Raw genomic sequence first — 71,225 nt, 5'->3', positions numbered from 1 at the left:
CCCATATATTTTACAAAATTACAATATTTGCCCATACATTATTGTCTTTGATAATTATGATATCATATTAAATACTATATCATTTTTAGTCATTTAACATATTCAAAGTAATTTATATAAAAGTTTACCAAACACTTAGATACTGTTTTTATTTTATTACAAGTACTTTTTCAAAAAAAAAAAAAATGTTTATTAAATACTTAATAATCTTATTTTACAGCTGTTTATAAGCAGTTTTTTATTTCGAAGGAATTAGAAGGGGATAGGAGGACGTCAAAGTGTAAGTGCCACTAAAACAAATATACATGCTTACATATAGAGTAGATACCTGCAACACCAGGAGGGGATAAGAGGAAAGGCCAACAGAACTATCAACAGAGGGAATGAGGTTGCTGAACTCGTCAGTGGGTGCAAAGTCGCCTAAGTAATCAAGGTCAACAGAGGTGGTCTCCGCCACAACAAACAGCACGCCCTCCGCATTGCAATCGATCTCCAAACGGCCCCCGTTTTGCTTGAGACGGCCAGCCAAGGGGTAGAAGAGCACGAGGGCCTTGGATAGCGCGTGCTTTAGCACCGCCGGGTCGAAGAAGTTTGACCTACAGTTTTGATCAGGCTTGTAGAAGTAGACGCTCGGCGTGTGATTGACACGACGCACCAGGTCCAAGTTGGACAACCACACTGCTCTCCGTGGCATCTCCTCCACCGGCTTCACCATCATTGAATTCCTCACGCTCACCTTCATGACCTTCTCCGCCATCCTTTCTTTGTTTCTTCTTTTTTTTTTTTTCTTTTTTTTTGGTTCTTAACGCAGGACCTTTATTTTTGGTCGAATGTTCTTGTCACAAAGATTGAGAAGAAGAAAAGAAAATACAAGGTACGCCTCCGACTAGAACCAAAACCTTATCTTATATAATGAACCGAAGGTAAGAGCCGAAAAGGAGAAAGTTCGGACTGAACTTTTTACGTTTAATTATGAGAGGTAACAAAAAATTACCTTCTCAACTTTTGGATTTTACATCTAAAAATGTTTATTTGATTGTACAAGTGATGTTAAACTTTATGATCAATTGCTGTTACAATTGCTGTTAGATCAATTTTTAGATTCTGTTGACTTCCTATCATAACGCACTGATACAAAATTTGAACCTTATTTGTCTCTAACAATTTGGATTTAAGAAAACATAAAAACCGCAGATGTAGGTTAGGCCAATCGGTTGATCAAAGTAGAGTGTTTACCGCCTAAATTCAAGTTTGAATTCCTATTTCTCTTTCAAAATTAGAGTAGTTTAGAGTTAGACTACCGTATTAAGAAACCATGAATTCTCAATTTAATAAACAATGGGCCAAAATGATTTGACAAAAAGTGAGGGCATTTTTGTCATTTTATCCTTATTTAATGGGGCTAGCAATAATGTGATTCAATAAAAAAGAAATTAGACTAAACTGCCCCTCAGCCAAAAAAATTCAAAACATACCCAAAATACCCAAAATAATATATCAAATCATGCAAGGGTAATTTGGTCACATCCCGGCCCCCGCCCCCACCACAACCCGGGCCCGCTCCACCACCGTAGCACGATATTGTCCGCTTTGGACCCCGACCTTGCCCTCACGGTTTTGTTTCTGGGAACTCACACGAGAACTTCCCAATGGGTCACCCATTATGGGAGTGCTCTCACGCGCTACTTGCTTAACTTCAGAGTTCCCATAGAACCCAAAGCCAGTGAGCTCCAAAAAAGTCTCGTGCTAGGTAGGGATGAGAATATACATATAAGGATCACTCCCTTGGGCGATGTGGGATGTTACAAATTTGGTAATTTGGTCATCATAAAATATAATATAAATATAAATGAAAAGAGAGAAAAGAATAAACAAATGACAAAGTTGATGGTGCCCACATGATGGGGAAGAAAAATATAATAAAAAAAACAAGAAAAATCATGAATGTTGTATTCAAAACATCTTAAGAGATGTGTAGCGCCGGTAATAAAAAAAGAAAATAACGAAATAAAAAATACTGAAGCAATTCACTCATATAAATACATTTTAAATGTCTAAGTCGTGCGTAGCACGCTGTAATTCAAAAAATATCTTTTGCACGCGGTTGTTTATTAAATATTATTTCTCAATTTTTAAACACTTAAGAGGTGCGTAGTGCCAATTATAAAAAAGTCTCTCGCACGCGCATAATAATATGATTCAATTAGTTGTCAAATGATCATTTGTTTTAACAAACGATGTTATCTACACTAAAGGGAGATAGTGGGCTTAGACTCACAATGGGCTAACAATAAGTTGTTTATTAAATATTTTTTTTCTAATTTTAATAATTCAATAAAATGTAGATGAAAATTGAAAGACCGCTTTTATTAATATGAATTCAGCTGCTTTAATTAGTTAAAAAACTACTTTTATTAAATGTATTTATTATTCATTTCCATCTACATTAGTCCAAATCCTCCATCTCTCTTTCTTTGGGAAAGAGGCGAATGTTGACCATTTGGTAAAGTTTTAAGTTGCATTTTTCTTTTTGGGTGCCAATATCTAATAGATAGAGGACTTATCAACCATTTTTCTTGAAGTATTAGTTATGCCCTTCTAATTTTTAAGCAATTTAACAACATTTTTTTAAAGTATATTACTTTTTTAAGAAAACCTCGATGGTACGAGCTAGGAGGTGTTTATCATTAGTATAATATTAATTTTACCTATATATATAATAAAAAAAAGAATTATGAAAAGTTCCATTTACGTACGTTTTCATATGAGAAAATTGGAGCAATAATAATTCGATCTTTGCCCATTGAAGCAAAAATTGGAGAAAATTCTTTGAACTAAAAGTTTGTAAGTATTAATACCCAAGTTTGTTTTTATGTGGAACAATGTGTCATTTTGAATAACTTCGTTAGAAATTTCATTCAAAATAAAGAGTTTAAAGGGACAAAAAATAGATGAAAGTTCTAATAAATTAGAACAAAGCATATATATCAAATGTTATTACTACTAGTTTTGAATTTGATTTACCTTTTTGTAATTTTTAATTTTAGTTGTTTAAACCAGATGATTGTTTTTTCCTTATTTCATGTATTCAACTTTCTTAAAAACATTAAACACTCCAGAAAAAAAAAGGGAACTTTAACGAAAAGCTTCCGTTACTGTTTACTTTAACAAAAAATCATATTTTTACACTAAAAAGTCAATCATGGTACTATTCACTTTACTCTTTATTTTGTCCTTATCATTAAAACTCAAAATTTTCAAACTTTTTTATTAGTTTTTCTTTAAAAAAAAAAAAAAAGTATTTTCTTAAACGCCTCCAGACTTTCTTAAAAAACCAGAAAAACACACATAAGGTGGCTGCTACTCATGAATTAGGGATAGCAATCAGTCGCATTTCCACCTAATAAAAATAGGGGTGTGATATTCATACACCATTTTTTACTTCTCACACACCTTTTTAATTTTTGGCCGTCGGATCGGATGAATTGAATAAGATCAAAGGACATAAATTAATAAGAAGTGTGTGATAAATAAAAAGAAGTGTGTGGATAGCACACTCCTAAAAGTAATGTGCATTTCGTTCACCAAATAAACATGTGATGTCCTTGAAAAAATAGAATTTTGTGGCTTGTATCTAGTCATTCACTGAGATCTTCCAAATAATACTATGTACCATAAAAAACTGTCAGATAAAATTGGTACAATTATTGGAGGCAGATTGTCTGCCTTCTTGTTTGGGTGTCATTTCTATCTCCTCTTATTTGTGAGGTCACGGTTAAACCACATCAACATTTTATATTCCTATTGCTTTTTATCTTATTATCTCTATAAAAAAATTAATATAAAATGTTGACGTGGTTTAACCGTGACTGCGCAAAATATGAGGAAATGAGAAAGGCACCCAAACAGGAGGGCAGACAATTTTCCTCCACAATTATTAATTGAGAGATAGACCCTTGTATGAATTATCATTTCCATTAAAAAAAATATTGACTACGTACGTACAACGAAGTTCATTTGTCATTTAACTCCTCAGTCCAGCTTCTATCACTTATGATAATAACTAGCTTTCATGCATGCGCTTGTATTTTTTGAATCATGACATACTATACACAACTTATATGTTTTAAATATATTTATATGCATAAATTGATAATAGGAAAGTCAAATATTTGAAATAAATAAATAATTTTATATTATGCTAGAAGAAACCAGTGATAAACCAATTAAAGTAGCTGAATTCACATAATAAAATCGGTCTCTATAGAATTTACATTAAGAATAGAAAAAATAATATTTAATAAACAATTGATTGAATCACATTAGTGCCAGCCCATTGTGACGTTAAGTCCACCCCCCATTTCCCCTTAGTGTAGATAATATCGTTTGTTAAAAAGAAAAGCAATCATTTGACAATTAATGTAATCACATTATTGCCAGCCCATTGTGAGGCTAAGCCCACCCCATTCCTCTTAGTGTAGATAATATCGTTTGTTAAAAAAAAAAAAAAAACAATCATCTGACAATTAATTTAATCACATTATTATCCGTGTGCGAAAGATCTTTTTTATAATCGGCATTACACGACTCTTATGATGTTTTGAACGTGTTTAAAAATAGAGAAAATAATATTTAATAAACAACTGATTGAATCACATTATTGCTAGCCCATTGTGAGGCATTGTGAGGCTAAGCCCACCACCTCCCCCTTAGTGTAGATAATATCGTTTGTTAAAAAAAAAAAAAAAACCAATCATTTGACAACCAATTTAATCACATTATTATCCACGTGCGAATGAATTTTTTTATAATCGGCATTACACGCTTTTTAAGATGTTTTGAACATGTTTAAAAATAGAGAAATTAAATCACATTATTGTTAGCCTATTGTGAGGTACTAATTAAAAACAAAAACCACAAAAAAAATTTAATCATTAAAAAATACTATTAAAATGATGAAAATGCCCCTGCCTTATTTGATGCATTATTTTGAGATGCCTTTGAAGTTTTTGTCCAAAAAGCTTTTGTTGAAGCTTGGTGACACCAAAATCACTATTTACCTTTTCCATTGTCTTTATATATAGACTAGCCTCCATGCACGCGCTCACGGGTGTGCATAAGGCATTTTTTGAATCACAGCGTGCTATGCATGATTTATATGTTTTAAACGTATTTATTAATGTAGATGGAAATGAATAATAAAAACATTTAATAAAAGTCATATTTTAACTAATCAAAGTAGTTGAATCCATATTAATAAAAGCGGTCTTTCAATTTTCAACTACATTTTATTGAATTTACATTAAAATTAGAAAAAATAATATTTAATAAACAACTAATTGCTAGCCCATTTGAAGGCTAAGCCTACTCCCTCCCCTTAGTGTAGATAATATCGTTTGTTAAAAAAAAAGATCATTTGACAACTAATTGAATCACATTATTACGCGTGTGCGAGAGACTTTTTTATAACTGACACTACACACCTCTTAAGTGTTTAAAATTTGAGAAATAATATTTAATAAACAACCACGTGCAAAAGGCATTTGTTAAATCACAACACGCTACATTTATCAATGCTTAAGTAATAAACTAATTGTGACAGCCCGTTCCGGATTTTTTAACCGTAGGGGTGAAATGACGATTTTGCCACTAGCATGTTGGTTTCGTTGTGTGGTTGTTTTGGGTTTTGTTTGGCTGGTTTTGGACCACACACACCTTCCCACATCCCTTCAACCCTTTCCCTGCCCCGTTCCCTGTCTCTTTCTCTATCTCTCTCCCATTTCTATCCTCCCATGTACGGACACAATCAAAACCATCCAAACCTTCACAGATCGAGGAAACAAATTACATATTCGTGCTCGTGAGGTCCGTAGGAGTTCAACCATACCTATTTCAGGTAAGGATACCTTCGTTTTCACGTCGAACTCGGGATACCTCGATTTGGTCACTGTTTATGCACACGTTAATTCTTGTGTTTTTGGAAATTTTAAGCTTGTAGGAAACTTGGTGAGGTCCTTAGGAGGCTCGGGGTGGTTTGTTTGAAGGTTTTGGACGTTGGGATCGTGAGTTACAAGCTTGGCCGGAGTTGGTAGTGTTTTCCCGGCGAGATTCCGTGGATTTTAGTGCTTGAAAGTGGTATGGATTTGTTCCTCTTGTTGTAAGCTTCATTTTGGTACCAATTTTGTGAAATTTGGTTGAAAAGCGAAGAAGTTACAAGGTTTTAAAGTTTTCCCGATTTTCTGACGTCGGAGCTTCGCCGGAGAAGATGACGGAATATTCCGTCAATTTGGACGGAATATTCCTAACGGCGTTAACGGAATCCGTCAGAGTTAACGGAATATTCCTGACGGCGTTAACTGACGCCGTCAGTGTGCTAGGCACGTGCCTGCGCGTGGGCGGCGTGTGGGGGCGCATGCGGCGGTGGAAAATTTTTCTAAAAATATGGGGATGTTCCTGAGGTTGAGTAGATCACGTTGGTGTATTCATACACCCCATTTGAGCATTGTATGAGAAGTTATTTCGTAATGTTGGTTATGTGCTTTAAAATTAACGTTTTTATAATTGTTTCGCATATAGGTGAGACCTATCCCAAGGACGAGCGCGGTCACTCGAGGCAAGGGGGTTACGACCCTTCTACATACCAGTGAGTGGCTTTTGGTTTTCCGTATATACCTATATACTTACGTTTTTCCCAGAAAGTGATTGGAAACGTTTATACATTTATATGCCATGCATTATGTTTGCCAGTTGTTATGCATTATTAGTAGCATATATATATACATCTGTATGTTGGTGCTACGGACGCACAGGTAAGTGCCAGGTAAGTTAAGGTTATATTCATGTTCAGTAGTGATTTGAGATGCATAGAAAGCTCATAACCTGCACCCCTGGTGTTAGTGCTCCCGCTCAGAGTTGGGCACAGTCCTTCATGTGATGTTCACCTCCCGCACCACGCGCTCATCTTGGATCCAAGTTAGGTGCACAGTCCTGTCGTACAGACCATTTTAGGTGGTTCCGACTCGTAGGTGACCCGTAATTATTCGCCCAACCTTCATGTGATCGTAGCACTCGAGCGTACTTATTATACACCTAGTCCTGTCGTACAGACCACTTTAGGTGGTTCCGACTCGTGTGCAGGTATACTTATATATATATATATATATATATATATGTATATTCTATTTTCTGGGAAGTATACAGGTTTTACGGCGAGGGGTTAGAATCTTGTTTATGAAATGGTTTTTGAAAAACTTTGTTTTTGCCCACTCACACTTTTTGTTTTGCGCCCCTCTAGGTTCTAGTTGGCTAGCACTTTTGGTGGCTCCCCAGAGGATTTTCCCGGCATATCTGACAGATTATCACCAGTGTAGGACCACTTTTGGGTGTGTTTTTGTAGTGTTATTTCTCCCGGACTGCATTAGGTCTTCGAGCTCTGAACTTTGTTTTCACACTTACGCTTGCACATGTATGTTCTTACTTTGTGTAAAGCTGGTTTTTAAATATTTCGTACTTTTATTATTATTTTATTAGCTTCCGCACTGTGCACATGGTTACGTCACTTCCACGTGACGGCCAGCATGCTCTGATTTTGATCAGGGTGTGTCACTAATCATCAAATTCGATGTCCATTAGTTTTCAAATGTTTACAAATTTAGTCTCCGTAGCATTACCCTATATTATTTATGGATAATGTTTGGGAGATTAAAATTTTAAACTAAATTTTGCAAACCAAATAATGTGTCACCAATAGAAAATAAGCACGTTAATCAACACTTAAGTAATAATCTAATCATTAACAACCACATCGTTTGGTTTGCAAATTTGGTTTAAAAAATTTGGTCTCCCTATGATGTGATGAGTGTAAAGCCCACCGAAAGGGATTTGGATCCCATTTGGATCCTCTTTGTGAGGATCCTAGGGGTCCTAATATTGTATTCGTGCAAAACCCACCAGAAGGGATTTGAATCTCATACGGATTCTCTTTGTGATGATCGTATTCGTTCATCGTACAACGTACGGCTATAAATTATTTTAAATTTTTTATTTAAAATTAAATATAAATATTAACTGAAAAAAGTTAGTTATATAATGTACGATGAACAAATAAAATGTGAGAATCAAGAATCCTCATCCCATGGAAAGAAGAAAGAAGAGCAGAGCAAAACGCCTATGTGAAGAAAGGAGAAAAATGTGGAGAAATGGTGATGGCGTGATGGACAAGGCCCGCAAATTATTTGGGGCCACAACTTTACGTCCCCGGTTAATAATTCAACCGAAAAAATGGTTGCAATAATTCAACAGAAAATGTAGTTTTTGTTTGCAGTCCTATTGGAATAGAAATGTGATTGTATAAATCCTAGTAGATATGAGAATGTATCTTATATTCCTATTAGGAGTAGATTACCTATTAAATATTGTAATCCTAAAGGGTAAGGAATTAACCTTCGCTACTACTATAAATAAAGGCACAATGGGGTGAAATAAAAAAAGGAGAAAAATGTGGAGAAATGGTGATGGCATGATGGACAAGGCCTGCAAATTATTTGGGGCCACAACTTTACGTCCCCGCTTAATAATTCAACCGAAAAGGTGGTTGCAATAATTCAACAGAAAAGGTAGTTTTTGTTGCAGTCCTATTGGAATAGGAATGTGATTGTATAAATTCTAGTAGATATGGGAATGTATCTTATATTCCTATATAGAGTAGATTACCTATTAAATATTGTAATCCTAAAGGGTAAGGAATTAACCTTCCCTACTACTATAAATAAAGGCACAATGGGGTGAAATAAAGAAAGGAGAAAAATGTGGAGAAATGGTGATGGCATGATGGACAAGGCCTGCAAATTATTTGGGGCCACAACTTTACGTCCCCGCTTAATAATTCAACCGAAAAGGTGGTTGCAATAATTCAACAAAAAATGTAGTTTTTGTTGCAGTCCTATTGGAATAGGAATGTGATTGTATAAATCCTAGTATATATGGGAATGTATCTTATATTCCTATGTAGAGTAGATTACCTATTAAATATTGCAATCCTAAAGGGTAAGGAATTAACCTTCCCTACTACTATAAATAAAGGCACAATGGGGTGAAATAAAGAAAGGAGAAAAATGTGGAGAAATGGTGATGGCATGATGGACAAGGCCTGCAAATTATTTGGGGCCACAACTTTACGTCCCCGCTTAATAATTCAACCGAAAAGGTGGTTGCAATAAGTCAACAGAAAAGGTAGTTTTTGTTGCAGTCCTATTGGAATAGGAATGTGATTGTATAAATCCTAGTAGATATGGGAATGTATCTTATATTCCTATTAAGAGTAGATTACCTATTAAATATTGCAATCCTAAAGGGTAAGGAATTAACCTTCCCTACTACTATAAATAAAGGCACAATGGGGTGAAATAAAGAAAGGAGAAAAATGTGGAGAAATGGTGATGGCATGATGGACAAGGCCTGCAAATTATTTGGGGCCACAACTTTACGTCCCCGCTTAATAATTCAACCGAAAAGGTGGTTGCAATAAGTCAACAGAAAAGGTAGTTTTTGTTGCAGTCCTATTGGAATAGGAATGTGATTGTATAAATCCTAGTAGATATGGGAATGTATCTTATATTCCTATTAAGAGTAGATTACCTATTAAATATTGCAATCCTAAAGGGTAAGGAATTAACCTTCCCTACTACTATAAATAAAGGCACAATGGGGTGAAATAAAGAAAGGAGAAAAATGTGGAGAAATGGTGATGGCATGATGGACAAGGCCTGCAAATTATTTGGGGCCACAACTTTACGTCCCCGCTTAATAATTCAATCGAAAAGGTGGTTGCAATAAGTCAACAGAAAAGGTAGTTTTTGTTGCAGTCCTATTGGAATAGGAATGTGATTGTATAAATCCTAGTAGATATGGGAATGTATCTTATATTCCTATTAAGAGTAGATTACCTATTAAATATTGCAATCCTAAAGGGTAAGGAATTAACCTTCCCTACTACTATAAATAAAGGCATAATCGGGTGAAATAACACACACCCACAATTACACATCTCTCTCCTTCTCTCTCTATGCCGCACCCTCTCTCTCTCTCTCTCTTTCTGGCCTCCATAATTTTGCAGTAAATTATGCCTACAACACGTTATCAGCACGCTCTTGACGCTGCGCTAAAGAAAGTTTTGATAAGCTTATATTTATATATATTTTATATCAAATTCACTTGTCTTTTCTTAGTTAGTTCTTTATGTTTTTGAGTTATTTACTTTGTTTTTGTGTTTTGTATGATTTGTCAAGTAAAGAAAAGAAAAATAACACAAGTAGAATTTTAAGTAACAAATTCGTCAAAACTGCCTGTGCAGGTCAGCTGACTTTGGAAGCAATTTTCGGACAGCTCAGAATGAATTAGAGAATGAGCCTTATATGTTTGGAAATCTACGGATGTCTATTTTCTGAAGCATTTCGCGGATTGTTAATATCATTTTTCTAGAAGAAGTTATGGCCGTTTTAACACTGAAAGGTTCCCAATAGGCTGAGTAGTTTGTAACTGACACCTATTCAAATATCAGAGGAAATGGAATTAAAGATGAGGATTAAGAGGGAGTTATTGGCATAAAGGCTACCCAAGGAGTTACAATTGTTTCACCATTTCCTCTCACTTATTGTCATCACTAAATGGCTATTAGTGGGTGAGTTAAGGAGAAGAAAATGATGCAGCAAGAATCGGTTTAAAAGTAGTGTTGGGGAAGGAAGGAAATAGGGGAGGTCTCAGTCGATTTCTTTCGATTCTATTTTCTCAAACTCATGTCTATCTTTTGTTTTAACTTAAGGATTGTGTAACTAAATTTTTAGTAGTTAGGGGCTGTTTGAAGCCCCGAATATGATTGCAAGTTTGTTATGACATTTCGTTTGAATTACTTTTATGATTGAATGAAAATTGGTTCACTACTTGTCTCATTGATGAATTCTTTATGTGTTTTCTACGGATGCATACTTAGTAAGCATATCTAGGATTCTAATGCTATGAATATGTGTGTGCCTGCCCTTGCCAAATGAGGACCTACATATGTTCTAGAGTAGTACTTGTTAATTGCGATTAACATGTGAACCAATTTCTAGGATAAGTAAGACAACCCCAGTACTTACGATGCCTTGTGATGACTTAAACTCTTTTCGTTCTTAATGATTTCTACTTGTTAAATCTATGAACACGCCATTCTAGATTGCATGCTAGGGACTAAGTTAAGTTGAAAACGCCATTCTCTTAACATACTACATAAGAAAGGGTAATAGGTTGAGTTCTAACATTGAGCCAACTTGAGCATCTTCATCCGGAAATAAAAGGAATTTGAATTAAACATAACATGTTTGTATGATTATTTGGTGGTGGATAACAATTCCCCTAACTCGTTTTTCTTAATTTGTGAACTAATTAAAAATCTGTTTTTGTCCTGTTTTTTTTTCGATTTAATTTAAATAGCAAATCAACTCCAAAAATCCCAAAAATTTGTATGAGTGTAGCTCTGTGTGTCTAGTATCTGCATATAAAATTTCGTAGACTTTCGATAAGTGTAAGTCAGTCTAATAATTATTTTTCGGTGGCTGGCTAGTAGGGACAGCAGCCCAGTTTTTGTGACATTTTAAGTAGTTAGATAAAACAATCTTCTGCGGGAAAGACCCTTATTTTCATATGCTACAATTGATAAATCTTATTGTTAATAAGGAAAATTAATAGGACATTTGTGTGCTACTTTGTGGTGTGCTTTTAATCCTATCAAGTTTATTATTCAATCAGGGAAGTATTATGTTTTAATCATTCTTTTTATGATTAATTTATTATTTTGAATTGATATACATGCTATTGATTCAACTTAATTTTTCTGTGTTGAACGTGATACAACGCATTGAAGATGCAATTTTGGCTTACAGACAAGTATCTTCTACAAATTCAAAGGCTTTTATTTATTTTCTGCCAATCAGGTACGCTTAAAATAAAGTAAAATATTTGAAACGACCTTGAAGCATGAAAACATTTCCTATGATGCATGAACCCCCCTATATTTATATTTTCATTCCGATATATATATATAGTGTATGTTTATACATTTGTCAATATATATATTTGTTTCATGTATTACGCATATATGCTATGTGGAATTGTGAGTTAAAGAATCAAAATAAATTAGAAGCAATTAGGGTTTTTCTAACCCTAGAAATTTCGAAAAAGAAAAAACAAGGTTACGGGAATTTTTTGGCTAAGGCCATGGCCTGGGTTTTTGATTGTTGCTGGATCCACATACTTAAGTTCCACACGATTGGGCCAACAACCTCAATCTATAGCTCGACCCATCTCACCAAAAGCTAGACTTGTTAAGCTTCTTGGCCCAAAAACTCGAAGCCAGCGTGCTGGGCTTCATCCATGCCGAGCTGCACTAAGCTAGCTGTAAACAGGAAAATTCCTGACGAAGAACGAGACAAGAACACGTGTACAAAGTAATATTTTGTATTAATGATTTTGGGGTTACAATCTCTTTGTAATTTGGTCTTCTAATTCAATCTCCGTAAGATGTTGGTTTGTTAACGTGTTGTTGATCCAAGGGCTGTCGAGGCTTGATCTTGAAGAACATGGATGAACAAATTGTCGAGGGCTTTTGGGCTTGATCTTGAAGTTATTGATCCAAAGAGCTGTTGGGGCTTGATCTTAGGATGAACAGGTGGGAGCTTCTTCAAGGGCCGTCGGGGCTTGATCTTTGAATAATGGTTGTGCGGATTTCTTCAAGGGCCGTTGGGCTTGATCTTGAAGGTTGATGGATTAACGGATCTTCAAGGGCTTTTGGGCTTGATCTTGAAGAACGGTTGGATGTGTGGATTTGTTGATGTTGTTGATCCAAAGGGCCGTTGGGGCTTGATCTTGATGGTTGATGGATGAGCGGATCTTCAAGGGCTTTTGGGCTTGATCTTGAAAAATGGTTGGATGTGTGGATTTGTTGATGTTGTTGATCCAAAGGGCCATTGGGGCTTAATCTTAAGATGAACAGATAATGAACGATGAACACTTTCTTCAAGGGTTATCGGGCTTGATCTTGAAGAATGGTTGTACGGATTTCTTCAAGGGCTTTTGGCCTTAATCTTAAAGGTTGATGGATGAGCGGATCTTCAAGGGCTTTTGGGCTTGATCTTGAAAAACGGTTGGATGTGTGGATTTGTTGATGTTGTTAATCCAAAGGGCCGTTGAGGCTTGATCTTGGGATGAACGAATGATGAACGATGAACATTTTCTTCAAGGGCCGTTGGGGCTTGATCTTGAGTTGGTGGAAGTTCTTCAAGGGCCGTCGAGGCTTGATCTTGAAGGAGGATTTGACGAAGAACGAAGAGAGATTTCTTAATCCTTCGAGATTTGCTTGAGAGCTTTAGAGTTTCAAAGCTTCAAGGTTTTGGTGTGATATCAATTCCCCTTATTCATGAATGCCTTGGCTTCCTATTTATAGAATTCCAAAACTTGATTTTTGGATTTAAATAATCAGATGAAATAAATCATTTCTGCCAGGTATTGACACGTGTCATATTTGGTGACTTTTCCGATTTATTTAGATTTTTCGTTGAGTCACACGTTACATGTAAAATTTATGTGACACGTGAGCGTTGAAATTTTAATTAGTGGTCAACATTCATTTCACCGAAATTTCGATGTCTACAAATGCCCCCACTTCAAGGTGCATCACATACATGTGTTTGTCACGTGTAGGAGATGCGTTTTGAAGTCCCTTAATGTAGATGTTGATCCAAGGGCCGTCAAAGCTTGATCTTGAAATAGACTGGAAATTTCTTCAAGGGTTTTTGAAGCTTGATCTTGAATTGGGCTGAAAGTTTTCTTCAAGGGCCGTTGAGGCTTGTTCTTAAACTTTGTTTAAAATTTCTTCAAGGACCGTCGAGGCTTGATCTTGAATGAAATTGGACCACAAGGAGCTTCACGTGGTAGATCTTTGCGCTTGTTGACTTTTCACAGCTTTGATCTTGAATGGGGTTGGAGGATTTTTTTGTTTCCTCTAATCGTTAACTTTCCACAGGCTCATTCTTGAACTGGGCTAGGGGGTTTCTTCTGCTAGAGTTGCACTAAATGTTTGAATTTACTCTTTTTATCTGGAGTTGAACTTGATTCAAGGGTGATGGACATTTGATCTTGAACAGGACTTGTGATTTCTTCAAGGGCCGTCGAGGCTTGTTCTTGAATGGAATTGGACCACGAGCGGTCTCATGATTCGGACACATGGCAGGCAAGCGCGAGGTGGAGGTGATGGCCTGTTTCTTTGTCTAATATTTCCAATTCATATTGAAGAGGGTTAGGAGATGAATCGGCACGTGTTTTGTTGTGCTTGTCTCCATATGCTTCAATGTATCATTTTCGCTTGCCTCATTTGTTCTCCAGGCAGATGTGGTATCTTTTGCTGCCTTGTCTATTTCCCCAGCAGAGCGATGCTAGGTAAGCAATCAGGGAAGGGTTCCAGGCAGTCGGTTCCTGATTGGAAGTTTGACTTCAAGTTCCGAATGATTGCTCTCTTTCTCTTTATCCTGCAGGTAAGAACAAGGACAAAGAAAATGACAGAGAAAAAGCATGATATGAGATACTCTTGCTTTCGAAGAAGTGGCGGTGATTTGACAGCGTTGCACAGTGAGGCTTTGCTCTTCGGCGATGGTGCCAGCGAAAGGTTGTTGAAGCTTTTGAAGCTCTTTGATTAGAGCAACGATGTCGAGCTTGGTTTTGACTTAAACTCCTCCATTTGGATTATGCCATTCTGCAGGGAAGGGCATCATGCTATAGTGATCTGTTCCAGCTCATCATTGATCCTTATGCTTCAATCTCTTGCCATATTTGTTCCTAATGCAGGAGTTGAATGCAACTTTGCATTTAAATGATGCTTCAAAGCATTACTTCTCAACGACGATGAGTACTCGAGAGAAATGCAAGGTAAGCAACCAGGCAAAGGTTCCAGGCAATCAGTTCCAGGTCGGAAGTTTGATTTCAGGTTCTGACTGATTACTCTTTTTCCCCTTGTCCTGTAGGTAAGAGTAAGGGCAAAGGAAAAGACAAGGAAAAAGCATGATATGAGATACTTTTGCTTTCAACCCTGATGATATGTGATACTTTTGCTTTGGTGTCATTTGTTTGCAAGGGTATTTTCGAAGATGAAGAAAACTGATCATTTCGAGAAGCTTTGCTGGAAGTGTACTCTCAAAGGTGAGGAAGGGTTGGGCATTTTTTTTTTTTTTTGTTGCAAGTCTGCCTTGCTATGAAGGACGAAGGTTGACATATATAGGAATTTCCCAACAGCCAGTTGTGGCACTATTCCTTTACTCTTGTCGGCAACCGTTGGGTAATTGAAATAGTAAGATTCATGCGTTTTCAACTTTGTTAGAAATCTTTGACAAAGTTGCCCGTGATTTCTATAAAGTTGAGGTTGTGTGTGAAAGGTGATGACAAATCCGGAAAAGCCCGACTTTTGAAATTCAGAGAGTGATGACTCTTCGATCCTTGAACGAGCGGCCCGACTTTTGAGGTTTGGAGGGTGATACTTCTTTGATTTCTGAACAAACGCCTCTTTGATTTTTTAGCAATCGTCTCTTCGATTTCTGAACAAACGCCTCTTCGATTTCTGAGCAAGCACCTATTCGATTTCTGAATAAACAGCCCTGTTGCCCCTTCTTTTTTTTATAGAGGCAACAATTATGTTTCAAAAGCACGCTTGAGAATTGTTGTCTGTAGAAGCTACCCTCTTTGTATTTCTGAGATTTTGATTTACCTGACCTCTTCTTCCTTCCTTATTTCTACAAATGGCTTGCCCATCTGATAGTCGTCTTGATTTGAATGTTGGGGAAGATGTAGACATGCATTCTTAAGACAACATATGACACCCATCCTTCGTATCCCCCAATGGTCCTCTTACAGTTGGGGACTCTGTGATGAAGAACGACATAACCGCTAAGGTGGTTGCTAGAATCTTCTCACCCTCAAGGATAACATGATCTTTTCCAAGCGATCTGATGAGCTGGTTGTTGAAGACTCTTTGGCTTTCAGTGTTCAGTGTGCGAGCTCTGTATCGAACATGGACCAACGCTTTCTTACTTGAACTCGTCAAGTTGAGTCACTTATGGCTGAGGTGACGAGTCTTAAGCAAGATATTAAAGGGCTTAAGCATGAAAACAGAGACTTGCACATGCTTGCCAATAATTACTCAACGAGCATGAAGAGAAAGCTTGACCAGCTTCAGGAATCCGAAAGTCGGATTCAGAGTGACCATCAGATGTTTGTGGCTTTACTCCAGAGGCACCTATTGCCTTCGACCTCTGGAGTTTTACCAAGTGTTGAGGCTCCAAACAATCAACCTCCAACGCCTCTTCTTCCTGGAGTTCCGTCGAGTGATGAAGCTCCACCTGATCAATGAAGGCTCTTTTCTTTTTTTCTTTTTCTTTTTTTTTTTTATTATTATTATTATTTTTTTTTTTAATTTTTAACTCATGTACATCCACATTTCTGTAAATTTTTTTTGAGAGATATCAGTAAATGAGCTTTTATTTGACTAAGTGTACATTTTTTTCTTTATTTATTTTTTTTTATTATTATTTTTTTCTTTTTATTTTTATTTTTGGTTATGTAAATTCTAGATTTGTTGTGAAAATGAATGGTAAATGGATGGTAAATGAATGCCCACTATGTAGTGGATGTTGTAGGTGAAGTAAGTGGATGATGTAGGCGAAATGAGTGGGGATTGTAGGTGAAGTAAGTGGATGTTGTGGGTGAAATGAGTGGAGATTGTAGGTGATGTAAGTGGATGTTGTAGGTAAAATGAGTGGAGGTTGTAGGTGAAGTAAGTGGACGGTGTAGGTGAAATCAGTGGAGATTGTAGGGTGAAGTAAGTGGATAATGTAGGTGAAATGAGTGGAGATTGTAGGTGAAGTAAGTGGATGATGTAGGTGAAATGAGTGGAGGTTGTAGGTGAAGTAAGTGGATGTTGTAGGTGAAATGAGTGGAGGTTGTAGGTGAAGTAAGTGGACGATGTATGTGAAATGAGTGGAGATTGTAAGTGAAGTAAGTGGATGTTGTAGGTGAAATGAGTGGATGTTTTTTATTTGTCATTTTGCATCTTCATTTTCCTATATAAGAAAGACCAAATGTAAGAGGAATTGTACATCTTCTACATATATCTCTCTCTTGTCGTGCACATTGTCCTTGCTGCTGCCGCCGTGAGTCTTGGTGCTTGGAGCTTGTTACAGTGCGTCGTTTTTACCGTGTGGGGTTGTACAAAAGACTGCAATAAGTTTATGATGTGTAGTGCCTTTTGATCACAACTTTCCTCGGTGGTGACGTTGCTGTGCCTTTTGCCGCTTGCCTTGGGCTCTTTGCCGCTGCTGCTGGAAGCTTGTTCCAGTGCGTCACTTTTATCGTGTGGGGTTATGCAAAAGACTGCAGCAAGTTTATGCTGTGTAGTGCCTTTTGGTCACAACTTTCCTCGGTGGCGACGTTGCCGTGCACATTGACCTTGCTGCTTGTCGTGGGCTCTTTGCCGTTGCTGCTTGGAGTTTGTTCCAGTGCGTCATTTTTACCGTGTGGGGTTGTGCAAAAGACTGCAGTGAGTTTATGCTGTGTAGTATCTTTTGGTCACAACTTTCCTCGGTGGTGACGTTGCCATGCACATTGACCTTGCTGCTTGGAGCTTGTTCCAGTGCGTCACTTTTACCGTGTGGGGTTGTGCAAAAGACTACAACGAGTTTATTCTGTGTAGTGCCTTTTGGTCACAACTTTCCTCGGTGGTGACATTGCTGTGCACATTGACCTTGCTGTTTGTCGTGGGCTCTTTGCCGTTGCTGCTTGGAGTTTGTTCCAGTGCGTCACTTTTACCGTGTAGGGTTGTGCAAAAGACTACAGCGAGTTTATCCTGTGTAGTGCCTTTTGGTCACAACTTTCCTCGGTGGTGACATTTTCTTGCACATTGACCTTGCTGGTGCTTGCTACACCGCCGTTGTTGTACTTGTTCGCCTTGGTTGAGGAGTGATCAAGTCATGACATAGTTCAAATGAGTGATGGTTTTGATGATGATTTTACCGTACACAATTTATGCTCTTATGAGCCAGGAGCCTTTGTTGTCGCCTTTTACGCTCCTGCGGACAAAGAGCTTTTGGTGCCGTTTGCAGTTTCAGTTCGTGCAGGCAAGGAGCTTTTGATGCCGTTTGCAGTTTCATCTCGTGCAGGCAATGAGCGTTTGTTGTCGCCTTTTAGGTTCGTGCGAACGAGGAGCTTTGTGAATTTGTTAAATGATATTGGAGAGGCATTCCTTGCAATCTTTATAGCAAAGAGTCTTGACCGAGTGATTGAAGAAGTCTTTGGGGAAGAAATCGTGCATCATGATGGCAACGTGCTTCCCACTTGTGCTCTGACGGTATTGTCAATCATGTCCTGAAGTTGCTGGATGGAAAGAGATTCCATGAGTGCCATTGCTTGGTCTGGCTCCGACTTCTCTACATCTTTCTCCACTAGAGGCTCATCTTCTTCGTCGGTTTCTTTCTTTAGTGGATCAACCTTTAGGTCGCTATCAACTTTTTCGTCAAGCTGCGCCTCCAATCGGTTGATAAGTGTGGTGATTTGTAAGTCTTTCTCCTTCGCGGTCCTTGTGAGCCTTGCAATTGCTTCATTCATCTAAGCCAGTTGTTCTTCAATAGAGGTAACGTCGATGGTCATGACTTGTGCAACCAATAGGCACGACTTTCCTTTAGACATCTAGGGTGCTGACGAAGAACCCCATTGGCCATTTTGGGATGTCATCTTGTGCGCCTCAACAGCATGCTTTGGTGCCCCCAGCAAAGTCAGGTTGATGACAAACTCACGCCTTTGATGCTCCCCTTGATCGCTTAGCGGTACCAATTTTGAAACGGCATGTTGAGGAGTGGTTGTGGCACCAATGGATGCTCTATTCGTGGCGGAAGTGCTCAGGTTTCTTCCCTTGGTGGTTGCAAGAACGGCTTGTCCCTTGCTTGATGCCATTGATTTTGGAGGTGTGCTTTGGTTTTCTTGAACGGAGAAAGAGATGAGAGGTAGAGATTGTCCCACTGGGCGTGCCAAATTTGTAAACATGAAAATTCCTGACGACGAACGAGACAAGAACACGTGTATAAAGCAATATTTTGTATTAATGATTTTAAGGTTACAATCTCTTTTTAATTTAGTCCTCTGATTTAATCTCCGTAAGATGTTGGTTTGTTAACATGTTGTTGATTCAAGGTCTGTCAATGCTTGATCTTGGATGAACAGTTAGAAGTTTCTTCAAGGGTCGTCGGGGCTTGATCTTGAAGAACAGGGCTGAACAAATCGTCGAGGGCTTTTGGGCTTGATCTTGAAGTTATTGATCCAAAGGGCCATTGAGGTTTGATCTTAGGATGAAGAGGTAGGAGCTTCTTCAAGGGCCGTCGGGGCTTGATCTTTGAATAATGGTTGTGCGGATTTCTTCAAGGGCCTTTGGGCTTGATCTTGAAGGTTGATGGATGAGCGGATCTTTAAGGGCTTTTGGGCTTGATCTTGAAGAACGGTTAGATGTGTGGATTTGTTGATGTTGTTGATCCAAAGGGCTGTTAGGGCTTGATCTTGGGATGAACGGATGATGAATGATGAACAGTTTCTTTAAGGGCCATCGGGGCTTGATCTTGAAGGTTGATAGATGAGCGGATCTTCAAGGGCTTTTGGGCTTGATCTTGAAGAACAGTTGGACGTGTGGATTTGTTGATGTTGTTGATCCAAAGGGTCGTTGGGGCTTGATCTTGGGATGAACAGATGATGAACGATGAACACTTTCTTCAAGGGTCGTTGGGGCTTGATCTTGAAGAATGGTTGTGCGGATTTCTTCAAGAGCTTTTGGGCTTGATCTTGAAGGTTGATGGATGAGCGGATCTTCAAGGGCTTTTAGGCTTGATCTTGAAGAACGGTTGGATATGTGGATTTGTTGATGTTGTTAATCCAAATGGCCGTTGGGGCTTGATCTTGGAATGAACGGATGATGAACGATGAACACTTTCTTCAAGGGCCGTTGGGGCTTGATCTTGGAATGAACGGATGATGAACGATGAACACTTTCTTCAAGGGCCGTTGGGGCTTGATCTTGAGTTGGTGGAAGTTCTTAAAGGGCCGTCGGGGCTTGATCTTGAAGGAGGATTTGACGAAGAACGAAGAGAGATTTCTTGATCCTTCGGGATTTGCTTTAGAGCTTTAGAGTTTCAAAGCTTCAAGATTTTGATGTGATATTAATTCCCCTCATTCATGAATGCCTTGGCTTCCAATTTATAGAATTCTAAAACTTGATTTTTGGATTTAAATAATCAGATGAAATAAATCATTTTTGCCAGGTATTGACACGTGTCCTATTTGATGACTTTTCTGATTCATTTCGATTTTTCGTTGAGTCACACGCTACATGTAAAATTTATGTGACACGTGAGCGTTGAAATTTTAATTATTGGTCAACATTCATTTCACAGAAATTTTGATGTCTACACCAGCATCTCGTGCCAACGTCATGGACTGGGTTTGTGAAAGTTGCTAGGCTCGCAACCCTTTAAGCAACATACCAGCACGTGATAGGCTCTTCTCATCCCCAAGGCCCAACAAGCCTGCAACCTTGTCCCATGTACTACAACCAACCTAAATATGTTGGGCTGTGTCCCTTTTTTGACCCGATGCCATATTTTGGCATCCCCGGTTTCTTAAGCATACCCAAATATTTTTGGGACGTTTTTGGTTAACGCTAATTAAGTTATAATTCACTTGTCACTTAGCCCGCCATCATCTAAAGTGAATATGACCCGACGTCATTATTTTTGCTTCTACAATCGAACCCGAATGGTCCCAATCTATTGAATTAATTAAAAGTGATATGCAATCCATTAATCTGATAATTAATCCAAAATTATTGGCCTGAAACCCACTTTTGGAAATTAACGATTCAATAATTTATTTTTATACTTTGAACCGTTGACATACTTTCGTAGTCCCGAAGCACTCACACTTGAGCCCTTAAAGCAACTCAAATCTACTACACTTAGTTGTCTATTGCATTCTGTGTTCTTGCAGGAACTTCTCTTTTATGAACTAAACGTTCATAAACTAAATTGAACATGTAGTTTCAAATTTAGTGCATTTGAAACCCGAAGTTTTAGTAAAACAATTCACCCATGAAAACCCAAATTTTTCATGAAACCATGTCTTAGAATCCGAATGTTCTAACTTTGATGCTTATGGATGATTTATTCCCATAGCACCAATCACAATCTTGTTCCCTCTAATTCAATGGATTGTCGAACCATCACAAGTTCTATTTTCCTAATTTGGACATTTTCTAATAGAAACCAATTTATGTGGGGTACAAGACGTGAATCTCCACTTGACTATCAAGAAGCTGAGAAACCATTGAAACCAACAATGGCATGGAAGACTTGAATAAGCATCCCCCAAGATCTTCATTTGAAGACTTATGCCCGAAGCATTACCAATGGAAGTACCTCATGAACGACGATTCCATGGCTCTTTGGCTCGTTCCTACGGACTATCTAATCATGAAAGACATTGCCTGAAGCACACCATGATTACGTCCATGAATGAGTACAATTCTGAAGTTTATAGATTTGATCGAATTTTGACTGGAGAATACTTTTCTCGTTCTTCCATGTTTTTAACTCGTCCCTAAAGTAGTAGTGTAGAAAGCGGATGTTTACCAAATTCTTGGATCTGATAACTACCACAAACATAGGGTAGAATCAGGGCTTGCAAAGGTGTGGCATCATGCCCAAAGTGTGATCCTTGGTACCTAAGACCTAAAACTTCAAGAATAAGGGATGATATTCCCGAACCTCAACCCTGCAAAATCTACGTCCGTATCGATGGAATAGATCATTGGTTATGCACCTATTCGTGCCCCTACCAATGTTCTTGAGGAGTACCATTCTAGTAGTCAATATGTGAGGCTAATTTTGCTGCACCAAACATCGTTGGAAGAGCATAATTTTGACATGGATGGCCTTGTTGGCTGAATCCACCCTAGTAACTTTGGTTTACTTTGTGAACATTTTTCCATGTTTTTGGATTCAAGCTTGGTGTATGTTATACTTATGGATAATCTTATTGAATCATTTTTCTTAATACATGTAACCGATTCAATTAAACACGTGATTAGGTAGGAATGTGGGAAAGTTAGTTGTCTAGATGAATGCGTAGTACGCACACTAACTTTCCACCTAAATCACATCTCTAACAACGACTTCAGGTCTATCCAACCTGATTAAGAGCATTGGCATGCTCCTCGTTGTAGGAATGGTACTGAATTACCATTTAAGGGACCTTAAATTCTCCCCAACGTTGAGTTTTTAAGGATATTCGAGATGACAATGATCATAAATGAAACCACTAAAGAAAATAGAGTGAAATATCTTTGCACCACCTCTAAAAATGAGCCTGAAGCTTTGATTTGGGGCCAATGGGTTATCTTCTAACTGGGAATACACCATATGTGGCCGGCCTGGAGCTTGGTGATTGAGCAGTTTACTTGCTTTGCCACGACCTTTTAAGACACTTAGGTCGAACAATGATGCTACAACGCATCTCCTTATCTGAAGTAAGGATATTGTGCCTACAAGCACACTTTGCCAAGCATGCTCATTAAGGAAGTTGATTTTCTATATCATTCCTTGTAAAGATATGACACAACTCTTTTTTCACAGTGGATTCAAGAGAATATACGTGGACTAATCCAACCAAAATACGGACCATATAAATACTTACGGCTTTGGTTGATGAATCGACAAATTGGTCACATGTTTGTCCACACACATTGCTGCTAAACCTCATGGCCGATTAAGGGGTCACCACCCTACTTATCCTTTAAAGTCCGGGAGAGTGGATAATGCTGAAGAGTTTATATCGATGATTTTTCGATAAAGTATTGTATGTTGTTTTGGGTTTATAATTGAACATTAAATTCCTATGTTCACCCCAAATAGCCTCGCCTAGTGATCATAAAGTGCAAATTAAATGATTGCCCGAATTTTGGTAAACGTACCAAGTTTTCGATTTCTGCCTAGGGCTATGCAATCCTTATACGCAGTTATGTTGGTTTGCCTTCAGGCCCATTGCCATCCAATCTATATGACATTACGGTTGGTTACTGGATATGAACATAACGATTTTCGTATTTACGTATTTGGGTGAGCATTTCATGTGCCAAGTTGCGCAATGTTCCAATATAGGTCCTTAAAGAAAGATGTGTATCTGTTGTCGATCATGATTCTCCTTCATACTAGCTCTCTTCGAGCCTTTGCATGCGATCTCTTTACCGCTCATTTGCAGGTTGTCACTTTAATGAGACAGTTTTCCCACCGTTAGGGGGAGATAAGAACGTCAACATTCCTGGAGAACGGCGCGAATTTGCGTGGACGTTACCCACTATGTCTCATCTCGATCCTCGTAACTGCACATGTATGATAAGTGAGTGCGATGAATTCTAGCTTTCAGAATGTTGCTCCAGACGCATTCCTCTGATCTAGCTAAAGTGACGAGATCATATACTAGTTGCAAACATGCATACAAGGATAGACATACTTAACGGTCGAGTCAACATCCCTAGAGGGTGTGCCGCCCCTGTTGGATAGTTTGGACGTCCATGTTGGACGGTCTGGTACATCGGCGGATAACCAATCAATCTGTCTTAGCCTGGAGCATGACAGATTACTCGGTTTGTAAGATTCACTTCCCTAGAAGAGGAAGACACGGCACAATAATGAATCTAAACTCGATCGTTATCTCAAATCATTTGCATCTCATGAGATTAATCCGGATTACTCCCTAGACTTGAAGTTCTTGGTCCAGTATACTAGTTTGGATGAGCTAAATGAAGTTGAAATGAGATTATCATTGATGATGTTTTCACTTATATGGTAGCTACCAACATAAATGAAAAACGACGATATCGAACCGTGTTCCGTTGATTAAGTGACAATGTATAACTGATTGGACAACCGAAATTACAATCCAGGTCAAATTCTTTACCAAAGAGTGTATTGGACCCGTCGTTCCTACACTGCGCAAGGTAACCCCGTTGTGTCACAAGTGGGAAATAAAGCGTTATGAGATGAATGAAATAGTGCGATATGATGCACGTCTTACGGCATAAGGTTTCGCTCAAATGTTGTGTGATTGATAGCAGCATTATGAAATGTGGTTAGTGTTTTCTCCATAGGGATATAGATACAGAGATTTACATGTAAGTTCCTGAAGAATTACATGGATTGGTTAAAATAGTTCCAAAACCACGGAAGACCCTCTTAACTCGTTTTGAAGCGTTCACTTACAATCCGACATATGTGGTATACCCGTCTAAGTGATTATTTGATTAATCAAGGATATGAATTATGCCTTTGCGTGTTAAACTATGAAGCCTTATTTTGAATTACTAGAGTTACAGTTTATATCGTTAACACGAATCTCACTAAGGTTCCGGAAGAGTTTGAGAAAACTGCATCGCACATCAAGATGGAATTTGAGATGAAGGATCTTGGGAAACTCGTTTATGCCTTGACCTGAAGTTGAAGCATTGTTCTGACGATATTTTGGTCTACCATTCGAACTACACCTCGAATGTGTTACTTTTGAGTATACCTTTGATCGTCCATACGTTATATACAAATAAGACCCTTGAAGAAGTTATGGAATTCGAAAATTCCATATCTAAGTTAAACTTTGCGATTCGTTATACTTAGCTCATTGTATTTAGACAAGACATCTTCTTCGCTGTTGATCTTGGTAAAGATGTAGTACCACACCTACACGCAACCACTGAAATGGTATTAAAGACGTACCCTGAAGGTACTATGGGGGCAAATCCCAATGCATCTCAAGCGGATCCAACCCCCTGATCCTCGAAATGATGCTTGCCTTATTGTTATGCTGATGCAGGTTACTTATCAAACCCGCACAAGGAAAAATTCCTAAATGGATATGTCTTGACCATTAGGGATATCGCAATATCTTAGAGGTCCATGATATGACCTTAGTTGCGAAATCTTCGAATCATTCCAAGACTCCCCTCACTTCACTACACCACAAGTGAGACATAGTTCGGAGTTCTTGTTGAGCATTACGAAGTACTTGCTATTTTCATCCATCGTTGAGTCTCAACGATGATCCATAAAGACTATGTTGCATGTATCCACCCGACCAAGACATGATACATCAACAAAGTCAACGCCAAGACATATTGCGTCTACATCTATATCAGCAGAGCATCAGGAGATTGAAGTCATGCAAGCCGATCTCAGACAACCTTGCTGACCTCTACACGACGTCACTACAGAAGTCAACCTTCCAGAAACTTGTCTGAGGAATTGGTATGCCTAATTATCATATGTAATGCTTGTAGTTCTCATTTGGAAGTTATGTCAAACTCAGGGGGAGTATTCAGAAGTATACTCAGTTGATCTCAATGTACTATTTTCCTTATGATTAGGAGCATTTTTTTCACTGGGTTTTTGCTACCTAACTAGGTTTTAACGAGGCACCCATCCTGGGCTGATCATACCCTTGAGAGTTATTCTACCTGCGTCCAAAAGACGTATGGTTTTGACTTAATGCAACTTCTCACTTTTCTCCTTAGTCTTTAGGTTTTTCTCTCACCTTGGGTTTTACAATAGCAAAGGTTTTGTGAGTTTTACTTTTTATGCATTCTTCCGTTGATTTGAGACTCGCATTCGCTCATTATGCCGATGATTTCATCAACTGTACTTACTTCATCACTGAAGACCTAATGCGCCATTTACTTGAGTATTTACACACTCAAGGGGGAGTGTTGCAGTCTTATAAGAATAGGAATGTGATTGTGTAAATCCTAGTAGACATGTGAATGTATCTTACATTCCTATTCGGAGTAGATTACCTATTAAATGTTGTAATCCTAAAAGGTAAGGAATTAACCTTCCCTACTACTATAAATAAAAGCACAATGGGGTGGAATAACACACACCCACAATTACACATCTATCTCATTCTCTCTATGCCGCACCCTCTCTCTCTTTCTAGCCTCCATAATTGTTCAGTAAATTATGCCTACAACAGTTTTTTATTTTTATTTTATTTTTGCCAAAAAAATAGACTTTATTTATAATCTAATCAAAATGTTTACATCCATAACAAGAATATTAAATAAAAATTCATGGCCTATCTCGTCCCAAACAAATGGACCACTATGTTTGGCAGTAAACGAGGCAACCGTGTAAGTAGCCAGGTTGCTACCCTGCGGCACAAACCTTATTTTGACATCTCCAATATGCTTCACCAAAGAATCAATATCAAACATAAGGCATTCCAAATAAGCATCCACTTCAATCTCCTTGTTAATCATTCGCAATAGCACCTGGGCATCCGATTCAATCTTCACCTTCGTAAATCCTTCGTTTTTGCAAAACATAAACGTTGCACGAATGGCCTCCACTTCTGCCAAGATTGTTGAATTAAAATGCCTCTTTCCTGCCCTCATGCTTTCCCCAAACACCCCGCAAAATCTTGAATCACCCACCCATAACTCCTCAGCCCCGTCTTCGAATTCCATGATCCATCACAATTTACTTTCAAAGTACCAAACTTTGGTTTCCTCCACCCTTCAGTTGCCCCACCATCCTCCCGTGCCCCAATTTTCTTTGACTTAACCAAAGAATCCCTTACATTCTTCTCAATTACCTGATGCTCACCCACATGTCTCTTCCATACCTCAATTGCCTCCATTGCATTCCATGTTTTCCCTTGAAACACCACATCATTGTTGCACTTCCAAATTCTCCACAACCTAAAGACCACGTCTTGGAGAATTTCTTCCTGCCTTGCCATTCCTTTTATACGTGACAGCAAAGCCTCCCAACATCCCCTAAAGTCTTGTCCCACCAAAGACAACGAATCAATTTGCAATGGGCAGCAAAACCAGAACACTTTACTAAATTCACACATGAAAAAAAGATGTTCATCCGTTTCCTCCACAGCACCACACACCGCACACCTACCATCCACATTCATACGCCTCCAAAGCAAGTTCCTTCTTACTGCCAGCGAACCATTGCAACATCTCCACATAATTTTTTTTTTTTAAAATTTATTAGGAACACGAAGCCCCTAAATTCCTTTCCACAACCCGTCCCCTTCAACCTTCCCACTTGCCATGCTCGTACCTCTCCTCCCAAACTCCCCATTCGCTTGCAACTTCATCGCAACCTTATACCCCATTCGAACCGTATACCTTCCATGTTTCGTATGATGCCAAATAATCCTATCCTTACAACCTATCAAACTCAATGGTATTCCCAAAATTAACTTTGACTCTTCCTCATCAAAAAGCTCTTGTACCATCTCCATATTCCACCCACGCAAATCAAAATCAATCAAATCGCTTACCCATTCCGGCCTTAAAGCATTTCGAGTTTGAAGTTTGAAAGTGTTGGGTAAAGGAATCCAAGGATCTCCAGTGACTCTGATATTCGTTCCATCCCCTACCCTATAGCGCAACCCCTTTTCAAGAATTTTTTTTTCCCTGAAAAATACCTTTCCAACCCCATGACGATTTACACCCCAACTTTGCATCCAAAAAAGTTGTGTTCGGAAAGTATTTATCTTTAAGTTCCTAAGCCAATAGTGAGTCCAGAACCATCATCAAACGCCACCCAATTTTAGCCAAGAACGCAAGGTTGAAGCATTGTAAGTCCTTGAACCCCAATCCGCTCCCTGCCTTTCTCTTCTTCAATTTTTCCTATGCAATCCTAGGCATTCCAGAATTTTTTTTAATTTCGCCCTCTACCAGAATCTCACTATTTCCCGCTCCATCTCTTTGCACGTACTCACCGAAAGCTTAAATCTGCTAGCAAACCTCCCAAAACCATCCATATCTTGAATATTAGTACATTGCTTAATTGTCTTCATTTGCTGTTTAGAACAATTAGCTCTAAAAAATAAGGAGCTTTTCTCCCGATTAATGCCCAAAACCGTCTGTATAACAATCAAGCACCTCCAGTATTCCTTGAACGTCATGTACCGAAGCTTGACAAAAAATCACCGAATCATCCGCAATAAAATAGATGTGAGATAGACACACACCACCCCCCCCCCCCGGGGGCAACCTACATACCGTGAAGCACCCCAATTTCTTCATTTCGACGTAATAGTGCCGATAAACCTTCTGCACAAATCAGAAACAAAAACGGAGACATTGGATCTCCTTGCCTAAGACCCCTCTGTGGTTGAATGTATCCGCTCCATTAATCAAAACACTACAAGTAATAGTGGAGATGCATGCCTCAATTCTCTTTCAAAATTCATCACAGAAATCCAGTTTACGCATCATGGCTAACAAAAAACTCCACTCCACCCTATCATACGCCTTCGCCATGTCTAATTTCATAACCAAATGTTGATCTTCACCAGCTGGCTGCATCTTCAAAGAACGCAAAATCTCATGAACAACCAGGATATTGTCTTGGATTTGCCCCCTGCCACAAATGCGGATTGATTCATACTAATAATTCTCGGCAAAACCACCTTCATTCAGTTCGTGATAATCTTCGCAATGATTTTATATAACACATTACATAAGGAGATCGGGCGTAATTGTGTCATGTTCCTTGGGCACGCAACCTTTGGGATTAGCACTATGTGCGTATGATTGATTTTTTCCAACAATATACCTGAATGCCAGAAAGCCTTCACCATCAGAATAATCTCACCCCCACCACATCCCAATGATCTTGAAAAAAACCACTCGAGAACCCATCCGGACTTGACGACTTAGAAGTCGGAATTTGAAAAGCTGCACTTCGAACTTCTTCATCTGATATAGGCATCATCAACTCCTCATTATCCCCCACACTAACTCTTGGATCAACCCATTCCGTCACCTCCTGAACCCGTCGTGGGTTGCTTGTAGTGAATAAATTAACAAAATATTCCCCTGCCATATCCTCAACCTTAGCCAAGTCCTCCCACCATACCCCATTATCATCCTCCAAACCTGTAATACGATTACTTCTTCTCCGCTTTACCGTTTGAGCATGAAAGAATTTGGTATTTTTATCCCCCTCCTTCAACCATTGAATTCGTGATTTCGCCTTCCAATAAAGTTCATCCTCCCTGACTAATTTTTCAACTCTGTTTCTTTTTATGTAACCTCAGCACCGGTAGAACACTTGGACTTATACGCACTGCAGAGTTCCTTTTTCAAAGTCTCAATCATTCCCTTCGAATTCCTTCCATGCTGTCCGTACCACTTTCGAAGGCCATGTCTCGCTTCATTTTCTCCACAACTTGGAATGCTCGGGACTCAATGAAATTTCTTTCCCATGATTTTTGAATAATATCCTTGCAGCCCATCTCCTTACTCCACCGAAGATCATACATAAATCTATTTCTCCGAAATGGCATTCGGACTTCGGTGTACAAAACAAGCATCGCATGGTCTGTTCCTTCCAAAACCTCATATTGAATTTTAGCTTCAAGATGAAAAGGTGGTTTTTTTAATGGGAGTCTTAACGAAACACTCTTGATACTGTTCACTTTTAACATTAAAGACATTTTTACTCTAAAAAGTCACTCCTGGTACTATTCACTTACAACAACTTTTTGTTATTTTGGTTAAAACTTAAAGTTTTCAAACCATTTTCATTAGTTTTCCTTTTAATAATTCAACTGAAAGGGTGGTTTTAATAATTCAACCGAAAAGGCGGTTTTACGTCCCCGCTTGACTATTTGACAAAACACTGGTTTTGGTATTTGCAGTCCAAGCTTCCTCTTGGTTCTTTCCAGCACCAAGTTAAGTTTGAGGGAGTGGAAAAAGTGATCAAATATAAGTGTACTGTTCTTTTCTTCTCTGTATAGCTGTTATACTTGAATATGTAATTGTTAGTATTACTAAGGGTAAATGTGTAAAGTGTTAGTTCTGTTAACACTATAAATACCAAGTATATAACTAATTATTTTCAATGAGAAATACAAGTATTTTAGTTAAGAGTTTTCTTCCTCTCTAAGCTTCTTCTGTAAGTCTCAATATGGTATCACTCGCCATTTGCCTCCTGATGATTTCGATATGTCCAATTTCCGCTCACACTTTTTTATTCTCGACAACAATTTCTCTATGTTTCTTTGATTTGTGATCTTGCGAAACTGTATTGTGTGTATCAATGGCTTCTCCGTCAGAATCCTTTCACGAGTTGGTGCCAAATCCAGCCCTAATTTCATCTTCCTCAAACCCTAACTTCTCAAATTCGTATACTTCTCTTACGATTTTGAATATTGGCAATATGGTTCCAATCAAGCTGAAACACTCTAATTATCTTCCATGGCATGCGTTGTTCGCTCCGATTCTTCGCAGCTACAAACTCCTTGGCGTCATTGATGGCACATAACTATGTCCCTCTCCTCTGCTTCTAGATCGTTCAATCAATCCGGCATTTGAGATTTGGTACGAGAATGATCAAAATCTCCTTATTTGGTTAAATTATACACTTTCTGAAGAAGTTATTTGGTTTACTGTTGGGGTTTCATCATCTCAAGATACGTGGATCAAATTGGAATAACGATTTGAGGGTGTTTCTGATGCACACATTCATCAATTGAGATCTCGACTTCAATCTCTTCATCAATTGAGAAGTAAAATGGGGTATGTGGATAGCACACCCCAAATACTATTGGCCCGATGAAATTTTCATGTTCATCGGCCAAACATTTGAGCAACAGTTTTTGCGCGATGAACTTTGTCTGACATAATATTGTTGGGCAAAATCAGAGGTGACAAAATTGTGATTGCCCGGACAAAGTTATTTCGTCTGAAAAAAGGCTTTTTTGCAGTGTTCATTGTAATTTGTAATTGAACCTTAATCTGTGTATATTTTTTTTTTGGCAATGAACGATACCTGTTGTAAAATAATAAAAAACTCGGAGTGTTTATATGCCTAATTAAATGAGACAAAGACTTATCATTTGTTTTATTATGGTGATCAAGAATTTAACAGCTCGGAGTATTCAATGATGCAGTCAAAACACTGTGGATGTAGAAAAAAATGAACACTAATTTCGACTTCATGAAGGACTTGAAACCCTAATAGGCCATTTTTAGTATATATGGTTCTGCTAATGGAAAGTGAGATCGTGCCTCATGTAGAAAAAGTTGATAAATGGAATAAGATTGAACAAAGATTTCAATCCTAAATCAAACTAATAAAATCCAATGGTACGAGAAAAAAACCCAACCGATAAAAACCTTTAGAAATCCTCTAAGGATGGACTATTATAGGACTAAAAAAGATAAACCCTAAACAACAATACTTTTGTCATGTCTTAAGCATTCATTGCTTGAACTCTTTCGAATCGATGATCCTCACGAACAAGCATGTCAGCACACAACTTTCAATATCGATGAAATATAAATACGAATACTAGCCTCTTGTCACACGCCTATGCGTGTGGCAACTGGCTCTTTGATATTTTTTATTTGAAAAAACAAAAACGAAAAAGAAAACAAAATAATAATCTATTAAAAAAATAAAGTTAGTTACGGTAGTGGTTTTTTTTTTTTTGTTTTTTTTTTTTTTTTGTTTTGTTTTGTTTTTGTTTTTGTTTTTTTTTGCGAATTTCTTATTTTACTTGAAAATTTAATGGGAGAAGGCAATTTTGGGCTTATGAATGTTTCACCATTTTTGCCTTCTCCCTTTTATAAATATGAATATGAAATATGAATATGCAAACTAGAAATAAAAGACTTCACAAAAGTTACTTTATAATTTTATTTTATTTTTGGAAACACTTTATAATTTTAATTCATCATGAACTCACTAGTGCTTTTGTCAATGTAAATTAAAGGCTTTCAAACTTTTTCTTTTTATTACCAAAAAGAGTAAATTGTAGCAATGGTCCCTCAACTAAATATTCATTATCATTGGTCCCTCAACTCATCAAAACGTGCAACTATGGTCATTTTCGTCAACTCTGTTAGATCTTCCTTCAAAATAAGTCACGTATCATGTACGTGAGGCTGAATCAGGGGGCAAATATGAAACATAAAATGAGAAAAATTATATCAATGGTCCCTCAACTTAACCCACTTGTAGCAATGATCCTTCAAACATAACTCATTTTGACGGAATTCTGACGGAGTTGGCAAAAAGGACCATAGCTACATGTTTTAATGAGTTGAGTAACCAATGGTAATAGATTTTTAGTTAGAGGACCATTGCTACAATTTACTCTATAAAAAAAAAAAAACGTTCCACCAAGAGTAAGAAAGAAGAGAATTGATTTTAACGTGAAAAGAGGAAAACAATTTTCTAATTGACTTTTAAGAATTTCATTCCGAATAAAACTCAATTACAAAAATATATTTTTCATAATATGATATCTAGATGCAAATTACCTTGTAGACATTGTCGATCCTTGATTTGCTCAATCTGAATAATTCTTCTGCCCTCAATTAATTTGCCTAAAACTAAGCCTGAATCTAAAAAAACATGGACACAATTACAAGTCTAGGAAATTAGCCAATTCCTAAGTACATTCATGTTTACAGAAAGAGATAAAATTGAAATTATAGTTCTACCAACGCGTTTTTTGAATTGAAATAGGAAAACCCATAGTGACACTACCAACCTTTTTTTTTTTCCTTCTTCTTCTTCTTCCTCTTCTTCTTCTTCTTTCGGGTTGGGTTGGGGTTGGTTTTTTTTTTTTTTTTTTTTTTTTTTCCCTTCTTCTTCTTCTTGTTTTTCTTTTGCAAGGTGGGTTGGTGGGTGGGTATGTGGGGGGTTGGTTTTTTTTTTTTTTTTTCCTCTTCTTCCTCCTCCTTCTTTCTGGGTTGCAGGGGGTTGGGTTTGTGGTGGGGGGAGGGGGGACGAACTGGGTTTGGTTTGGGGGGTTTTTTTTTTTTTTTTTTTTTTTTTTGTTTTTCGCTTCTTCTTCTTCTTCTTCTTTTTGGGTTGCAGGAAGATGGGGAAGAGAGAGAGGAGGGAGGGAAAAAAGAAGAGGTTTATTTTTTATGTACTTTTTATTATTATTTTAATATTTAAATAATATTAAATGATTTTTTTGTTTTTAATAATATTTTATTAATTTGTTAATAAAAAATGGGTCCCGGATCAAACTACGTCAGCATTTAACTAAGAAATAAACGGCCAAACTAACGGAAGGTATAACATTGACACAATTTCTAAAGATGAGGTATGACATTGTCAATTTTAAAAGATGAGGTATGAAAGTGTCGTGACACCATTAGTTGAGGTAGTTTTTTGTACTTTACCCAAATAGTTATCTATTTATTAGATAATCATTAATGATTTAGAATTTGATTGATTTTTGGAAAATTAGATCCTTAAAGTGACACAAAAAATGACAGTTTGAATCATTATGCAATATTGCACGACGAAAAAGAAAAAAGAAGATAGAACGAAAATATTCAAACTAGCTAAAAAAGTTACTAAGTTTTTTTTAAGCTTAAAAAAAAAAAAAAAAAAAAAGTTACTAAGTTAACTTCAAAACAATCGGCGGTTGGTTACCAACAACCATCGGTGATCTATGAATGAAGCAATAAAGCAATGAAGCAATGAAGCTTGCTTGTAACCAATTCAGTGTGTACAGTATCATTTGATGGGACATGTTCAAGATTCAAAGCAAGAGTTCAAAGCTATATATATATCTATATGCTCAAGTCACAACTAAGTATCCAGACTTGTTTGAAAGTGTTTTTAAAATAACTGAAATTATTTTTTGTAAAATTATTTTTCAAACCAATTGTTAATAAAAATTCAAGTGAATATTAGAAAAGCATATTGTTTTATTCAACAAGCACATATCTTATGCTTATTAAAAGACACTTGAATACTTTCGGAACCCAAAATTATTTTTATAGAAAACGCTTTTAGTCATTTTAAAGTACTTCCAATGAGCCCTCAATCATCCAACACGCTTATAATTTTGTTACCCCAAAAAAAAAAGAAAAAAAAAAGCAAGCAGTACTACTATAGGATTGTGGCATTGTGCTGTCAAAACAAGGTGGATGAAATCGGCCCCTTAACAAATGGGTAGGTTGGCTTCCTATCTACATAACGCACTGATACAGAGTTTGAACCTTTGTCTCTAACAATTTGGATTTAAGAAAACATAAAAACCGCAGATGTAGGTTGGGTCAATTAGTTGATCAAAGTAGAGCGTTTACTGCCTAAATTCAAGTTCGAATTCCTAATTCTCTTTTAAAATTAAAGTAGTTTAAAGTCAGACTACCTTATTAAGAAGCCATGAATTCTCAATGATGTATCCAATGACAAAGTTGAAGCACGTTAAGAACTCGCTTGAAACTATTTTTGTATAAAATACATAAGCGCTATTAATGTAAACACGTCAAAATTTTTATGAATGGTTCAAGTGCTTCTTAAAACAAACATTTCGAAGCGCTTACGAAGAAACAACACTCTTTCACATTTTCCCCCAAACATGAGAAGGGCTTTTATGTTGGGTTGTTCATCAAATGAGATTGAGTTGGGCTTTTATAAGGAGTTTAAGGGCTGGGTCAGAGGCCAATATTTTGGGCCATTGATTGACCAACAGGCTCGCATGAACAAGAAATTTTTTATTATGATCGGAACATGAGTGATACATTACTTGTTTCTATATAAGCGGTGGGAAATATTATTTTTTTTAAATTATTAACTTTTTAACACAGATGTTCTACCATTTGTATAATGACACGTGATGTACTACCTCGTGTTCCGATCATACAAAAATATCTCTCCTCATTAACAGGTCACTCTTGGGCATAGAATAATTGAAAAACGTTACTTTATTCTGCTCCAGATACGACGTCGCTTCTATAGGTCTTCGACTCTTCGGCATTTGTTCCATCGAACCTCCGGTTAATCACATGGATCTGTTTGTTTGCTGAGAAAATCGAAGGAAAGTCGCCAAGAAAGTACTGACTGAGAAATTCTTCTGTATTTGTTTGGTAAAGTGATCAAGTAACTCTAATTTCTTTCTCCAAAACCCTTCGGTCGAACCCAAAGAAACCACCAAGGGATCATCAGGTTCTCTCTCTCTAAATTGCTTAGAACTTTTGTGGTAATGTTTGTCATAGATACCACTGTATGTATGATCTGGGTATATAAAGGAGTAAATGTGTTGTAATTTTTCTGGGTTTTGCTTGAAAGGAATGACGGGTTGTTTTTTTCGTTAATTTTTTTTCATATTTCTTTATGTTTGTGTTAAAGACTAATTCATTTGATTATCCTGGGGGTTTGGTTGTTATGAATGAGGGACTAATGGGTTTTGTTTTGCTTACTTTTGTATGCGAATGCATTCGTTGTTTCGTGAATATCTGAGTGCAAAAAGTAATCTTGAACATGGAAGATACGCACATTGCGAAGGACGTTTCAACGAATGTGTGTTTCAAAAATGTTGGTTTTGTGTTAATCGCATTTACGTGTGAATGTATGGATATCAGTATGCAGACACACGAAGTGATTCAATAAGCTTTGTCTGAGCATAGACCATAGTGTAGATGTTTCTTGCTGAGTGGATTTTTGTTCAAGTACTTGGGTTGGGTTGGTTTATACTTCTTGTTTTGTGGAAGCGCGTGATGTTTTTTCGTTGTGGAAAAGTCTGCATTGGTTCAATCATCTTGGTGACTTACTTTCTTCCCAATAAATTCCATTTTGCAGAAAAGAGAAGAGATACCATGGATGATAGCTGCGCTGTTTGTGCGGAGCCGCTTCAATGGGTAGCTTATGGGCCCTGTGGCCATCGCGAGGTCTGCTCCACCTGCACTATTCGGCTCCGTTTCATATGTGAAGATTCCCGTTGCTGCATCTGCAAGAGTGAATCTAAGATCATCTTTGTCACGAAGGTTAGGCATTTCCGTTGCTTACCTAGTTTAAATTGCAAAGTGTTATGTTTGCTTTGGTTAAATTACAAGGTCCAAGTCACATGTGTTTTCTAGAGTTGAAACTTTTTATATTATGAGATCCAGTTCAAGTACTTCTACCGTTCTACTTCTCCTGTTTTTTGAAAATCTATCTTGCTCCTACGCTTCTTTTCCCTTTTCCAGGCTTTAGGCGACTATACAACGATGATTAATGACTTTTCAGTTTTCCCAGCCAATCCAGTGGAGGGTCAAGTTGGAAAGTATTGGTATCATGAAGGAACACAAGCATTTTTTGATGATCTTGATCACTACAAGATGATAAAGGCCATGTGCAAGCTATCTTGTGGCGTTTGTGATAAGATAAAAGAACAAAAGAGTGAAGTGTCAAAGAGAAAACAGGAGTTTAAAAATGTCGAGCGGCTGAAAAATCATTTGTTCCATTGTCATGGATTGTTCATGTGCAGTCTGTGTTTGGGCGGTAGGAAGGTGAGCTTTACATTTAGATGACTTAGATGACACTATATACGATGACGAATAATTCATATATCTCATATCAGCATTGTTATACTTCCCATTTTTTGGTTATATATCTATTAGGAGTTTATACACTCGTACTCTGATTTAATGGCTAAATTCTTCTCTGATTTGAAGCATGAAGCATTAACCTTGATGCTGATGCTTATTATTTTCACCCTGATGTATCTGACTGTAAGTTGTAATACAGATCTTTATCTGTGAGCAAAAGTTATATACTAAAGCTCAATTGGGTCGGCATACAGAGACAGGTGATTTAGAGGTAGACGGCAATGAGACTGAAAGATGTGGATTTAATGGACATCCTATGTGTGAGTTTTGCAGCAATCCGTTTTATGGAGATAATGAGTTGTACATGCATATGTCCACTGAGCACTATACTTGCCATATATGCCAAAGGTAACCTGTTTCGAGTATTTGAAGGTAATTATTTACTTTAAAAGTTTTAGCAAACTTATATCCGCTGCATCTTCAATGCAGGCAACGTCCAGGACAATATGAATACTACAATATCTATGATGACTTGGAGGTCAGTTGTTTTGCATTTCCAACTGATTATTGTCGATGCTTTGAAAGTTCATCATTGAGACTCGCTTCTTAGTTGACATGATAATCTATTTTGCAGAGTCATTTTTCTCAAGCTCATTTCTTATGCAAAGATGACGATTGCTTAACAAAGAAGTTTGTTGTTTTTGCAACTGAATCTGAACTAAAGGTGATATCTTAGTGCATATTACTTGATCTTTTTCCACCTCTTCTGCTTGCCATGTTATGTTGAGGTTTTGCTCACTTGAGTTTCTATCTGCAGAGGCATAATGCCAAGGAACACGGAGGGAACATGTCTCGCTCTAGGCGTAATATTGCTCTTAAGGTTTGCATGTGATATAATCATAAAACTTATGCGACAGTTATAGCGGATAGGTTTATCATTCCATCTTGCTTTTTTTGTTTTGTCCACTCAAGCAGATACCAGTGAACTTCCAGTGTAGAAGTAATGAGACCGATCTTCATGGACCTTATGTTAGAGGACGTGGTTTTCATTTTAATTATGCAGACAATCAACTTTCCGTGGCACTTCAAGCTAGCCATGATACAGCCACTGCAGAAAGGTGCCGTAATGCATCGTCTAGTACACAACAAGCTTCTATTCACCAAGAAACAAGCGAACTTGAAACTGTTGCTGGCCGTTTTGAGGCATTACCTACTGCCGATTTTGAGTCTTCTTCAAGAGAAAATCCCCGGATTGAACTACAAGAAGCATCATCCTTCCCTCCACTTCCAGTGGCTCAAAGAGACAGACAACAGAAATTAAGAAATGGTTCACAAGGATTGGGTGGTAGTTCAATGGCTTCTCGCATTCGTCGCCTTAACAAAGTAACTGTCCTTAATGCTTCTCCAGTTTGGCCTGCAACAAATCGTCAACCTAAATCATCTGCCAGTAGTTCTCACCAGAAAAAGCCCTCTTCAGGCTCTGGGCACATATCATCATCTAGTTCTCCTGTATTTTTCCCGAGCGGTCCCGTTAAGCAAGCTGCAGCCACTGGGTTTGTTTCATCTAATTTTACTAGTCCAAAGAATTCGACTGGAACCAGTAAGGTCACCCAATCTGCTTCAGGTCCAAAAATTATCAATACTGGTACTTTGGACTCCGATTTTCCTTCTGTTTCTGGTAATCAAACAAATAAAGAACCTGCTACTGCAAGTATTCAGAGAGTGCCAAAGGTTGGAGATGTTCATGTTGTCAACAAGTCTGTTGTGGAAAAAATCCGTGATGCTTTGGAACGTGATGACAACAAATTCTCCGCATTTAAAGAAATATCTTCAGACTACCGCAAGGATATAATCAATACAGAGGAATATCTTGCTTATGTCTACCAGTTCGGCCTGTCACATTTGCTTCTCGAGCTGGCTAGACTCTGTCCTGATGCTGAGAAACAAAGAGAACTTGTCGAGACTTACAATTTTAATATGAGGAGCAGCAGTACTCATGAAAACAGTTTGTGCAATGGCAGTAGCAAGTCAAGGAGCAAAAGCTCCAAGAAAGGCAAGGAAAAGTGTGAAGATAATGGAATTAAGAGTTCGAAATATGCTCTGCTAGATTTTCCTGTCATCCCTGTGAGGAATTTGCAGTCGAACCATAAACCTCCAGCGGTCTCATTGAAGGACATCGTTCAGTCAGCCAAAGGAAAGTCGAAGATTTCAGTTGATGATGAACTTCCAGAGAATCAAAGGTTGACAGGTCAAAAAGGTTCTCAGTTATCTGGTAGCACCTCAAATAACAATTTGGGGACCGCAGGAGCTGGTACTAAGCAAGGGAAAAAGACTCCAAAGTTTATCAGAAACCGCCTTGGCAACGATGCTACAAAACTCTCTGAACTTGGTGATCGTCCTGAGCCGATTCAAGAAAAAAATGATGGAAACAAGGATCCACCAGAAGGATTGCTAGTGCGTGGAGTTTGGCAAAATGGAGGTGGTCGTAAGCTCGTGAAGATGACCTCGAGGGATGGTAGAAAGTGATGAGTTGTCTGATCCGAGCGAGGATGCATCCGTTTGTAGTTGCAAGGGTTGCCACCAGATGAACTCTCTTTTGTATGAATGTGTTTCTGTGTCATATGCAGTCTGTATGTTTTCTGTAGCGCTAGAACAAAAAACTTGAAGCCGTTAAGGGTGTCGTGACGGGCGATTGTCATTTGGAAGTAGCCTCGAAACAGACGTTTTTTAGTTTGATGAGATGCAAAGGTCTTCCTTTCTCACCATAATGATAATTTAATTTTGAACGCTCCTAAATTATCTGAGTATCGATGGTTTGAGGGCCATAATGATAATTTAATTTTGAACGCTCCTAAATTATCTGAGTATCGATGGTCACGTGCCCTCAACTATGTGACTTTGTAGTTACCTTCGATCTCACGCATATGTGGTCTAGGCTGGTTTTGTGTCTTTCACTCCGTGCACTCAAGTTCAATTTTTTCTTGCGTAAATTAGAAACTTTCAAATACCGTCTAATCCAAGGAAGCATGGGGCACTTGGTTGGTGGCCCGATTTTAATAAATAAGACTTTTGCTAGCACTTGACAACCAAGCGGGGATAGCTCAGTTGGGAGAGCGTCAGACTGAAGATCTGAAGGTCAGGTGTTCGATCCACCTTCACCGCAAAAGCTTTTTTTTAATTCTTTTTCACTCCCCCTTGTCGATGCATTGTGCATGGGGCCTCATACGACAATATCTTGTGTAGTTTTCTTCAAAGCATTTTTTTTTTTTTTTTCCCAATTTAAAAATCCAGAAACCCATTTTCCCAGTTAAAGCAAATTCCTAAACCAACAACAACAATAAAGCTTTATATCACTAAATGAACGGTGGATTTGTGACGTCATGCATGTTAATAGTTTTGCTAAGATTTAAGAAGAATTAGGTTAATTAGACCACCCATTATCTGGAAAAAGGATCCGACGAGGATCATTTTCCTAGAAATCCAGGGGATCCCGTGATCGTGACTGTTCATTATACATCATGCGGTTAGAAATCATTTTAAATTTAAAATTCAATATAAATAGTACTTAACAAAAACTTACCGTCCGATGTATGATGAACGATCAGGATTATGGAATCTTTCGAATCCCCAAAAAAAAATCCGACGGGAATCCTTTTCCGTCCTGCAACACCGGGATCATGGGCTAGGTGGAGATCACTTTTGCATTGCATGACGTGTAGACAACGTGGACTCCAATACTTCGACGAATAATGAAAATAAAGCTCAAATAACATAGATTCGGATATATTATTAGTGCCCTTTGTGATTGTGATTAGATGTCTTTTGTTGATTCTTACGCCACTTAGCTAAGTGGTGTGACATTTGGAGGCATTGTAGGTGTGTTTATTAATGCCTCCAAATGTCTTCAAATGTCACACCACATCAATAATGCTTCCAAATGTCCACAAATCCTCAACGTCATACTCGTCAAATGTTGTCAAATAAGTGCTTAGTAAGATGTCTCACTAAATTCAAAAGAGCGAACTGCGACATTTCCTTTAAACTAAAAATTGGAGGTCTTGAGTTCGAAATTCGATGTTGGTGTGGAAGCCAGACTTGTGGCTAGAGGGAGGCTAAAATGCCTAAGTCTTCCTGGCCCCCGAAAATAGTGAATAACAATAGTTTACAACCAATTATCCCCTTTTAAAAAATTTTAAAAAAAAAAAGAAAGAAAGGATTTTCACGATATTTCCGCTATTTCTGTTAAAAAAAAAAGAAAAGAAAGTCATACTAGAATTTCAGAAGACATGATTCTTAAAACCGCCATAACGCAACGTGAAAAATGCCTGTTGTTAATGGACAAATATAATAAAGTTAAAAACAATAACATATTATCAATCATGCATTATAAACAATAACATTTTATCAATCATGCACCATGCAAAGGAGTGTGAACAACTTTATATAATTTTTAGTCATCCACATGTGTCTTAGTGTAATTATCTTTCACAGTATGTATTATTAAGCGGTTCAAAAAATTAATGGTTAGATTTAGCACGTAAAAATATAATAAATCTTTTCAACGTTTAGATATTATATATAACTCATATCACTTTAGTGTTACGTAGTATTACAGCCGAACCGTGCTATGACTTAAAACCCCAAAAATATAGCAGTTGAGCTTAAACTCACATTCTAGAGTTGGTAAAAGTCCATATACTCCACCAAACCCGCAATGACGGAAAACAGTAATGCATATGCATTCTAGTGATATTCGATTCTCCCTATTCCTATTCCTCTTTCCCTAAAATTGAACAATTTAACACATTGACGTTATCATTGTAAAAAAGAAAATCAATTTACCAAAATAATAATCTAGCAAAAGAAAAGAAAATGGTGATGGATTTCCATAAATTATGTGCAGACAAAAATATACTGCAAATACAAACTTCCACGAATAAAGGAACAAAACCAAATAGGACGGCCTGTCGCTTTACTCCACCGATTCCCTCCAATCCCAGCCCTTAATCCACCCATATCCAACGGCCAGGATCTTCAATCTCCCACGCCATCACCAAAAACAAATCTTAACCGTCAATTCTCATAGATCAAAGAATACGAATAAAAAAAATCAGTAAAAATTGAAAACAAGAGGAATATTATGACTGTAGTCTGTATGTTTAAGCTACCACTACCAGAACACTGTCTATAAATAAAGCCCGGAATTCTCGGATTCAATGTGGCAAAGATTCGAGCTTTCAAGCACCGAAACACTGGGAACACGCTGAAGCTCAAGACCCAGGACTCAGATTTTCGCTTTTGGTAAGGATGCACTTTTAGAAACCTCAAAAGCTCATGCAAATGCTTTTGCTTTTCTTGTTCTTGAGTAGTATTTTTGCTTGATGATGTAATTCGCTTGCTTTTGTACTCAGTTTGAGTCGTTTGTTGCTTAGTTTGAATCCCGCTTCCCGTAGTTTAGATAAGTTTAAAGTAGAATATCCTTCTTATTTATAGATTTGGAAGTGGGGTTTTCTTTTTCTTGGAATATGGGTTACTGGGTTTTTCTTATAATTTGCTTTTGTTGGGTACGTTCAATTTGTGTTTGTAATGAAGGTAGTGTTTGGCTAGATTCAATGTATATTGAAGCAAGAAATGAACGTCAACAAATTTACAAAAAAAATTATCAAACACTCAGACATTATTTTTCTCTAAAAGCACTTTTACAACTAGAATTACCAGACACTCAACTGCTTTATTTTACTGTTGTTTATTCTCATGCCACAACACAACAATACTAGTTTCTTCTGTTTTTGTAGCTTTTGCACCGACTTCTTTTACTTGTTACACATTACTGTTAGTATGATTGCTTGGACTGGAAGAATGGTACTTTCAAGCTCTCTGGATCCGAATTCGATCATCCTACAATATGTGGTTAACCGGACAGATTCTCCAATTGATTTAGTTTGATAGCTTTGATTCTTGTTTTTGCAGCTTGTAGGAATGGCTGAGTCAGCAGACACCTTCCTGTTTACTTCCGAGTCCGTGAACGAGGGGCACCCCGATAAGCTCTGTGATCAGATTTCTGATGCAGTGCTAGATGCGTGCCTCGAACAGGATCCCGACAGCAAAGTTGCCTGCGAGTCTTGCACCAAGACGAACATGGTCATGATCTTCGGAGAGATTACAACCAAAGCCAAAGTGGACTACGAAAAGATTGTGCGCGATACCTGCCGTACAATTGGATTTGTTTCGGAAAGTGTTGGTCTTGATGCTGACAACTGCAAGGTCTTGGTTAACATTGAGCAACAGAGCCCTGATATCGCCCAGGGTGTCCATGGCCACCTGACCAAGCGGCCTGAGGAAATTGGCGCAGGAGATCAGGGTCACATGTTTGGTTATGCCACTGATGAGACCACTGAGCTTATGCCTCTGAGCCATGTTCTTGCCACCAACCTTGGTGCCCGTCTCACTGAAGTTCGCAAGAATGGAACCTTGTCGTGGTTGAGACCTGATGGAAAAACACAAGTCACTGTTGAATACTACAATGACCATGGCGCTATGGTTCCAATCCGAGTCCACACGGTTCTCATTTCTACTCAGCATGACGAAACTGTTACCAATGATCAGATTGCTGCTGACCTCAAAGAGCATGTTATCAAGCCTGTTGTTCCTGAGAAGTACCTAGACGACAAGACTATTTTCCATCTTAACCCATCAGGTCGGTTTGTCATTGGTGGACCTCACGGTGATGCTGGCCTCACTGGCCGCAAAATCATCGTTGACACCTACGGTGGCTGGGGAGCCCATGGTGGTGGTGCCTTCTCCGGCAAGGACCCCACCAAGGTAGACAGGAGTGGTGCCTACATTGTTAGACAGGCTGCTAAGAGCATTGTGGCCAATGGTCTTGCTCGCAGGTGCATAGTGCAGGTCTCGTATGCCATTGGTGTTCCCGAGCCACTATCAGTGTTCGTTGACAGTTATGGCACTGGAATGATTCCTGACAAGGAGATTCTTAAACTAGTCAAGGAGAACTTTGATTTCAGGCCGGGAATGATTGCGATTAACCTTGATCTCAAGCGGGGCAGGTATTTGAAAACGGCTGCTTATGGACACTTCGGTAGGGATGACCCTGACTTCTCATGGGAAGTGGTGAAGCCATTGAAGTGGGAAAAGCCCCAAGGGTAGAACAAGTGCTTTTCCTCTCTGCTTGCAGTTTATCAATAATCTGTTTCTTCCAAGCAGCCGAAATCAAGAGTCTTGCTTTTGCTTTTGCTTTTGCTTGTAGACGTCTTTCCCTTAATCTTTCTTTCCACTTCAAATATTTCAATTTGGCATGTTTGTATCAGATTATACAAGATGTTTTGAATTTTGATTCTTGGTGTATGAAAACATGTAGCAAAAAAAGCTGGTTTCTTTTAACGGATTTGGATCATATACGGATTCCATATTTTACTAATTACATCAGATTCGAATTTTTGTTGCTCCCTGTCGCATCGTTTACTCTGTTTTTTCCTCTTTGGCTGTTCTTTTCCTCTGCGAGAATTGGTTACATGATGTATTTCTCTATTTCTTTCAATACAAATAAGGGAATGGACACCGTAGGCTCTCGGTCGAGAAGCTATCATCGCCTGATCCTCTTTTATTACAAGAAAATTCATATTAGCTTTATAATAAAAATCCGATACATTGACAGCTCTAATTGGTACAGACTGACAGATTTATACATACAAACAGAAGGCATACTAGCTCTACCGATTTGTGACATTTTCAACTGTGGCTACAGGAGATTCATCACACATTCACCGCCTCTGGAAGTTCAACCGTCCTATGCAGAAGGCGAAAATGGATGCAAAAGCAATCGGAAAAGCAATGAGAACTACCGCCACCAGAGCCAGCTGATCGTGGTGAAACCCGAAGTAATCCTTTAAGAAGGCAGACACAGTTTTGGTTTCGCCAAACACCATAACCTCCTTGTTTATGTCTCCATATTGTGAAGTAAGCAAACCATTCATTGACCAAGATGTAGGAGTCATGTAATACAACCAAATCCACCATTTCGGAATTTGCTGCAGGAAAAACAATTTATCCAAGTCAGCTTTTTGGTCGAAAAATATTGAAAAGCAACGTTTATTTTGTATTTGGCGAAGAATGAGTAGGCTTACCGGTTTAGGAATCAGAAAACCAGCAAACAGATTGTACAATGTGTAGAAAACCGAGGAGAGAATTGCAGCTACCAAGTAGTTTGGCGTCAACGACACGAGCATCAATCCCATGTAATTGTAGTACAGGAATGAGCAAAAAATAGCATAAAAGTACCAGAAAACCTTGTATGATGACGCATAGTATCCAATCATTGGATATGTGATGATCGTAAATGTGGCTGCCTGGACAAATAGATAGGGAAATTCAACTGCAACCTGCAATTTTTGAAGACTTTTGTGAACTTGAGGAGTACTACGTTGTACAAACAAAGTGTTAAGAAAGGTACAAATAAAGTATGTTGTCAGATATAAGATAAATTCACCTGTGCAAGTGAAAATGCCCACGGAGAATACATCCCTGAAAAATTTTCGCGGTACATAACAGTTCTCTCCGTTGAAACGTGTTGCAAAACGGTTGAGCAGTTATTTATGCCCAAGAATATGACACCGGCGAACATTGAACCAAGTACATTAAACAAGTTTTGCTGGTTGGTTCTAAATGCAGAAATCGAAAATCAAGTAAGAATAAGGTTGGTTAGATATGAGTGAATGAAGGTTCTATACGATTGGACAAAATAACATGATCTGAGGGCTTACAGATTCTGTCCTTGGTTCCAAAACAAGGCCCCGAAAATTAGAGATGTTGCAAGCGTATGCATGATGCGCATCAAGTTGTATGCGGGACTCCTCCAGTAAGACAAGTTCTGCTTCCAAAGGCAAGACTTGAATTGTCTCCAGCCATTTTGTGAAAATCGGGTAGCGAAATGCAGATCTGTTGAGCCAGGAGGTGGGGTACTCAACCGTCTTACAAGCTCTATATTGTTCCTGCAAATGGGATACTAGGAAATCAGTCGCATTCGAGTTTTCAAAAACAATCACACAAAAATCCGAGTTCAAAAGCCATGATTTGATCACACTTTCAAGTGAACTCACTCATGTAAAGAAGATTGTCTGTATATTTGGGCAAAGTCAACTCTAAGTTCAGCTTCAGCTGATGTAGAAGTGATGTCTAGCATCCATGTTGCTGGATTGTAGTTATCGCGAATCTTTTGAACCCCGGGAATACTCTGCCAGAAGTAATTATATAGAAACAGTTCAGCATACCGAATCTTTGGTATAAGTATTTTGCTTATAGCAACTAGTATTTCAGAAATCAGAGTGCAACTTACGAACCTGAAAATATTCTATAACCCTACTCGAGTGTTGTCCCAACGGTCCAGAGTAGATTATAAGCCCTCCGGTTTTCAATAGAATTAGCTGTATTCAAAGAAAAGAAAACACCGCAACTTATGAAAAAGGTTAAAAACCTTATCAAAGAATGATGCTTCTAATATCCAGGTTTTACCTCATCAAATGACTCAAATATATCGATATTCGGTTGGTGGATGGTGCAAACAATTGTTCTTCCTGTATTAGCAACATTCTTCACTGCCCGCATCACTATCGCAGCAGCTCTTGCATCCAAACCAGTCGTAGGTTCATCCATGAAGATTATGGCGGGGTTTGAAACAAGCTCCACGGCAATTGTAAGGCGTTTACGCTGCTCTGTTGACAGACCGCTAACACCAGGTATGCCAACCAAGGCATCTTTTATTCCATCAAGCTCAATTGTCTCAAGAACTTCATTCACAAACTCCTGTTAGAAATGCCAAAAAACCGTCACACTATTGAAATTAAAACCGAAGATTTGATTTGATATCTACATGTAATGGCCTTACAGATTTTGTTTTTGAGTCAATCTGCGAAGCCAGACGCAGCCAAGCAGAAAAGATCAAAGATTCTTCTACTGTGATTTGTGGAGAATGTATATCGGTCTGTTCACAGTAACCCAATACCCTAGCAAATGTTTCTTGAACCTTGGGATATCCACCAATCTTTACGTCTCCTTCAATGTAGCCACTAGTCTTTCTGCCTGCAAGAACATCAAGAAGCGTAGTTTTCCCAGCTCCACTCACACCCATCAGTGCTGTAAGGATACCGGGCCTAAACGCTCCTGTAACATCACTCAGAAGCTGGAGCTTTTTCTGATTAAATCCCGGTTCCCTGGTTGTCTGAAACGCAAATACAAGAAAGAAAGAAATTAACGTTAGTAAAAGCTTTTTAATCCTGCAACTATCTGAACCTTGTGCAAATGAACACTTAATATTGTCACCTCAGGAATAACATAGTACTGCACATCTTGGAACACCACCGTCAAGGGAGTGAAAGGTAAGACCATCCTTCCTGTTAATCCCGAAAAAGGCAACTGTAAAAATGTTGTGGAAGTTTCTCTGTAAAATAAGGGAAACAAACACGAATCTGCTAACCGCTCTCAGTTGTTTTAGGAGGATGATTTGTGGACTTCTCCTTCAAATTGGCATCACCAAGGTTGTCATTAGTACTTTGAATTTGAGAGAGCTTTTCGTGTGAAATGATCCCACGAGATGTCCCAGGAGCTGAGTGTGTGCAAAATGGGATGAGTCGAGGTGTTTTTAAGTTCCACTTCTTGCGCTAAAATAGGATAGCGGAAAAATCAAATAACTTACACTTAAGGAAACTCAATGACAAGGTGAATCCGATATTGAAAACTATTGCGAATCCAAACAAGGCACCAAGTGATATCCAGTAGCGATATCCTTCAAAGTTCAGGCCACGGCTTTCAAGTATTTGTCTCCCAATAGTCGTAGTAGAATTTGGGGATAGCATCTGCAGAGGTAAAAAAAACAGAAAGCATCCTGAGGAGCATGAAAATGAGTTAATAGTATTTTTCTTATATCTTCCATGAAATGAGATGCTCAACCTTTTGCCACCGCGGTGAAAGAAACTCGTTGACAGAGAGGCCTATCTCTCCATATGTCAGGGGAGAAACCCAAAAACCCCACTCTAACCAAACAGGCATGGAAGCTGCAAACAACAATATGACTAATTAAATTTGTTTGTTCAGCTGATTTTTTTCCAAATGAACTGGAGAAACAGGTAAATTAATCTCACGTTTTTGGATAACGAATCCACTAAATAGCATGAGAAACAATAATGCAAAGCTACCGCCTGTCATAGTGGCAACCATAGTCTGAAAGAACGACGCCAGGAAGCGAAACATAGACAATGATGTAAAGTGAACAGCAAAAAGCATCAAGAACTGGCAGAAGAACCTAAAACAAGATCACGTCATCTTAACAACAATCTGAAACCAAACCGAAAACATAAATCAAATAAGCCTTTTAAACTCAAGCTGACCTCTGTGGCTCGGGACTGTATCCAATGACATAATAGGTAAGAGAAGTCCAAACCAGGGATACCACAAGTGAAACAGGAACTTTTAGAAGTGTTGCAGGAACTGCGTAAGCCCAAGCCGGGTAAAAACACAGGTCTCTCTGTTTGTAAAATACTTCTAGTCGCTGAAGTGTCATGGACATCTCGGGAATTCCATCAACGACAAGTATTGTGAGAGCGAAGAACAAGGACCCCATGTAGTAATTACCATGAGTAACATCAAGACCCATTCTAGTCCTCAAAAACACAGTCATTGTAATAAATGCAATGACGATAAGCTGCAGCGAAAAAATAGTCTTAGCATGTTTTCATAATTCCTAAGTTGAATTGAGAAGTGTAAACGCAAAAGCACAAATGATGACCTGAATTGTTTTGAATATATAGATAAAAGAGTTCCTCCTCATGAGAAGAAGTTCTCTTGATGCGCAAGCTCGAAAGAGTTCCCGTTTTGAAAGAGAATACACGCTGAAGGAGAGAGCATTCTCATGGTTTTGGGACTTGTCATTTGTCCCTAACAGGTCTTCATCTAGTTTCTTCCCAAAACAAGATGCCTTGAATTTTTCCGAGAACATATCAACGGATACATAGTTGTGAGGTTCGGTGCGGTTCCAATAGTATGACTGATCCTTTTCAGAGATAGCCTACAACAGAACCACGATGTTAACTGTTTCTTTAACCTGTAGATTCGAAAGCGCAAAAAGGATTTCATCATAAGCAAGCTGCAATTCACTTACCTCTTGAATGAAATCCGCAACCCCTTTCCTCTCAGGACACTTAAACCCACAATCCTCAAAAAATTCCAAGACTTGATCGCGTGGACCGTGATAAACAACCTTCCCTTCCGACATTAAAATAAGGTCATCAAAGAGATCAAAGGCCTCCGGTGCTGGCTGAAGAAGCGAAACTAGTAAAGTAGCGTCTGTTATGTGCACCAGCTGCTGAAGACAAGAAACAATCTGGAATGCAGTGGAACTGTCTAGGCCATTTGTTATTTCGTCCATGAACAAAGCTTTTGTGGGACCAATGATCATCTCCGCTACAAAATTAAAATTCACACCCGGTGAGGTAGGTCATCCGAGGCTGGAAGTTAGGACATTGCATAATTTTCTAAAACTATCAGTATTTCTATTTGCATTACCTGTTGTGACTCTCTTCTTTTGACCACCAGAGATGCCTTGTCTCATGGCATCTCCAACCAGCGTGTCAGCACATATATCAAGTCCAAGGATCTGAAAAACCACCATGAACATTGTAAGACGCTGGGAAGCATTTGTGCAGACACAAATTATAGGAAACAGGATTTTAACTCTACCTTCAAAATGTAGTCCGTCTGAAGGGTTCGTTTTAGTCCTTGAACAGAAATTGCCTGTCATGGACTCATAAATTATAAAAACGTCATGATAAACAATAGAGTACATAACCTTGATGAAGAACGAAAAGTGCAAGAAATCAATGATCTCATAAACTTGGAATGAAGAATATCAGAAAGGTTGAAGTACCTTCATGTAGGTATCTACATCTGGATCCGGAATTATTCCTGCCTCTTTCTCCTTTTTACTGACTTCCAGCATTACATCTTTGTGGGCATAAAACCAGATCAACTATCCTTCGTCAATAGGTTGTAGACATTTAACCACATAATAATTATCTTAGCCTCAACAAAATCTTACCAGCTCGGCTTCCAATGCCCTGACAGCGGGCTGAAAAATCGAGTGTTTCCCTCACAGTCATTTCGGGAATGTGCACATCGAGTTGGCTTATATAAGCTGATGTTTTCTGGGGGACAAAATCCGATAGTTTGCGTCCATTGTATGTAACTTCACCTGAGAACTAGCAGGGAAAAAGTCGGACAAAACAAGCAAGTATGAAGTCAGCAAACAAATTTCAGCAGCTCTTAACCAAACTCTGAAATTACTGGACTCCATGTTATAATGGTGTCCTGTTGAATCGAATAGTTAAAATAAGAAGATGGGGATTACGAATTCCATATTACAAATTTACAAAGATGCTCCAAGTATAAAAATAAGAGAAACCTTGAGGGATTTGTCCAGATTCCCGGATAGCGCCTTAAGAAGGGAGGTCTTCCCACACCCCGGGGGCCCAAGCAGCAAAGTAAATCTGCAACAGAACCGATTTAGTACGAAGACATGAGAACTTTTGGCTTAGTTGAATTAAATTTAGTAGATGAAAGGATACTAGCTTACCTTCCTGGCTTTATTGTACCACTGAAATCTTTAACAATCCTTATCTTGGCCTCGTGTGACTGTGAACCCGGAAACCTGGCAAAGATCTGCACAGAAAAAGTGAGGAAAAAATCGAAAACAGATTCATAAAGTTGACTAGTGAATGGTTAAGTTGTTACTTTTGGACATGATTTAAGTACTTACTGAAAGCATGCTTTTGGCTGAGTTCCAAAGAGTTGGGAGGGGCTTTCCGTGAACCACCTCACACACTGCTTCCACACAAACATTCTTATATCTCACCTCCACGGTAGGCAATTTTACGCCAACCCTACAAAAACAGTTTGGCATGAAGGAAAAATAAACTTCACTTGATCGTCATGCAAAAGAAGAAAAGGCTTACTTGTCAATCCTGTTTCTAATTTTGCGCAAGAGTCGAAGGTTATCATTTTCAATGTGTTTGATGAGCTTCTCAATGAATAGATGCCGTTCCAGAGCTCGAAGCTTGGTAACATCAACAACTCGCTTTCCTTCACCATCAAACTCGTTTCCCTCATCCTTGTCAAACAAAGATGATTTTAACCGTTCGAATGTTGGCAATCTATTAATGGCTGCCCACTGTTCAGCAAATTGAGCATCCTCCGCATCATCTTTGGCAGAACTCAACGCTGAATTGGCTCGGAAACTGGAGGAAAGACTCCGAAAGGATGCCCTAAAGCTTCTTCCGAACTCTTCCAGCTCGATTCTTAGTGACTCTATCTCATCTCTGCCAACCATCTGAGCCATAGTTGTTAGCTTAGAGCAAACTTTGAAGAAAAACTGAGTGGAAGTAAATATACACATAATTACACACACACATATATATATATGTATATTATTGATGTCAATCGTGCTTAAACTATGTTGGTAAAAGTAAGGTGATGCATCATTCTTTTTCTTTCTGTCCAAGGAAGTTGAAATTGCTGTTTTTGAATAAACAACATATTACTCCAGAGAGAGAGAGAAAGAGAGAGAGAGAGAAAGAGAGAGAGAAAGAGAGAGAAAGAGAGGGAGAGAACAAGTTGACTAAATGAGGTTTTTTACAAAAATAATCCAGCGGATTAAGAGTTAATCGATGAGCTTAATATAATGCAAAAAATTATAGCTACATATGAATTATGTGATAACAATATTGAGCCCGCTGATTAATTGGAGTCTTAGCATGGAAGAATACTTGGGAAATCAGGAAACAGGTCATACATGGGGGCTTTGATCATTTCCCGTTTCGCAAGAAATTAAAAAACCGAAAACTCTGACGAATCCGATTTACTTAGCTACGTCAGCAGAAATTTGATGAAACAAAGACAAGTTAATTTATATAAAATAAAAACACTGTCTTGCTTGGCAAGAAACACAGCATACAATGTTCTTAACCTTGACGGAGAACACAAAATGTGAGAAATCGATGAGCTCACAACCTTGATGAAGAATTGAACTAGGATGTGCCGTACAGAATACGAACCTGAAATTCAATCTCAATGACTAGACCACTCCGTGATGGTTAGAGACAGTCAGAGTTCAAATACAACTTCTCGGTACCACCAAGAAGAACTCAAGTTTGATACCCATTTTTCCAATATTGCTTTAATTTAATTAATGCCAAATTTGGAATTTGCATGTCTTCGAAGAGAATTAATTTTCACTCCCTATCTCTCCTCTTGCACTCCTTCTTATATTTATCTCTCAAATATTTTTTGATTTGTTCAATCCTAAAGCTACGAACAAAGAGAGGAGTGCAGAAGCCAAAATGGAGAGTGTGAACATCACTTTCAGTCTCCGAACGTTATAAACTAATTCAAAGACAATATTTCAAGAGATTACAGATTATTTAGTTATGGTTTTGAGCTTCTCATGGCTGCAATATTCATAACACATTATAAATGGGCAGAGATGTTTTATTGATTGTCTGGCGACCACAGAAAGCATGGTCACTCACTTTCGAATTTCATATCAAATGTGGAGGATACATGGACGTGCTTTTAATGTTTAAATCTCACCCCTCGATATCGAATTAAACTGTAAGTGACCGTGTATCGTTAGTCACCAGGTGACCAAGAGAATGAGACTCAGAAGCCTTGTTGTCTAAACTAAAAGGGAGCAATTTCATCCACCAAATTTGATGAGCAAATCTCTGTACATAACAAAGCCCCTATTGTTTTGGGTTCTTCACAAACACCACCACTTCCATACACAATACATTTCTCCATCTACAAAAAATAATAAAACCAAAGAGACAAAAGGAGGGGGGAGAGAGAAAGGGAGGATCATCTCTCTTCCCCATCAATCCCTTCTACCACATATTTCCTAACAGCATCAGCTCAGAGTCTCAGACAGACAAACCCAAGAATTTACGTGTAGAGAAAAAAAATATTAAGAATTACCCTCACTTTCTATATTTCCGACATCCTTAAACGAATCACTGCGTTATTACGTCCGTTGGTAGCCTTTGCTCTCTGATCTTGAACCCGGATAATCACTCCGATCAGTGTCTGAATTTTCACGCTGGGAATCAATGTCCACACTACCTCCTTCAGTTCTTCGGTGCCTTCGATCCTGAACATTAAGAATAAAAATTGTGTTCAGAAGACAGGTGAAAATCATCTCTTTGTATAAAAGTTAACGAAGCCTGCGTCTTGTGAGGACTGAAAACAAAATGGATAAGACGAAGGGAGAACAAAATGTAATGCGTGGGGAGAGATTTTGATAGAATATTGAGCGATTAAAACGCACAAAAAGGTTAAATCTTTTGCAGGGGAAAATGTTTTGGTCCTTTGAATCGAAATTCAATTCGGGAGACAGCTAAAAAGCTCTACATTTACAGATGTAACAAGGACATGTCAGAGGCAATGTGGTTAGAAAATGGAATCAGATATTTCCTTCCGGGATTCAAATGCAGTCGAGCCAGACCAGAAGTTGCCGGTTCATTCTCTTTCTAACAGACATAATTTCAAGTTAATATCCAACAGAAATTGTGTTTTAGAGATGGAATGAAAATCCAACCTCTCTTGGTATAGGATATTCCTCGGACTCGAGCATACGGACAACTTGGCTCATCTTGGGTCTTTTTTCAGAATCTGGATCAACACACCTCAAAGCAGTCAAGAGGGCTCGTTTTAGGGCTCTCGTCGATGGTCTCACCTCAATGTTTGGGTCTACCACTTCTTCGGATCTTCTGGTTCCAACCATCATTTTTAGCCAATCAACCAGATTTACCTGTCAAACAAAATTCCAGAAATTCATTCAGCAAAATGAAAGGGTGATCAAAGGATGGACATTGCAACATTAAAGTTCTATTGCCATTTCTGTCTGTGGAGTATCGAAGTCCAATGTAAACCCTACCAGATTACTCCTCAGGTAAGCTCAGCAGTTAGTCATATAAGTACATGAAAGCCTTGGTTTTTACATATCCAGAACCAAGCTAAGTATATTTAGTAGGAAAAAACAGAATCAAAGCGATTCAGAAGGGTAAATTTTAGGGAGGGCCTATGTTGGACTAGACAATCTGCGCACTCCTAAGTATATTTAGACTGTATATTGTCTGTTGACTGTTGTCATTCACTGTGTAATATGTATTTTCAAAAGACATTCACTACTTAGTACAAGCAATAAATCCAACTTGCATCAAGCACTTACGATTCTACGCTGACAAAAATGTGGTATCTTAGGATGGTTAGAGTGCATACCTCATGAGCAGGGCGACCATAGTCCACAGGGTCTCTTCCAGTAATTGCTTCTAAGAGCAAAACCCCAAAGCTATATACATCGCTCTTTTCATTCAAAAGTCCGGTATTAGCATATTCAGGAGCCACATACCTGAAATTTTTTGGTAACAGGGACAATGATTACACGAGAAATAATTAATCATCAGCATCAGTTATCAATTTATTCTGCACATCTAAAACTGAGAGACACATCATTTTTCAGGGGCCAAAACAAACCATGCTCAAGAAAGAATACTAACCCGAAGGTTCCCATAACACGCGTTGTCACATGACTAGTTCCTGCACCCAGCAGCTTGGCCAGCCCAAAATCAGATACCTTGGAATTGAAGTCTTCATCAATCAATATATTGCTTGACTTAATGTCTCGGTGTATCACTTTTGGTTCAATGGCCTCATGTAAATAGGCAAGACTGCAACAAGTATATCTCATTAAGTGAAACTAGGAAACCTGGAAAAAAGAAAGTAATTATGTAGGTGACTTGACTTACGCTTTTGCGGTCCCAAGGAGAACCTTTATGCGGGCTTCCCAAGTGAGATATCCATGGTGACGCATTGCTCCGTGAAGCCACTGCTCCAAGTTTCCATTGTTGACATACTCGTAGACCAAAATCCTGAAATTTTGAAATGCAAATCAGACCAGTTATTATAGTTCAGCTGCTACTTCAACCGTACTAAGTTATTACATACTCGATACACTTCTCAAATACCAAAGCCACAAAAAACAATTCAAAAGAAAATGGTACCTATGAGTCCCTTCAACGCAGTATCCCAAGAGGCGAACCAAATTCTTGTGGCGCACATGGCCAATTGCTTCAACTTCCACCCTGAATTCTTTCTCGGCTTGGCCTCTAAAGACAATATAACAGGTTCAGACAAGTTCATGGAACCAAGAAAGAGGAATGGAGAAACCAAAATAGAGTCAAGATACAGTCATATTTAAACTCACAGGTTGTTTAGGATCTTTTTAACGGCCACTGGAGTCCCATTGATGAGATGTCCCCGGTAAACAACTCCATATCCACCCTCACCAAGGACATTATCCTTTGCAAACCGGTTTGTTGCAAGCTCCAGGTCCCTTAATGTAAACCAGTGGCCCCAACCCAAATGTGAGAATTCAGGCAGGCCAACCAGAGGAGATGGTGCAGTAATTGGATACGATGAGGAAGCCTTATACACTGTAACCGTGCTGGAACTCCCTTCTTCTCCAGAATGGGACAGGACACCATCATTTTCTAGACGATTAAACGAACCTGACTGGCTGCTATTTTCTCCATTATTTGATTTTCCCATTTCCAAATGGACCATGATCTTATCGGATTCTTTGTCACTAGATTTGTCGTGAATGGTGAGAAGAATTCCATCACGAGGAGCAAACTCCCTAGCAGATACTTGCTCCACCCGCACTTCCTTAATCTCTTTCGAGACAGTTGGGATTTGACTAAGGGGTATCCTGTCACGAGCTTTCCTCGATTTCTTACGCCAAGTAAGACACATTGATAGCACAGTAAGGATAACAACGATAAACAATGCAACAGCAATTCCAATTACTTCCCAGACTTTTAGATTAAAGATGGGAGTTTCCTTGGATAACTCTGATTTGAGATCAGAGGCCATTCTATCAGCTACCAACAAGCCTACACATACACAGCAGAATCTCACATTAAAATTTATTCTGATTCATCATTCATATCCCTGTAAAAAATAAAATTCAAAATCAGTTCTTTCAATCCATTGCAGCATCCAGAGATTAATAAAATACAAAGCTACTATATTTTTTCACCAATTCCACATATATACACACATATGAACACATATGTAAACGCAATAAAGTAGAGAACTTTGAAATGCTACCAGCTTAAATTTCACTTCAATCATTTTACCAACATAAACAACAATTCACAAGTAATTGTAAATTCACTCACTTACCACTCTGAGATGGAACTCAAAAGAGCAATCTTGAAAAGCCAGATCTTTGAAACCCCTTCAGCATTCTTTATCCTAAAACAAGGCACAATTCCAGATCTCTAACCAGAATTAAGAAAAACCCAGAAACATACACCAATAAAACCTCTCAAGAAACCCAAAAGATCCCACTTTTCAATAAAATTAATTAAAAAAAACAAATATAAGCAGTAAACTCAAATCCCTTTGTGGGTTTTCACTGTGGGGCAAATGTGTTTCTGAATCTAAGTTGGGACGGAGCTTTCAGGCACCAAAACTGATCCATCTCAAAAACCCACACCCAAAAAAAACCAGAAAACTCCTGTGCCTGTGCAAAAATTACAGGGTCATGGAAAAAAAAGTGATCTCTGTGAGTGGATGGGGATATAAGAAGAAGGGGTGGAGTTGTCAGTGGTAGGTCAGGTGGTGGGTTTTTAAGACCCACTCACTGCTGAGAGTTTCCTTACAAACAGTAAAAGGGATGCATGGAATTCTGTGATGTTTAAAGGTACTGAGATTTTCCTGATTTGTTTGTGAAACATGACTGATTGGAATTTACCAGTAATTTACTTTATTAAATTGTTTTTCTTTTTTTTTCTCATTATTAATGTATTTTTTTAAAATAATTTATTGCTGTATTTGTGTCTGTATTCACACTCACAGCTCTGAAAGTGCTCTGCTTTTTTGTTATATTTATTGTCATTTTGTAATAAAAAAGTTTTTTTTTTTTTTTAATTATAAACTTTATATTGTCGAATCTCAACCGTTTACTTGGTCAAGTCTGAGTTCGTAGATTACAAACTTTTGTATGGAACTGTTAGGATATCTTACACGCAAGTCTCAGCAATTACTGAATCTTGGAATGTCAAAGCCATCTGTCAACAGTTGTCTTCATCCTTATCACATAAAACCCAGTAGTCTTCATGAACTAATTAGCAGAAAATTGCTATCAGATTAGTCCTATAAACTGTGGATCATTAGTGCAACTACTTGTTTTGTCTGTAATTTTCTATGGACTTTGATTCCCCTAAGAAAGTAATTATCTAAAACGAGGTTGTATATCTCTTTATGTTTGATTTTCTTCTCACGTGACGAGTCATATGAGGAGACAAACAAACATTAAAAGCATACCATATGTTCCATGTGTTCAATTGACATTTCGATGGTCGAAACTAAACCAAATTGTGTATTACGAATTTGTAGTTTAGATAGTTCAGTCGGTTTGATGTCCACCCCTAATAAACGCAATGCAATTGATGGTCTAATATCTTTAATCATAATTTTGAGAAATTCTTGCCAAAAGATTAAGAAAAAGAAAAGGTGCTCATGAAATTTGGGTATAAATCTTGATGATTGTTAAAAATGGTTCAATGAGCCAGATCACGGACTGGAGTACTAATGCAACACTATGAACCAAGAGAGGACACTATGAACCAAGAGAGGAAAGGGATAGGTCACGGGACAGCAAGGCATGTGGTGCCATCACCAGAAAAAATTGGTTCACCAATAAATACTGAATCAAGTGAAGTATAAGAAAGAAAAATGTAATATCCAAAAAGGATATAATTTGAAGAGAAATGGTAAATACACATATTTTTTGGCCATTTATGCACTTCTGTTTAATCTTGATCGTTTATTTTGTTTAATTTATTAGTTAGAGATAAAGAGAGATGTGTAAAAAACTAAAATGAACGTGTGAAAATCACTTCCTTTAAACCCAAAACACCAAAATACTATTCTTTTTCCAAATGATATGGCAATTTTTTAATTAGAACAGTAGAATACTATTAAAACTAGTATAATATACTATTAAAACGATGGAACTGTCGTTACATCATATGGGTTTTAGTAAAGTCTTCTATATCCAACAAAAAAAGAGAGGGTAAAGTCTTTTATTTGTTTGAAGCTTGTACATATTATAAATTTTGTAGCAATCCTCTTGCCTTTAAAAAAAATTAAATAAATAAACTTTCAAATTGCTCTGAGTAGCGATGCTAGCAATGCAGACAACGATAGTGCAATTAAATATCAACATTACAATAACAATGTTTATGGTTAGTACATAATATATCGTATTTGGCAAATATTGTTAACATGACGTTGATCTGTAAACTATTTATTTTTCAAATTTTCTAATTGAGTTTAGATTACCAGAAATAATTTATAAACTGATTTCAGATAAAGAAAAATGAAAATATCTGTGACATATTCAGGTGACATAACTATGAAACATAAAGTATGGGACATGCTATAGATTTAGAAACGATCATTTAGTTAAATACAAAACAAATTCAATGATTTATTGATTTATATTACACAGGTATCCTATCTGGCATAAGCTGGCCACTTATTGGTAGTTTAATTTCCTTCCAACCTGATCTCAGTTTTTATATTAAAACTATACATTAATTTGGGACCATTAGATTTTTTTTTTATTTTCTTTTAACATGGCTAGCATAGATCATATTGATATATGTACACCAAATTGTTTTGTTTTTTGTTGTCTTTAAGGACCATTAGGTATTAATTAATTCATATGTGTATTGGGTGGGTTGGATTTCAATCCATGTACAACTCAATAGACTCACGTTGACGTTATAAGAATTCATTTTCACGTAAGAAAATGGACAAATCAACTCTCCCAAAACATTTTAAGGCGGGTTGGGTTGGGCAAGTTCAACAGGTTTAGATTATTTACTTTCATTCTTATTCTTGAAGTGAGTTTGAGTGACAAATAATCCAAAACACATATAATATAAACTTAAATCTTGTGGATTTGGTGTTTTAGAGTCGCTATTTGTTACTTAAGTTAAATTTCATCATTTAACTAAAGTATAAATAAACAAGTGTGTACAATAATTATTAAATTTTGTGTATGTGTGTATAGAATTGTTGATATTCGGGTGGCTCGGTTTCAATTGGGTTAATAATATTTTAACCTAACTCAACCCACCTATTGGATGGGTGAATCGGTTTCAATCAGGTAAATAATGTTTCAACCTAACTCAACCCACCTATTGGGCTGGTGAGTCATTTTCAATCAGGTTAATAATACTTTAACCCACCTATTGGGTTAGGTTTCTACTCGAAAACAGATTTTTAAAGTTTACAACCCAACCCAACCTAACTATTTTCGGTTGGATTGGTCCGTAAACTCACTGAATTAATTTAATAATTTGTAACCAAAATTTTGAATCTGTTCACCTCATCTCTCTACATCAAGTTATCAGCTAAACTTCTTTGATATCTCACTTCTGCGATGAAATCCATCACTCTTGCTGAAGCATACTACATTTACATGCATATGGACTCCCAAATTAATTTCAATATTGATCAATCAAATTTATAAAAATATGTTAATTTCTCTAATTTATTTTTGTGATAGAGAAGCTATATTCTATATTAAATTCATCTAAAATTACGGAAAAAAAAAAAGTTCGAACTCAGGTGCAAAGAGAGAAACACTGCCCTAATCAACTTAATTACATCCTAATCTACAGTTTTCTTAATTTATTTTTAAGGACAAGGATTGTCTGCCCTTCCACTTTTGTTGCCCTCCCGTGCCTTCCTATTTGTGTGGTCATGGTTAAGCCACGTCAACATTTTATATTACTATTCATTTTTGTCTTATTATCTCTATAAAAAAATAATATAAAATGTTGACGTGGCTTAACCGTGATCACACAAAACAGAAGAGCAAGAAGGGCAAACAATCATTGTCCTATTTTTAATTGCAAATCCGTAGTCGAGCCCTACACGTAGCTACCAAAGTTAGGTCAACATCCACATGTCCACTCATATAAACATAGAAGTAGAATATTGGTACGTGCTTTTATTTAGGCATTATGGTTCCATCAAATTATATGAAGTCTTAATTCATCGAGCTACCATAACATTTCAGTGTCGATCGACATCTCGACCCTGTCTAAATAATTGTTTGTTCCTAACTTGGCAAAAGAAGCCATCTGAAGCGATATATTTGGATTGTGCAGTTGTATACGTATATTTTCATTTGTTAGGTGGATGCATGGTTATGTGTAATTCAGGTTTGCCCCAACTAATATAACGGTGGACAATGGCGAAGCTACATAGGTGCGAAGGGGGGCGGCCGCCCCTCCGCTCGCCAAAAAACAAAGGCAGGAGTGAGGTTTGAACCGCTCTGGTTCGATCGAAATCTGGGAACCACGGTGGTTCCTAGTTCGAATCTAGGAATTGCGAGCTTGCAGGTTCTTTTTTTTTAGTTTTTAAATCCATGCCAAAACTATGTTGTTTTGGGGCTGGTAAAAAAAAAATTAATTTTTGTTTGGTAAACGAAGTCGTTTTGCATTAATCAAATAAAAAATATATAAAGAGGGAGGGACCACTGGTCCCCATCACAATCCTCCCACCGGTTTCAATTATTACCCCCACCCTTGCCCATAAATTACAAATCCCATCCCCCCACCTTTATTCCCATATTTCAATTTTCAAAATTGTCTCAAATCCCAGAATTGAACACAAGAAAGCCATGTTCCGTTGGCTACCAAGCTCCAGACACCACGCCAGGAGCTCCAATTGGGGTAAATTTTAATTTTTTTTTTTTTTAATTTATGGTTATCGATTATAGATTATTCATATGAATACTATGATTATTGATTTTTTTTTTTAAGTACATAAAAGAGGATTCATACATTATATATATATTATAGGAACCTGAATCACACATGGTCTGGTAATAAAAATTGATTGCAGTAACCGCTATAAACCCTAATCAACTTACTCAATTTTTAATTGTGGTTTAGAATAAAAATTGAATTCTTGATTATTCATATGATTGTTAGTATTGATTAATTAATTGGTGATTTGATTAGATATTACCCTATCGTCTACTCTAGGATTAAGAGTCTAAGATTTTTTTTTTCTTTCGTTATACAATTACGTCATGGAACGATACTATAAGAAAAAGTGCTTAAATCCTTCTCCAATTATCGCGAAGCAATTCGTAGATACTACCTCCAAAATGAACCTTGTTAACCTAAATCTCACAAAATGAACTGGGAGGTGTGAAAGCTATATGTTAGTATATAAGCTTCTTACATTGGCTTTGGTGTTATCGGTTGCAACCGCTTCGATGGAGAGATCTTTTTCTGCTATGAAGATTGTGAAAACATCATTGCGTAACAAAATGGGAGATCAATGGTTGAGTGATAACATGATTGTTTACATTGAGAGAGATGTATTTGCTTTTACTGATAATGAGCCTATTATGCGACGTTTTCATGACATGAAACCTCGCTGACAACAACTATAATTTATTTGTATTGATTAATTGTGGAAGACATTACTATATAAAAAGATTCGCTTGTTGCCATTTTTCTTTAACCTTGCACACATATAAATTTGCCCCTCCCTCCGAGAATTCCTGATTTCGCCACTGACGGTGGAATTATATTTACTTACTCTTTTTTTGGCAACATATTTGATTTTATTTGGTTCATTCTCGTGTGGGCATGAATTACATGACATTAACCTAATTAATTAAAGCTAACTGTGTCTGCCGATCGAGCTTCAAATTACTAGGTTTTGTATGAATCTGATCCCTTCCTTGACATGCCAAAGTTCTTATGAGCACAATGGTCATCATGATTCGTCGCTATATATCATTAATCACCACAACATTAGCGTAACGCTTTCATTTTACGAGCTCGAAGTAGTGGCTTTGGGTGTGCTATACGTAATTTTATCCTACCCTATTCAAGGAAATTTCCATTTTACGTGCCCTAGCCGTCCTCATCGGAACCCTCTCCGTCGTATCTCTTTTCTAATTTTTTTTAGTTTCAAGACTCAGTCGACCCGTTTTGAAGCCATGACGTTGAACTACTGGCATCGTAATTGGTATTAATCTACATATGTTCTTCCAAATGGGGGTGGACTGAGTTTTGGAATTAATCTACATATGTTCTTCAATATATTTTTGAAGAAATAAAAATAATTAATTAACCTTAAAATAAATACTGTTAAAATTAAAAAAAAAAGGCCAAATTTTACAAAATAAACTTTTAGCAAAGTCGCGAAATAATACACGTACGTATTTATTACGTACTAAACCAGTTCCGATTTTACTTTGTATAGGGTTTCATGATTGCAATCATTTTGACAAGTTTAACCATTTATTATGAAATAGAAAACAGAGTATACGACGTCCGTTGATTAATGAGATATGTTTTTATTATATGTGAATGTGATTGTTTCCATGCACTAGTGTAAGACTGTGAGCGACGTCGATCTCTAAATTTAGTCAGCCACACGCAACCTGTGAAAGTGATTTATTTGTTTTGGTCTGATCTGATGATTGTGAAATTGCTCAGTACTATTCTACGTGTTTACATGCATGCATTGGCTCATATGTTTACACGCTCATATATTATTACATCAATATTAGGGTTTAGTTCTGAACTAACTTTTGGCATTTTGTTTCTAATTCCATGCCGTGGATCAGGGATCCAAGCATGACTTTTGAGTCCACCAAAAGACCTTTTTGTAAATTCAAAAGTTATGATTTTGTATAACCATGCATGTTAACATATTTGGCCACTCCTACATATCATATGAATTGTTGCATATGCGCCATCACACATCAGAAGGATTGTTCTTTTTCTCTTTCCTCCAACCATTGCAAAAAAGTATGCACCTTTTGTCAACCATTTGGTCCATTGCTTGTTTATGAAAATATATAGATTAAAGTTGAATTTGGGATTTTTCTTGGTTTTGATACATTAACAAAATTGGACTTGAAATTTTCCAATGAGGGAGAAATCTTGCGGGATGGTAATATTACAGTTACAAAATGTGAGTAGCTAGTTAACTGATGGTGTATAATATAATGAGCCGATTTACTGGCTACTCACATTCCACAACTATTTCATAAGATTTCTTACATTTTAGAAAACCCCTTATATACTCACATTAAGCATAAATTGGTGGCTTGTGTCCAACCAAAAGCCTTGAGCAGGAGGTGAACTTTTCTTTTGTTGTAATACAAAAGAGACATGATATCTAATGACATTACTACAAAATTACCTATAACTGGCGGTTCTAAAACCGACAAGAAAATATAATTTATGTCGGATATTAGGTACAAATCCGACATAAACTCATGTAATGTCGGATAATAGAACCGACACCATTGCTAGTGTCACGAAAAGATTTTTGATGTCGATTAGTCTCCTTAATTCGCCACGAAGAAGGAAAGTAATATAAAATAAAAAAAGGATAGTAGTGTCGCATAAAACTGACATTAAAAAATGATAGTAGCGTCGATCCTAACCGACACAGGCAACATTAAAAAATGATAGTAGCGTCGATCCTAACCGACACCACCTAACTATTTAATAAATAAAATAAACAACTCTATTGTCGCCTATAACCGACACCACACACCATTAATAAAAAAATAAATAAAAGTTTGTCTCAGTTCCTCCGTAGATGACTTCCACTACTGTTCCTGACCACCACTCAGTTCCTCCTCTATTTCGTGCTGCCCGTCTATCAACATGACTTAATTAGACCCACTCAACTCACTCCCACCCCATGACTTAATTACATACAATTTCAAAATTCCTAACACATTTTCTATAGTTCGGGGTCTGAGTGCTGAAGGGTCCACATTGCTTAATCAGTTTGGTCCAAGAGTCCATTTCCATTTTTCTTTTACTGGAAACAGGCACATACATTAAGTCACTTTAGCTCAAAGTTCAAAAAAAAATTTCACCAGCAGATTCATACATGTGCAGATGAGTTATTTATAGTGAAAGATAGCGAAAATTTATACCTTGCAAGTGCGTTTGTTGCGCCTGACTATTTCGGACTGGATTAGCTTCAAGGACTAAACTGGACTGGCTTAGTTTCAAGGACTAAACTGGACTGGCTTAGTTTCAAGGACTAAACTGGACTGGCTTAGACTAGACTAAGCTGGACTAACTTAGTGGTCGTTGAGCATGACGAAGATGAGAGAGAGAAAGGATAGTCTTAGCTAGTCCCATGGTTTTTGGGGGGCTTCGCTAAGACCGGCTAGCCCATGATTTAGTCTAGGCGAGTGAGACTTAGTCTCATTAAATCTAATCCCTGTTGGGAACAAACTTGGGATTGGACTAATCCTTAGTCCTGTCCAATCCAATGAATTTTAGTGAGGGCAAACAAACAACCCCTGCATGTAGTGGATATGAGCCTCACAAATCATGTCTGTTTGCCCTTGATGCCTGCTGGATCTGAATATACAATGGACTTGGAAAAACAGATATAGTGCATGAGATGCAAACTTCACAGATTCAATTTATTCAAGAATTCAACTTGGGTCTTTAGGGCTCTATAGATTACATATTCAAAGATAGAGACATAGATCAAACTCAAGTTTTATACCCTTCAAAAATTATGGATCTGCGATTTCCAATGTCCTTATTGTTCAGATCCAAAATGAACATGCATGAATTTTTATATGGATTTTCAAATTGCTGATCTTACTGAACAAGAACATAAAAGGGGATCTCAGTGGGTTATAACTTTAAATGATGGATCTAGAACGGAGACAACTCCATGGTGGTTTTTCCTTGAAATGCGATTTGGGGCTGTACCAGTGGTTCCATCGTCTTTTTTTTATTTTTTTTATTTTTACAGATCTCAGGTCCCTGCAAAAGAAACAACACAAGCATGAGGAGTTGAAGATTTTTTCTTGTATGGTATATTTCAATCCGTGAACCTGAGTGCATGAATCGGCAAGGGAGGGTGAGAAGTTTACCTATAAGTGTGTGGGCACCAAGATTGGTGATGCTACCCTTTTGGTGATGCAGTAAATCCATGGTTGCGAGGTCTTATGGGTTGATAATGAAAGATTAAGGTTTGGTTTGTAGAAATGGAGGTTAGGGTTTGAGAAAATGTGGAGAAAGGAGCTGCGGTTTTAGGGTGTGCTTGGAAGAAGGGCGAGAGAGATGAGGAAGGTGAGCCTCTGGGCTCGAGGTGAAGACTTTTGAAAGAGGGAGACTGCGATAGAATTGACATCCTCTTTATTGTCTAAAAAATGGCTGGAAATATCCCACCCAAAATTTTGTCACGCGAGGTACATATTTAAAAAAATAAAAACACCAACCTGTCGGCTACAACCGACAGGAAGTTTTAAAATATTTAAAATTAATTATTAGTGTCGGGTAGAAGCGACACGATTCTCTTTTTAACCAACACTAACTTTATGTCGGTTGAAAGCGACATGGTTTTCTTTTTATACGACACCACCATTTAAAAAGATTAAAAGCTATGTCGGTTATAAGCAACATTAACAGTCTATGTCGGTTATACGTGACATAAACAGTTTATGTTGCTTATACCCGACAGTAATTCCGACACCATGAAAGGAGGGTGTCGGAAATGTCTTATCTGGCAGTATTTTATATAAAACCGACACCAACCATCGACACAATAAACCACTTTTGTAGTAGTTTGAATTAAGTTATTAAAGGTGCATTAAGACACTACAAACGATCTATTGATCACAATTAATCGTTAGCAACTAAAAAAGGATGGTGATATTTACGCACCTCTTTTTATCTCTCCCACATTCCTGTTAATTTATGTTTTATTATCATCTTCAATTTATTTGATCTAACGATTGAAAATTAAGAGCTGTGTGAAAACTAAAAAGAAATATGTGTATAGCAATACCGTTAAAAAATTATGAAAGTTAATATAATGTAGGTTGGCTAATCTACATATCCATAAACGTCAAAAAAGAGGGTGAAGGATTATCTCCCCTCTTTTTTCCTTTCTCTTCCCTCTCCTCCTATTTGAACGGTCATAGTTAAGCCACGTTAACATCTTATATTAATTTTTTATAGAAAGAGAAAGACAAAATAAAGAGTATGAGAGGACCAAATGGAAAAGAATGGAAAGAATATGGGAGAGAATCCTAATGAGAGAAAGAAAAAAAAAAAAAAAACCACCCTAACAAAAAGTTAAAAACTGATTGGAAATATATCGTTCGTATCCTGAAATTACAGGTTCATTTAATCATAACACTCATCTCAATTAGTATTTTAAAGGAAATAATTAGACACCTTGTGCCCCTACCCACGCCATATCATTCAATTTCAATAGAATTGAGTAGGGTTTTATGCTAGAGTTAGCTAGCATGGGTGGTAGCTGGTACCACATGCTGAAATTCTAATAATATAGATATATAATGAACAGCACATATGAATCATACAATGGATGTGAACTGAAATCAAACAAGGACTAAAATTATTAGACGAGTCAAATTACTCATGTATATATAAAGGTTTGGTCTTTGAACTACTTTAAGCCTTGCTCTTTTAATTTAATCTTAAAGCGTTCAGAATCAAAGAATTAAGACTCCATAATTTAGTCATTAATTTTAAATGTAGGTTACTTTCTTTTCAATTAGAGCAATTATAAAAGATTAATTCCCCAAGACTATATTAAAATAATGACAAACATATAAAACGAATCGAACCAAATTGAATAAATATTGATAAATTAGGCGAGTCAAATTACACATAAAAACATTAATAGTGGTTCATAATACTGCATTATTCAATACCCATACATCATATATGTGGGTTAGATGGTTGCATTGTGTCTAATTGTCCCTCGACCTGGCATTTTGGACCCGACCCATTAATATTCGTATTTGGGTGGATGCTTAATGGGTGAACCTGTTAAATAACGGGTTTGGGTCAACCTGTTAGACCTGTTAGCACCCGTTAGTTGATAATGTTTTAGTAATTTCAGTCAAGTCTTAACAACAAAAAATAAACTCTATGAAATAATAATAATAATAATAATAATAATAATAATAATAATTGTTAACGGATGAAACGGGTGACCCGTTGGCTTAACGGGCTGAGTTCAGATGACCCGTTAACTTAACGGGTCGGGTTGAACCCGACCCAAACCTAATAAACCCAACCCGTTTACAGGTCTAATTGTCCCTTCCAAGGGATTTGAGTTCTGATTATAAATCTTAATGACAAGTGAACACAAATAAAGATTAGAAGTTGATTAAACATTTGATACAAATAGTGGGACAGACCAATTGTAGATGTAAGTGAAGTTATTGATTGATTGCTTCATCCGATTACCCAAATGATTGAAATTTGCAGGGGCTCTAGATTTCCTCTCGTTTTCTTGATTAAATATGGATATTAATTATGTTCCAAACAACACATAAGAAAACTGCTAGGAAAAAACCCTTGACCTTTTTTACCATTCCATGTCCTCTTCATTGTTTGTTCTACTGCTTAAAATTTCATATCTCCATGAGTTATATGATTATATATATTAAGCACCATACAATCAAACTTAGAAGAAAATAACCAAACAAGAGTGAGAATGGGTAGAAAACAATATCAACAAATAAGTGAATAAGTAGTGGCAGGAGACAATGTGCTCTACAATCGGATATATATTCTCTTGTATTTATGTGACACATGATAAATGTTGTTGATACAAAAAAATTTATTATGGTGACACTGTAAATTATTCTATGAAATTATTGAATTATGTTTAACAACAAACGCTGAGACGAAGGCACACAAGATGCCCCTTGAGGGTAGCTAGCACTAACGGGTAAAAATTAAGAAACAAAAAATAGAACGAAGAAATAAGTGAACAAGTAGCGTGAGAGATATATGGTGCAGAAGATATATCTTTTTGGATAGAATGTGCTCCAATACCAAAAGATATATCCTCTTATCTGCAACACTCATTACGTGATACGTGATGAGTGTTGTAGACACAAGAGGATATATTCCAGCTACATAATAGATTATCTTGTGAAATTGTTAAACAATGTTAAAACAACAAATGCCAAGACGAATGCACGCATGGCGAGAGTAGCTAACATTAACGGGTGGTTAGTTTACATGACAGAATTTTTTTTTTCTAACAAAGTGAGTAATTTGTTACTAGTACCACTACTACCACAAGGAGAATCGATAAATGGTTTATTGGGCTTCTCCAATATTAGCCCATTGAAGAGCTAAAAGACAACAACAAACGAGGATATTTATGTTGGGCCTTAGAAAAATGGATCTCCTTTACGGGTCAACAATAAAGACGATAAACGCACCGTTTTATCCCTCTCTCTCTCCCCTGTCTCTCTCTGTTTCCCTCCCAAAAGACGAAGCATTTCAAATCTCTCTCTCTCTCTCTCTCTCTCTCTCTCTCATGGACTTCACTACAGGTACTCAGAGAAAACCCTAATTTCTTCCTTCAATTTTTCTCCATTTCCCTATTCAATTTCCATTACTAAAGCAATACATTTCAGGTGATGCAGTCGCCGATCGAGAGAAACAAGGTGAAGCGATTTATCGGAGAAGAAAGCCCCCAAAACCACTTCCGGATTTAGAGCCCTCGTAAGTTCAAATCCAATCTCTTTTGGTTTTCGAAATTGAAAAGTTTCTAAATTTGTGCTCTTAATGTGTTTGTGATGTTGTCTGATCACAGAAAGCAGGCGTGTTCGACTCGCTATGTGGGAGGAAGGGCGAGTGTGGCATCTGATGCTGCCGTCGGAGCTCTGGTCAGGAAAACCAGTTGGTCTCGATCCCTTTCGACAAGGTTCGTTTCGAATTCCCCACCTTCTCTCTTCGATTCTCGGCTCAATTCTCTGGTTGGATTCATCCTGGATTGCAATTGAACTTCTTGTGTGTATTGTCTTTGAATTTTGAGCTATTGGGTTTGTGTGTATTATGCATTTATGGTTATCTAGTTTCGATTTGAATGTTTCTGGTATTTGAGACTCTAGCCATCTTTTACAGAACGTTGATACTGGTTATCTGGTATTTTGGGCTCAAGACCTTTGTGACAGAAAATGATCAATGGCTGTTAATTGGCCACATCACCCAAGGCTTGGTGGGTTGATTTTAGCCACTTGTTTTGTGGCTTCCATCACACAGTTTCTACTGTTACTCTGGTACTTGAGATTTTGTGTACGAGGGGTAATCTCTCTTCGTTGTTCGTTGCACAGCAGCTCCACTTTTCGGTTGGTTCTCCTCTTTGGTCCGTTCTGTTTGCTAGTATCGATTGCTATGTAATAGCTCTCTTTTGATCACTTTTCTGTATTTGTCTGTGAGCAAGAATCTGAGCATTGTTCTTGGGTCATCTGTGTGAGAGTGGATTTGGGACCTTAGTGGAATTTCTTCGCGGTCTTAGAACTGGTTCCTTGCTTTATTGGGTGACATACCTTTTCTTTTGCTTCTGGGTTATGTGATTTGGGGTTGCTTGGTATGTGGTTAGTGGTGATAGGATGTCTTGGCTGGCACCCATTTGCTGGATTTCTAACAAGCTTGTAACTTTTTCTTAAGTAATATAACTACTATTTCATCCCAGATTTTGATTTAGTTTTTCCTTTCTTTTTTTTTTTTTTTTTTTGTGCATGGTAGAGGGAGGACAAGTATTGCTGTTGGTGCTTTCTTTGAATATCATCCTCCACAGAAGGAGCCCAAAAGAAGAGGAAAAAGAAAGGGAAAGGCTCCTCTTCCCAAAGTATTGACTCTTTTACTCCTTAAAGAAAATTTGTGATTTTAGTATTACATGCTGTTGTTGGTACTGCAATGCCTCAATTGTATCTACTCTATCAGTGCATTTTCACGTTGATTTGTTTATGCTGTTTTTAATGTTTCGAATGTCTAGGGAAAGTACAAATTCGAAGAGGAGAAGGTGTACTTTCAAGAGGTTGATGCCTTTGATTTGTTGGTGGAGAGCCCCTCTCCCAAACCTACTACATGGGTTGCCGGCAACCCAGCAGATGATGCTACATTACCCAAATTGTGCTCACCATTAGATAAATGGTTATTCAAGAAGTTCAATTTCACATTTGTCCCTTCTAGAACATTGTCTAAGATACTGCAAACTTCTGCCATTCGGCCTATGCCTTTGGAAACTGTTGGTGGTAGGAATTTCACATCTTCAAGTTTGAAAACCCCACAAAACTATACTAAATTCAGTTCTCGCTTGCCCTGTACCCAAAGCATATTGGACTTCAGTTTGGTTGAATTTAGTGTGCGAGAGAGTGGAAGCAAAGAATCAATGGCCGATGCAGGCAATGATGGTTGTGAAGATATAGAAGCTTCTGTAAAGAAACTCTCTCTAGCATCATCTTCATCCGATAGTGAACAGTTAGATCCCTTTGGTGCCCTGTTAAGATTATGTGGCCAGTTGGCTCCCTTAAAATTTGGGGACGTGTTCTCTACATACTGGTAAGTTCCTTAATTGGAATCTGTATGCATTTACAAGTTGACTTTTTGTTAATAAAGGTTTAATTTGATCCTGCTTTCATAAGTTGACAAAAGATGATCATTTCTTGAAACAGTGACCTAGAAAAAATTAACAAAATTGGTGAAGGAACATTTGGAGAAGCTTTCATGGCTGGTAGCTATGTTTGCAAAATAGTCCCAATTGATGGCAACTTACTTGTGAACGGGGAAGTGCAAAAGGTACTTAGTTCAATAATATGCCTTCTAGTGAAGGGATTTGTCGCTTAGTTGAATGATACTGTAATGTGGTTACTGTGCTCCAGACATCTAAAGAAATGCTAGAAGAGGTTATCCTTTCCCGCACACTTAACTGCTTAAAAGCGCATGATAGTAATGCTGCAAACGCTTGCACCACATTTATCGGAACAATAGAGTACGTATTTACTTCAAAATTCTCTCTTTCCACAACTGCTTAATACTTCATAGAATTGATATTAAGCAGTAATCTCAATTTGGTTAGTTTGCATGTCAGGGTTAGAAACTGAGAACATATACTTCTTTTGAAACGACAAACATAGGAACACGTTGAACACTACAATTTGGTTTGAAATTTTGAAATGTATGTTATTAGATTACTTCAATGATCCATCAGTTGCAAGGTTTTTATTTTGTTGTCTTTCTGAGATCTAAATCCCCTACAGTTTGAGAGTGTGCCAAGGTTCTTACGATGCTGCCTTGATCAAGGCATGGGAGGATTGGGATGAAAAGTGTGGTTCAGAAAACGATCACCCCAAGGCATTTCCAGATAACCAGGTTTTTCCTTCTCTACTTTGATTTGTCTAATATCTACAATCTCTTCACTTCCAGTTCCTACATATGCCGCACACATGTCATGTAAACATGATTATCTAATCAAAAGATTCCATTTTGGTATAATCGATAAGTCGTCCGAGTAATTTTTCATAAGTTTTAGTGATCTTCTTGAGTAAAAATAATTTTTGTATTATGAGGTTAATGTTACTTACGTAGGGGTTTATATTGCAACTCACAATTCTGCGTACAGTGCTATGTTGTGTTTGTTTTAGATAATGGGGGCGAAGATCTTGAAAGCTTTGTGCTTATGAACATTGATGAAGCACGGAGTTTATTGGTCCAGGTAAATTATATGTTAAAACAGGATTCTAGAGGTGATTCCTGAAGCTTTG

The 71,225-nt window shown here is 37.7% G+C and overlaps 6 protein-coding genes and 1 non-coding gene across 9 annotated transcripts in view; 4 read left to right on the top strand and 3 right to left on the bottom strand.

The window, feature by feature from the left end:
• LOC137723507 (shikimate O-hydroxycinnamoyltransferase-like) overlaps nt 1–946 on the bottom strand; it is a 4,588-nt gene extending 3,642 nt beyond the window's left edge. Inside the window, exon 1 of the mRNA XM_068462704.1 lies at nt 329–946. Within this exon, the coding sequence (XP_068318805.1) occupies nt 329–757 (429 nt within the window). The 5' untranslated portion in view covers nt 758–946. The remainder of the gene's footprint in view (nt 1–328) is intronic.
• Nucleotides 947–34,880: 33,934 nt separating this feature from the next.
• LOC137722777 (E3 ubiquitin-protein ligase hel2-like) lies at nt 34,881–39,228 on the top strand. The gene is made up of 8 exons (XM_068461864.1): nt 34,881–35,105; nt 35,739–35,923; nt 36,125–36,427; nt 36,666–36,874; nt 36,956–37,004; nt 37,101–37,190; nt 37,284–37,346; nt 37,442–39,228. Exons 2-8 carry the CDS (start codon nt 35,756–35,758, stop codon nt 38,990–38,992), a joined length of 2,433 nt encoding a protein of 810 aa, XP_068317965.1. The 5' UTR covers nt 34,881–35,105; nt 35,739–35,755; the 3' UTR covers nt 38,993–39,228.
• A 328-nt stretch (nt 39,229–39,556) lies between these two features.
• Nucleotides 39,557–39,629, top strand: TRNAF-GAA (transfer RNA phenylalanine (anticodon GAA)). The gene has a single exon. It is a non-coding gene; the product is annotated as a tRNA-Phe (tRNA).
• A 1,982-nt stretch (nt 39,630–41,611) lies between these two features.
• Nucleotides 41,612–43,864, top strand: LOC137722438 (S-adenosylmethionine synthase 5-like). Its single transcript, XM_068461443.1, has 2 exons — nt 41,612–41,767; nt 42,437–43,864. The coding sequence occupies exon 2, from the start codon at nt 42,446–42,448 to the stop codon at nt 43,628–43,630; it is 1,185 nt and encodes a 394-aa protein (XP_068317544.1). The 5' UTR covers nt 41,612–41,767; nt 42,437–42,445; the 3' UTR covers nt 43,631–43,864.
• A 142-nt stretch (nt 43,865–44,006) lies between these two features.
• On the bottom strand, nt 44,007–50,864 carry LOC137722437 (pleiotropic drug resistance protein 3-like). Its single transcript, XM_068461442.1, has 24 exons — nt 50,482–50,864; nt 50,286–50,409; nt 50,103–50,188; nt 49,932–50,016; nt 49,569–49,728; nt 49,398–49,474; nt 49,211–49,264; nt 49,037–49,127; nt 48,633–48,934; nt 48,261–48,539; nt 47,863–48,176; nt 47,617–47,777; nt 47,426–47,529; nt 47,172–47,331; nt 46,953–47,081; nt 46,799–46,869; nt 46,365–46,697; nt 45,992–46,282; nt 45,820–45,903; nt 45,580–45,713; nt 45,244–45,471; nt 44,970–45,141; nt 44,608–44,862; nt 44,007–44,511 (listed from the first exon to the last, which is right to left on the bottom strand). Exons 1-24 carry the CDS (start codon nt 50,862–50,864, stop codon nt 44,245–44,247), a joined length of 4,344 nt encoding a protein of 1,447 aa, XP_068317543.1. The 3' UTR covers nt 44,007–44,244.
• A 1,144-nt stretch (nt 50,865–52,008) lies between these two features.
• On the bottom strand, nt 52,009–56,303 carry LOC137722343 (probable receptor-like protein kinase At5g18500). Of its 3 annotated transcripts, none has more exons than XM_068461322.1 (8): nt 55,762–56,303; nt 54,786–55,473; nt 54,583–54,687; nt 54,328–54,450; nt 54,079–54,249; nt 53,801–53,930; nt 53,118–53,330; nt 52,009–52,670 (listed from the first exon to the last, which is right to left on the bottom strand). In XM_068461322.1, exons 2-8 carry the CDS (start codon nt 55,451–55,453, stop codon nt 52,545–52,547), a joined length of 1,536 nt encoding a protein of 511 aa, XP_068317423.1. In that variant the 5' UTR covers nt 55,454–55,473; nt 55,762–56,303; the 3' UTR covers nt 52,009–52,544. The 3 variants fall into 3 exon arrangements, with proteins under 3 accessions (XP_068317423.1, XP_068317421.1, XP_068317422.1); XM_068461320.1 differs by having other exon boundaries at nt 54,786–55,531; nt 55,766–56,303; XM_068461321.1 differs by having other exon boundaries at nt 55,766–56,303.
• Nucleotides 56,304–67,993: 11,690 nt separating this feature from the next.
• LOC137722139 (serine/threonine-protein kinase haspin homolog) overlaps nt 67,994–71,225 on the top strand; it is a 4,637-nt gene continuing 1,405 nt past the window's right edge. The window contains 9 exon segments of the mRNA XM_068461115.1: nt 67,994–68,009; nt 68,094–68,181; nt 68,273–68,383; nt 69,208–69,310; nt 69,458–70,023; nt 70,137–70,260; nt 70,344–70,453; nt 70,722–70,833; nt 71,084–71,176. Of these exon segments, the coding sequence (XP_068317216.1) occupies nt 67,994–68,009; nt 68,094–68,181; nt 68,273–68,383; nt 69,208–69,310; nt 69,458–70,023; nt 70,137–70,260; nt 70,344–70,453; nt 70,722–70,833; nt 71,084–71,176 (1,323 nt within the window).

Source organism: Pyrus communis, chromosome 17 (assembly GCF_963583255.1).
Source record: "Pyrus communis chromosome 17, drPyrComm1.1, whole genome shotgun sequence".
Taxonomy (NCBI): domain Eukaryota; kingdom Viridiplantae; phylum Streptophyta; class Magnoliopsida; order Rosales; family Rosaceae; genus Pyrus; species Pyrus communis.
Note: the sequence above shows the minus strand (reverse complement) of the source record. Positions and strands in the feature narration are given on the sequence as shown.

Coding starts and splice junctions, on each gene's coding strand:
- LOC137722437 (XM_068461442.1), bottom strand. CDS start 50,864: ATGGCTCAGATGGTTGGCAGAGATGAGATAGAGTCACTAAGAATCGAG. Junction 46,870..46,952: donor TCCTAAAACAACTGAGAGCG/GTTAGCAGATTC, acceptor CGGGATTAACAG/GAAGGATGGTCTTACCTTTC. Junction 45,472..45,579: donor AGACAATCTTCTTTACATGA/GTGAGTTCACTT, acceptor TCCCATTTGCAG/GAACAATATAGAGCTTGTAA.
- LOC137722438 (XM_068461443.1), top strand. CDS start 42,446: ATGGCTGAGTCAGCAGACACCTTCCTGTTTACTTCCGAGTCCGTGAAC.
- LOC137722343 (XM_068461322.1), bottom strand. CDS start 55,453: ATGGCCTCTGATCTCAAATCAGAGTTATCCAAGGAAACTCCCATCTTT. Junction 54,451..54,582: donor TGCGTTGAAGGGACTCATAG/GTACCATTTTCT, acceptor TCAAAATTTCAG/GATTTTGGTCTACGAGTATG. Junction 53,931..54,078: donor CGTGTTATGGGAACCTTCGG/GTTAGTATTCTT, acceptor AAAAAATTTCAG/GTATGTGGCTCCTGAATATG.
- LOC137722777 (XM_068461864.1), top strand. CDS start 35,756: ATGGATGATAGCTGCGCTGTTTGTGCGGAGCCGCTTCAATGGGTAGCT. Junction 37,191..37,283: donor CAACTGAATCTGAACTAAAG/GTGATATCTTAG, acceptor TTCTATCTGCAG/AGGCATAATGCCAAGGAACA. Junction 37,347..37,441: donor GGCGTAATATTGCTCTTAAG/GTTTGCATGTGA, acceptor CCACTCAAGCAG/ATACCAGTGAACTTCCAGTG.